This window comes from Parasteatoda tepidariorum, chromosome 2, assembly GCF_043381705.1.
Source record: "Parasteatoda tepidariorum isolate YZ-2023 chromosome 2, CAS_Ptep_4.0, whole genome shotgun sequence".
In the NCBI taxonomy this organism is placed as follows: domain Eukaryota; kingdom Metazoa; phylum Arthropoda; class Arachnida; order Araneae; family Theridiidae; genus Parasteatoda; species Parasteatoda tepidariorum.
In genome coordinates this window covers 60,652,230-60,724,318 of record NC_092205.1, presented here as the reverse complement: position 1 = coordinate 60,724,318, position 72,089 = coordinate 60,652,230, and the positions used below count along the sequence as shown (strand labels likewise).

At 28.4% G+C, this 72,089-nt stretch overlaps 3 protein-coding genes across 3 annotated transcripts in view; all 3 read right to left on the bottom strand.

Moving 5' to 3' along the window:
- Positions 1-2,885: 2,885 nt before the first annotated feature.
- LOC107456670 (uncharacterized protein DDB_G0286591-like) lies at positions 2,886-9,499 on the bottom strand. Its single transcript, XM_016074601.3, has 3 exons — positions 9,402-9,499; positions 7,498-9,318; positions 2,886-4,245 (listed from the first exon to the last, which is right to left on the bottom strand). The coding sequence occupies exons 2-3, from the start codon at positions 9,231-9,233 to the stop codon at positions 3,489-3,491; spliced, it is 2,493 nt and encodes an 830-aa protein (XP_015930087.1). The 5' UTR covers positions 9,234-9,318; positions 9,402-9,499; the 3' UTR covers positions 2,886-3,488.
- A 19,165-nt stretch (positions 9,500-28,664) lies between these two features.
- On the bottom strand, positions 28,665-44,398 carry LOC107456661 (apolipoprotein D). Its single transcript, XM_016074590.4, has 5 exons — positions 44,190-44,398; positions 41,063-41,196; positions 39,443-39,525; positions 31,398-31,490; positions 28,665-28,896 (listed from the first exon to the last, which is right to left on the bottom strand). Exons 1-5 carry the CDS (start codon positions 44,304-44,306, stop codon positions 28,766-28,768), a joined length of 558 nt encoding a protein of 185 aa, XP_015930076.1. The 5' UTR covers positions 44,307-44,398; the 3' UTR covers positions 28,665-28,765.
- A 12,884-nt stretch (positions 44,399-57,282) lies between these two features.
- LOC107456662 (DNA ligase 1-like) overlaps positions 57,283-72,089 on the bottom strand; it is a 15,161-nt gene continuing 354 nt past the window's right edge. The window contains exons 2-5 of the mRNA XM_016074591.3: positions 69,156-69,314; positions 64,303-66,855; positions 61,119-61,223; positions 57,283-57,635 (exon numbers count right to left, since the gene is read on the bottom strand). Coding sequence (XP_015930077.1) covers positions 57,565-57,635; positions 61,119-61,223; positions 64,303-66,855; positions 69,156-69,291 — 2,865 coding nt within the window. The 5' untranslated portion in view covers positions 69,292-69,314 and the 3' untranslated portion in view covers positions 57,283-57,564. The remainder of the gene's footprint in view (positions 57,636-61,118; positions 61,224-64,302; positions 66,856-69,155; positions 69,315-72,089) is intronic.

Sequence of the window (72,089 nt, the reverse complement as noted above, 5' to 3'; positions counted from 1 at the left end):
ATAAGACACGTTGACCCTAAAAAGGAGCTTCTCTTAAAGACAAGAAACTGGAGGGAGATGTTACATCTTTACTTTTTTACTTTCAAGTAAATTTTAAAGATAAAGGAAATATATTAAACATATTCATTACAAATCAATAGAAAACTACAATAATTTTACACATTAAAAATACTTATACTAATATATAACAATATTTAATATATGACTAAATATTTTTTACAAATATGAAGCATATTTTACACTCATAACACATAAGACACGTTGACCCTAAAAAGGAACTTCTCTTAAAGAGAAAAAACTGGAGGGAGATGTTACATCTCCAAAATCGTACAAAGTAAGTCTTACTCATATAACTAACATTCTTTTGAAAACGAACAACTTTTCACAAAATAACTTTGCGTCATATTCATTGTTAGAGAGACAAATTCTAATCAATCATATTAATGTTGCATAAATTAACTTTACATGAAACATTATTTTGAATGAATTCACCAATAAAAATTACTGTTTTCTCATTTCTAAAGAAATGCTGAAGTGAGCAAAAACAAGTGTTCAAAAGTCTTTATTTTGCTTACACGAACACTTTGTCTTTCTTCAATTAATCATAAACAGACAATAGTATGTTTTAATATACATACATTACGCAGAAATTGTACAAAATATATGTACTGAAGCAATTAATAGTAGATCTGTGATTCCCTTAGATTCCACTGTGATGAATCTTTGGTTTGTGATGCTCTTAGAGTCTACTATAATGAATAGTAGTTCTGAAATATCTCTTAAATTCTACTGTAATGAATAGTAGTTCTGTGATGCCCTTAGATTCTACTATAATGTTTAGTAGTTCAGAGATGCCCTTAAGTTCTACTATAATGAATAGTACTTCTAAAATGCCCTTAGATTCTACTATAAGGAATTGTAGTTAGAAGATACTATCATAAATAGTAGTTCAGAAAGGTCCTCAGATTCCATTCTATGGTGCCCTTAGATGCAAAAACTTTCAATATAACAATACAATTTCATTTTGGTAAGCTGTATTCATACATGCATTTCGATAGTTACTGGTGACATTTACACTATACTCCAAAAGGGTGATAAATAATGAATTAGACTGACTCATAAAATTTTTTAACTCAAAGCACCTAAAGAAATTCAATAGGAATTAATTACAGTAAACTGTAAATTCATAAATACATTTCTTTGCACCCAAACAGCCTACAAAAATATAAGGAATGCAAAATGCATCTTACATGTAAGCATCTCAATGCAGTAATTTACTACTTTGGTTAAAGTGTCCATGAAAAGTAAATACTTACCACTCAAGAATTTTTGAGTGAATTTGAAGTCCCATCCCTAATCTTGAAAAGATAGCAACATTAAACAGTGAAGCCTGACCTCCCAAGATCCCACCCAAATAAAGTAATGCAGTAAAGAGTATCGATAACATTTCTGATTCTAGAGCATATCTCTTGCGTTACTGCAGTACTTTGAAAAAATTCAATTTTTAAGCTTTTATGCGCAGCAATTTGTGCACATTTTGAACATTATAAGTTTGAAAGTTCATTTCACCAACTCAAAATGACACTATAATCAGTCTTTTATGTATAGTGCAAATATATTGCACAAATTAAAGTTTCATATAAAAGCAAACATAAAAAAGTATATAAAGTAATACAAATTGTGAACTAGACAGATTATTAAAAAGAATTTAAAAGGGAACACTTTGCATTGTTAATGAGAAATTTTGTCAAATAATTATTTCGGGCAAATATAATAATTTTCTGTTTATTGCTAGGCATTTCGGATTTCTTAAAAATTTGTAGATTTTTGTAATATATTTATTGAAAAAATGTTTCCTAGTGATTGCGAAGCAATTAGTTTAACTGAAGAGGTTTTCGAGGAACATCATCAAATGTTTCCTTTTAAGTCACCCAAAAAATAAAATCAAAACATAAATTTAAGTTTTTCCAAAAAAAAAATAATAAATAAATAAAATAATCAAAATATTTTTGTGGATGTTAAACAAGAATAAATGTTAAACAAGATTTTTGATTTACATTTTAAAAGATTCCTTATAAAATTAAGTTTACAAACAAGTTAGGCAATGACTTGTAGGTTCTTAAACGAGAATAATAAAGTGAATTGAAAAACAAATTTTTTTAATCACTGTAAAATAGAAAAATTTTATAGGGTACAGATTAAGAAATTTCTATGAAATATTCTGCAACTGTCCCCTCTCCATTTCTTGCATTATTCTCTAAATTTTGGAAGAATATGAAATTTAGCTTTTAAAGAACACTATATTATTGAGAAGCTAATGTTGATTGAAGTAGAGCTAAAAGAATCTTTAGTCTAATCTATAGTAGATCAAGTCTACAGAAAAAAGTAAGATTAAGTAAAATAAATTTTTCCCCATATTAAAAGAATATGGGAGAGGGAAAATAAATCAATGATATATATTAATACTAATTATTCAGACAGTGTAGTTACAAGTTTCGTTAAACTTTTTTTTCTTCATTTTATGCAACATAAAAGCACAGAACTCATTTAAAATGCAGCTAATTAATATATCATATGATGTAAATTTGTTCAAGTATACAATTATAAAAAACTTTAAAAAAATTTCAAAATAATTTTTTTAAATTTCTAATTCCGGTTTAAAAATTTATTAAATATTTTTCTTTCTTTGATCATATGTAACTATTCTATACCATAACAACAGTTAAAAAAAATGTGTCTTTCAGTCCATTTTAGACAACACATACTATCAATCTTATTTTTAGTTGCTAATGTTAAGCTTAAGATAATAGACAAATAATAATAGAAGAAAGACTGATTTATTTTCAAACATGTAATATTATAAAAAATGTAAGAATAAGTTAAAATTTTTTTTTATTTATTTTTAGACAAAAATTAAGAGAGTAAAATTTCAGTTAACTTTATAAAAAGAAACGTACAAATATATTTAGAGCTTTCTGAGATTTTCGGGGTGATTAGAAATTTTATCAGCATTAGCAGCAAAAAATGAGATTAGGGAAATGCAATGAAATTTTAAGATATTTTGTTATTTTCTGTGTGGCAGGGTGACACTTGTACATTTTTTTAAACATTTACTGGGAAATAACAAATCAAAAATCAAATCAAAATATTTTAATGAGTAATTAAAATTAATCACTACATTAAAAAAATTGAAATAATAAATGGAATGAATTGTAAATGCATAGAATCACTTTTATGAGATGTTAATTTGTTTAGAAGCTCACAGTATAAAGAAGTTTTTCAATAAAAATCAAACATGGCGAAACATTTGAAGATAATTCTGTTGTGAAATGACACCCATTTGAATTCTGCACACATTTAAGGTTCGTAACTCCATTACAAATACATCAATTAAAAATACATCACTTCCTTAAAAAAATTGTTGAAATAACAAACAAATGGGATGAATTGTAAAGACATAGAATCCCTTTTAGGAGATGTTAATTTGTTCAGAAGCTCACAGTATAAAGAAGTTTTTCAATAAAAATCAAACATGGCGAAACATTTGAAGATAATTCTGTTGTGAAATGACACCCATTTGAATTCTGCACACATTTAAGATTTGTAACTCCACTACAAATACGAGGTTGAATATCCTCGATCATGACGGAAACTTTAACTCTTTCTGACGGCTGAACCAATACGTCCTTACCGAAATTAAGGATTATCAAAGATCTTAAGCGTTCTTCCTTTTCATCAGAAATAATCATTTGATTCCCTTTCGAAACTGTACACTCAATATTCACTCTTTCTAAAGAATGCACATCAAACTTAATTTGAATCCCCGTCAAAACATAAGTCCCTTTCACCGCCTCAAACGCAAGGACATTTCTAATATCTTTCTTAAACGCTGCTGAAAAGTCATGGTTCACGGGATGCAATGGTATGCAAAATTCAGATAGAAGTTTGGAAAAAACAATGCAAGAAGAAGGTATGTATTTAAATTCCATAGACAGAGGAGTAATGCACAAGTATTGATACAATGATAAACCTTCAACTTTAGTTGCATTGTTCAAATGATACATTACCTTTAAGTAACATGCATTGTGAATGATCTCTTCCACATTCTGCAGAGTTGGGGGATTTTCTGCAAAATATTGCTCAGACATTTCCTTCAACCGTTTCAAGTTGTATTTAAGGCTAAGAGCCATAATTTCCAAGGCTACTTTCCAGCTTGATATTTTTTGACATGAAGAGAAAAGATATCTGAAATAAAATATGTATATTAAACAGTATGTTTTAATCACTATATATTTTCTTAATAAATATATCAGGTAGAGTGATAAAAGAGTTGAAAGGTCCCATAGTATACATAGGGGTTCCTTTTAAACAGAAAAAAGATTCTACTTAACCTCTGTTCTTCTTCTTATTGGCACGACAGCCCAGGATGGGCCTTGGCCTTCTCAACAAGCCTATGCCAAGACATTCTTTCCTTAGCCAAGGTTCTCCAGTTTATTATTTTTATAATTTGTAGGTCCTTTTCAAGGCAGTCTAAAAATCTTAGGTTTGGTCGTCCTCTTTTTCTTGTACCTGTTGGCCAGGCACAGAAAACTTTTTTGGTTGTCCTGCTATCCTCCATTCTTATAATGTGGCCTGCCCATTTAATCCTTTAAATTTTGATAAATTTAATGACATCAGGTTCTTTATATGCTTTGTAAAGTTCCGTGTTAGATCTTCTAAACCAGGTACCGTTTTTACTTATTCCACCAAAAATTCTTCGCAGTATTTTTCTCTCAAATCTAGCTATCATATTTTCATCTCCACGTGTCATACTTAACCTATGTTAGCCTGAAGAAATATATATTAAGACAATTTTTTTTAAATGTTTGAAATGTGTTCTATGTAACCAATATTAACCTAATTTTTAAAGTTAAGGTCAAAAGTATTTATAAAATTTGAATTTTAAAAATACTCACAACCTCATATTTAAATTTGGATAATAGTTTTAATTTAACCCATTTCAACAAATAAAATGAGATAAATAAATATTCAAAAATATTAATTACTAACTAATGGGGAAATTGCATTCATATTACTCTCCATAGGATTACATGGCAAAAGTAAAATCCCTTTTACATCTTAAGAAGAGAGCTAAAACTAATTCTATGGAAGATTTCTTCCACATATGTACTTAGAAAATTGTCAATCAATTATTTCAATTTTCTTTCTGTATGACTGATCAAACTCTAACAGTGTGTTAAATTATTTTAGTAACATCATTTAAATATTTTTTTTTTATTTAAACTTTAAAAAAAACTTTCTATAAAAAGAAAGGATTTTAAAAGCTTAAACAATAACCAAATACATTACTTAAAAAAATTAAATTTTTTTTACTAAACCTGATACCAGCTATTAGCAATACTCTGATAAAGTGAGAAACATGATAGACGTTATCACTTCACCAAGAGAATTAAAAGTAGCTTACAAGTTTAATAAACTATTGCCTCTCTGCAATAGTTTATTAAACATTTCTTAATTGATTTAAAATTTTTACTGAAATTTTTATCTCCACTTAAATTGAAAATGCAGTTATACTCCCCCCAAAAAAGAAAATAATAAAAATTACCAGCTGATATTGATGCTCAAAGTTGAAGAGCGCTAAAAAAAATTTCCAGTTAACAAGTTCAGAATTAAATATGCTCTAAAAAGTAAAAAAAGAAAAATCTAAAAAGTAGAGTCATAAAACATCAGAATAAGTGCTAATAGATATGTTTGCATAATGGTTGATAATAAGTCTAAATACAGCAGTGATAATTTTATACTTTCTTAAAAGCAGCACAAAAATAATTCTGCATTAAATAGGAAGGAATTGGCTTACGGTGAATTTGCATTAATAGAGTTTGTTAAAAAAACAACCATTGTGGCCTGCCAACATAATTTACGAAATTGCTCATCAATCTATTTTTCCATTCGAAAAATAGCAACCAAATCATCACCTTCCATGATTTCGGAGCATTTCATGAAACATCATTTAACCTTGCTGGTAAATAATTAAAAAAAGTATTTTCTTGCTGACGACAAACTGATAGCAAATTACGAGTGGGTCAGGGATCTATTTCATAAAACTCCCGAAGGATGATTGATGAGGAAGAAGTATTCATAGACTTCACGACAAGTGGCGAAACCAGAAGACAATTTGTTTTTGTGATAGATTCTGGTATTTTCTTAATTTGGTTATTTTAATACTAGTTATGGGTTAGGTTAGTTAACTCCAATATGGTTAGTGTTAACTCTTACTTACTAGTTATGGTTAGTGAACTGTTTTAAAAGAATTAATCAGTAATTCTTGATCTATTTTAATGAGTTAACTCAAAAGAATCACTAGTGACGTCACACGAGAACTATCAATGTAAATGATATATATAAAAAAAATTTGTCAGTCCAAGTGTCTTTTCTAAAGATGATTTGAGTAAGTGAAAAAGTGATTTCAATATATGGGCCACAGTATGGGCAAAAGCTAAAATTGTGAAATTGTACTATAGAATAAATGAAATTCTATTTTACAATCAAAAGTATATGTGATATGTATTAGAGATAAGTGTAAAATTTTGCAAAAAAAAAAAAAAAAATTAGCCACTCAGACTTAATCAGAAAATTAGGTAAAATCCTCAAAGCTTATCTATGGCCACCTTTGGCTCACCCATCCTAAGTTTCAATTTCATAAGTTTTTTTACTTTAATAAGTTATTAAATAAGTCGAAATGTATTTTGTTTTCTATCGTATGTGTGCTTTCTTTTCAGTCAGTTAATCAATTTTTTTAAATAATATTTTCTCTAGAATATTTTCACGCCACCCTTCTAGTGTGCTTGCGCCACCTTACGGGGGGTGGGCACCCCACAGGTTGAGAACCGCTCGAGCAAGTGGATAAAGGAAGCATTTAATATTTTTTTAAAAATAACACTGACTTTATTTTTAAAAAAATGTGCACAAAAACATAAAAAGCTTTAAGCTTGATTCAAGAAACCTTTCACGCTGTATACGTATATATCCTGATAGATTAATAATCAAGAACTATTTAAAAATATTCAATTCGTTATCATTTAATTAAAGAAAAAACTTTTAAATTCAGAGCAAGATTTCATTACCAAGGAGGTATGATATGGTAACGTTTACAAAAATGCTGTTATAACTGTCAAAATAGGCACATTTAAATACTAAAATAGAAATAACAATACTCTGTAATTTCTAAATAAATAAAAAATTGTGCTACGCACCTTATTTGTATTTGCCTTCATGTTGGATCAAGGAAATTTTTACAGTTAAATCACACTAATTATACAAATTAAAAAATTTCATTTCAATAATTTAACAAAAATTTCACCAAAAAGTGACAATAATAAAAAAAAAAGTTTTTAATTATTCATCAAGAACTATTTTTTTAAGAAAATTTTTAAATTGAGTAAAAAATTTTATGTTTAAAACAAGTGCTTATAACAAGAAAATAAAGCTTCTACTTACTGCAAAAGAATCATGATTGCTGCGCAGCTATATGGAATTTCTTCACTTTTGGAATTCTCAAGTGGAATCAACTTCATTAATTCTGGTCTTCGGGACTTAACATACTCCAACATTATTTTTTTCACAGTCAAATCAGAGGTCAAATTTTGACCAGTCACCTGCAAGCAAAGCAGAGCATCTTTTTCAGAGTAGATCTGGTCAGCCGATGTAGCACTCGAAGGTTTCTGAATATATTTCTTATTTTCGATGTCTTTACTTGTAGACTTGTTTGTTACTGCAAGACCATATTTGTTTCCATGTCTATCTTGGCTTGCACAATTCTTTATAGTTGGAGAGCTATCTTTGCTTGTAACTTTATTTTCTCTTACAAAATTCTCATTAGTTTCAGAAATATCTTTGCTGCTTCGACTTTCTTTACTTAAGCAATTCTTAATCGTTGCAGAATCAGTTTTGTTGTCATATCTATCATTACTTGCAGAAGTATATACTGTCGAGATATTTTTTATTTTGTTTTGTTCTTCTCTTCCAGAATCCTTGACAGCTTTAGAAGTGTTCTTGTTGTCCTCTTTATCTTCCTTCAAATTGCTCCTAGTAGTCGTGGTATTTTTATTTACACTTTCAGAATCAGAATTTCTTTGTCTCCAAGTTTGTTTCCACTGTTTAATCCAATCATCTAAGGAAGGGCTCATAATTCTTTCATATTCATTAGAAGGACTCTTAATTTTCTCATATCCAAAAGATGGACTCTTAATTTTGTCATGTCCGAAAGAAGGGCTCTTATCTGTCTCATTCAAATCTCTATTCATGGAAGAAGATTGTCGATTGTTATTTTGGATCAGAGCATAAGAATTTTTCTCTGTTCTCCAGCTATTTTGCAGAGAAACTTCAGCAGTATACTCTGATAAATTCTTTCTTATTAATTGAAATAGAGCATTGAATAGAATTTTAGAATAGAATAGAATTTTGAATAAACTGAATTGAATAAAATTTTCCTGTTTAGTTTCCCTGTCTAAATCATTTTTTTCGTTGCTGTTCACAGGTATGTTCAAAAGAGATTTGATTTTTGATGACATACCTTGGATATTGTCAAAACCAGTGTTTTCTTTTAGTACTGACTGCGGCTTATTAGATTTTTCTTCCATTTTTACAGTTTGTGGACCATTATGTTTAAGAGATTGAATTTCATTCTTTTGTGGCTTATTGATCAAAAGATTATCTTTATGATCATTCAAAGAATTGAATAAATTAGAAACATTACTTGGATGTCGATTGAAGGAATCGATGTTACTAATACAAGGCCGTTTCCGAGGTACATTTTTCTCTGGAGTTGTGATTTTATTTTTTGATCTAACAACATCCATGTATTCAATTTCTTCTTCTCTCTTCATCTCAATATCGTGATTATAATTATTGTGGTCTTGGAAAGACACTTTTTTAGTTTTCTTTGAAATATTTATTTCACTCTCATTTTTAACAGCAATATGTTCATTAACTCTATTAAATCTAAGTGATTGATGCTCGACAGGCTTAGAAGAACGTTTTACCAAACGACCATTTTCAAAAGTTTCGCAAACTGGGGATTTAAAATATTGTTTGTTCGCCCAAACAAAATTTCCATTGGTTGCAGTTTTAGCATTTACTGAATTTATTTTACGTATTCTTCTGAAAGAATAAGCATCGTTGAACTTAGAATTCTCACTGCACAATTCAATCCGCAAGTTTTTTTTAGTGTACATGATTATAGGAGTAAAACCTAATTAAAAGTTCTGAAATCGTTCACATTGCAATCGTTTTGAAGTTCAGTAGAAAAAGTCCAAGTTCCTATTTTAAAAAAAACTATGATAAATAATTGTGTTGAACTTTAAACAATAAATAAATATATCAAGTAATGAACATAAACATACTGTTTCCAGAGTAAAGCTTACACGATCAACCACTCTCCATTAATAAATTTTGTACTACGGAGCGGATGAAAGAAAAACAAACTGATAGTAGACGGCATGAGGTTATTAAAGTTTCTGTTTGTGTCGAGAGGCGATCAGCTGATATCGATATTACGTCACAGAGCAGCCTTCATCAGAATGGGAACTAAAACTATTCCAAAGACGGGAATTCTCAATGTATTTCCGTTTTTATCTTTACGCAGCGCAAATAAAGTGTATTAATTTTATACAAGATAAATGTAATGAAGCCGTAATGATTAATACATACAAGTGGTTGCAAAAATAAACATAAGAATACTTTCTCTTACTGATTAATGTTTCACATTTCATGATTTAGTAATACTTATTAGCGGACAGCGTTCCAAACGTTTTTAAACAGCACTTTATCTATAAAAATTGTTCCAAATACTCGCTATTTGTTTGGCTTAGATAAAGGAAACACAAATAGTTCGCAAAATTTACATTAACTACCTACATATAAGTTCATTGATAACTTGTTCCTGTAATTATAGAGATTTTTTTCATCAATAATAAAATCTACAATTTATATTCAATTTTTTATAAGTTTCAAAACTCCCCCTATCCGATTTTGTACGCTATGCTATGCCTTCATGGGAGGTGTTCCTAAATTTCAGAGGTGACAGGCTCGAAAATTAACAGTGGGTCATATTTTAAATTATATTTGTAAATTAAATGCAGCTCGTTGTATATAATTATCAGTATTGAAGAATTAGTATTTAGAAATGAAATTATAATCACCTAATTTGGGAATCATTAATTTTTCGATATTTAGATTTAAAAAAAAGTTTGCTCTTTATTTAACAAAAGGTATTAAGAAATTGAACATATAACCAGAATGCTAATTGAAACATGTTTGATTGTCCAGAAGTTTCCTAGGACACTCCCTTAAGACCAATTTTGGTGAGTGACTTTACAGAGGGTTTGCATAGCTGAGGCTAAATAGTGTTAGAAACACCAAATGTATAATTACCTTCTCCAAACAGTATAACATAACATTATACACTTGAAAAAGATTGTTATAAGGAATTTTATGCGGGTTTTAAGACAGATTTTAGAAATAGGTGTTTTTCCGCCCCTCGTGCTATACAGATTGCGTGTGTAGACGAAATATTTATTTTTCATTGTCTTCTGGATTGGGTTCAAAATTACAAGGTTATGGGGTTGAACATTAGTAGTCGTAACCCCCCTCCAAAAAAAAAAAAAATCGGTCGGCTGCTCAACGACTGTTATAAAATTCAGTTACCCATTCAAATTTCTTTTTTTTCTTCTTCTGAGCTTTTGCATGAGATTACAGATTTCTGCTAATTGTAACGCTAACGCTATTCGAGCTTCATAGCGCATGCGTGAAAATGTTTAAAAAAAAATAAGGTACACCTAAAAATACCTATTTCGTATAACGTTTGGCCAAAACCTTATGCTTAATGTTATCTCTCAAACGTCTCACATTTTAGTGAAATTTTTTTTTCAACAAAATCAATGTGTTTTATAATTTATTTTTCTAGGTATAAGTAAGTATTTTAGGAAAATATGACACACAATCTTTCTTATGAAATTCAAAAATATATGGCACTCATTCTTTCGTGTCTAATCGGTTTCAAATAAATTCGGTGGTGAACAATATATATAGTTAAAAAAATCTAAAATAGTTCTCCATACATTATCAAATCTCTTAATTATAATTAATTAAAGCATTTTCCACCTCGTTAAAAATATGTATATTTAAAAAATGGTCATTTTATCATCCCCGTTACTTTAATTTTACTTTTTGAACTGAATTATTTCTTAAGAACAATTTATAATCATTTTTTGATATATATATATATGGGTATTTGCTTTAAAATGCGACCCCCCTCCATTCCTTTTTTTTATAAATCGAGTTCAAATTTTTTCTTTTGTGCAAAATATTTTTATAATATCTTAAGTTATCCGGCATATGAGACAAAAAGTATTCTGACTCAATTCACAAAATTAGGCTATTTTGATAACAAAAAAAATGTGATTTAACTCACTTCAAAGTTATTACAATTTAATCCAATATAATTGGACTTTTCCTGTGGAAAAATTAATATCCATGATATTGTCGCTTAACATATCTTTTTTTTTCTCCGGAAGTCTAAGTATTTTCGAAAAAATTTAAAAAAAAAAACATTTTTTTTTAAATGTTTGCTTAACCAAGAAATATGAATATGCTTACATTTTTACTAAATATTTTTTATACTTAACTCTTCAATTGTGCTTCAATAACAGAATTATATTATTTTGAAACTATAATAAATACTATACTATTTAGAGATCTCTTCTGAGATATTTGACATAGAAATAAATATTAATGTGATTATTTATTAAAGAAATATATATCATTTGCTTAGAAATTTATATAAATTTTTTAACGCTGTAAAATATTTACATTGACGCTTTACGTTTTGACAATAGATATATTTGAACTTGAATATATATATTTAAGGAAATAATTTAAATAATGTTATCATAATATGCAAACATATAATATTTATGAAAACTACTTCAATAAACGTATATTGATTTAAATAGTATTAATGTATAAGTAACTGCCTTATAAGATGCATTGTGTAAGTACAAAATTGTTAAATATATCCTTCCCTTTTCGTTTCAACCAACATGAGTGTGGCTATTAGATGTCTAGTATTTGCTGAAACTCGAATCATATCATTATTTATCAGGATACACGGTTTCAAAAGCATGTAATCCATTGAAAGAGTAAAGGTTTTGATCACAGCACATAAATAATCAAAATTTGAGATAAAGTATGCATACGACCATGGTTGTAAATTGGATATTTTATAGCTATTATTCATGTATTCATTGGGAAGCTTTGATATCTTTGGATGAAATGCATGTCTTACATCTGTTTATTTCCGTAGTCCTAAATTAATCATTAATGGAACATTAGTGTTTGAGTACATATATGCCAACTACATACATCAGTAATTAAAAAACATTTATGTGTTAAAAATTTATAGTCTATACTCGGAGTAAACCTAATTTTATATGATTGAGACATATTAAAATACGAAATGGCCAACCTTTGTAGAATAGTTTGCATTAATGTAAACTTGTTAAAAGAGAAAACAGTAAACAAATACAGATACGAAAGATCAGACTGGTACTAAGTATGAGAAATTTGATCAGAAAAAGAATAAAAATCTAAATTTACACGGGAAAGGAATTTTGGTAAATTTTCCGCTCTGTATGGTTATAGCATCTATGGTATCGAAACGGAAGTTCTGGTAATTGAAACCAAATATACGACATTTAAACCATTCATTTGGTAGTTTTTCCGTTTATATAGTAACGCCTTACAGTAAATTCTGGTTATGAAAATTATAGCTCTCATTATCACATATTAAGTAAAAAAACAAAACTGAAAAGTAAATTTTATAGAAAATGTGATAAAATTACCTAATTTTACCACATTTACCAAATTTTATCATGTATAATAAAACCATACTTTGTTGTTCATTTTACAGAAATCCTTACCAAACTTTACCGAGCTTTTTGGTGTTCCCATAGAGCCAGAAACATGATAAATTACATCATATTCTGGTAGTTTAGATCAGACGTTTTTCCTCGGTATATAAAATACTTTAAAATTGTACGCTAGTAAAAATATAAAGCGAAACTAGCATGGCATGTGCTATTTTTGGACAAATTTTGTAATAACTCTTAGTTACATTTTTGCTTTTTTTTGTCCTGTATTTTTTTTACCTATTAAATTGCATGGTAAAAAAAGTTTTAAAAATAAAACAATTCATCCCAGTCTAATATCTCGCTGAGAAATGCCATTTAATTATTTCTACGAACTTAAATATTTAAATTTTCATCCTTTAATAAGTGTATGGTACTAGACGATAAAAAAAATATAACTCTTTTTATTATTATTTTATGCATTGTATCTGTATGCATGGTAAAAAGGACGTTTTTACTATTGTTTTATGCGTTATATTTGTTAACATGGTGTGGTAAGTTAAAATCCGAAGTGAAACTTTTGGAAATACGAACTGAAACTAAAATGTTAGCGCATGCGCGCATCCATTGGATAACCTCCCCCAAATACTTCTAGATTAGTTGGCTTTACGTACGAGATCTGGATGTAAGATGTTATGTTTGTCTGCTTGTTAATTGTATACCATTGTTGATGTTGTTTTGTTGAATAAAATATGTTATTAAAAAGTGCTGGTATTATCCTGGACCTTCTAAACAGTGACAATGGTAATAGGAAGTGTGAAAAAGTCGTCAAACGTGGTCATGAAGACATGAAGAGCGTTACTTGATAAAACAGTGAAAAAAATGATGTGATCCTTTATTTGATAATACTTAAATATTAGCTTTGCCGGAGTATAGGGATTAGATCAGTGATTCTCAACCACTGTGCCGCGGCACTTTTGTGTGCCGCCATATTCTTAAAATGTGCAGCCAAATATTAGAAATGATACAATAAAAATTACTATGCTTTTTTTTATTATGAGTAAAGTTTAAATTAAAGAAAATTGTGCATATATAAGTATATATATATATATATATATATGCGTGTGTGTGTGTAACTTTACAATATAACAAAACTTTATTAACTAGAGCACCCAAACTTAATTNGGCCTTATCAATAATGTGTGTGTATATATATATATATATACTTTTTATAATTTGTATAATTTTTCCACGCTTTAACCGGCGATTGTCTTGTCTCTGAGATGGAAGTGTTTAAATTGTATGTGGCTCACAATTTTAAAACATCTTGTAAGAGCATTAAAGTAAGCTATGCAATTAACAAACAAATTAACAAAGTGTAACTAAAAAAAACAAATATATATAAAGAACAAATTAACAAAGGATGACTAACAAAAATTAAGCTAACAATTAATAATTGGTAAGAAAACTAGTTAACAAGAAATCACAAAAAAACTAACAGTTAATAACTATAGAAAACAAGCTAACAATTAATAACTAGCAAAAAAATAAATAACTGTTACTAACTAATAAGAATTGGTCGAAAGAAATAATTAATCCCTTAATAAATGTACTTTTGTAGTACATATTATTTTATTTCACATTCAGAATCATTATCACAAACTATTTAGCACAGTGTAAAATAGGTAATTAAACAACTTTTAATCTAATTTTTTTTCATTGCGTGCCGTCAAATTTTGAAATCGTTAAAGGTGTGCCGCAACAAAAAAAAGGTTGAGAATCACTGGAGTAGATACTGCATTAAGGCTGAATTTTAGTTGTTCAAGTAGTAAAGATAAAATGTTATTTAATTAGTTAATTATAAGAGACATTTTTAGAAACGAAATCAGAAATAACGTGTCAGACATACGTAACATTTTCGACAAAAGTTTTATTTTTTATCCCGAAAGTATAGAGATAGACACAATCCGGAAACTGCGATTATAATTCAACATTACCATTAAAATACAATTGATTGAACTGCTCACCTGAAATAAGAATTTAAAAATATAACTTTTTTATAACTTGAAAATTTAGGAGCTTTTGTAACGTTTTCATAAAACTTTTGAATTTTGTAATTGGTCAAGTCTTAATATAGTCTTAAGAGATTGACAAAAAATTTTAAATTTTGTCACAAAAAATTTTAAAAAGAAGTGATTATAAATAAAGTAATCTCAAATTAGTGATTATATTTTAAGAACCATAGCTTTGAGTAAATGAATTTTGTAATTGCATGCAAGAATTATTTTATATGTGTAAATGGTTCTAAGCGCTTGGGGAAATTCGTAAAAATTACATGAAACGGCAATACACGCAAAAAGTAATTTCATCATTACATGATGACACTCAAAAGTAAAAATTAGATCATGATGCTCAAGGTTTATACCACTTTTTTGAAAAGTACGTATTATTACGTGTAACGTATTTTTTGAGTCTGCTACTCTTTTTTAGTTTTATCAGTTTTTCCATCCTATGTTTGGAAACCCAATTTTAAAATCCATCGAATAAAAAGAATTGTGTTTATCCTGTAAAATAAAGTAACTAATTTATAACTAAATTTTTGACTTTCCTGTTGAATAATCATATCATAAAATTTGAAAATCCGATCATTAAAGTAAAAGCATTCAAGTGTTCAAGGTTTTTATTTATTTTTGAGCGTTCTTCATACAAAAGTCTTATTTAAATTTAAAAAAAACTCCACTTATTACAAATTGGGAATCATTATCATATTCAAGTTAGAAAAAGTTATTTTAAAAACTGATGCATATCCAGCTTATTTGTGTTGTCGTATAGAGCGCGCAAAAGGTCATACAAGTAAAATGCATGAGGTAAAATAAAACACCCATTAGACTATAAGTACTATCTCAATAGGACTATCTCAATAAAGGACTATCTCAATATGAATAATTGTGGGGGTGTCCTACTTTTCCAATAAGGCTCAGTGGGTTCGGGCAAAAATCTTTTGTGTAAGGAATCCACAATTTAAGCATTTTGTAAACAATCTAGTTTGCATCGATGTCTGAACTAGAATAAAGGAGAGTGATTTTAAAATCTAATTTGTACTTATTTATTTTTCCACCCAAAAATAAGAAAACCGACGTTTTTTACCAGTCCTTTAAAATTCTTACGGCATTTTTTAATCCTTAATTAACCGATGTCTCCATATGAAAGGAATGGTACTTTTACGTATGGGGTTCAATACCACACATATAATAGTAGCTGAAATCATTTTATTATTTTTATAAAACTTATTGCAATCATATTTGAAATTAGTTTGATTACAATTAATAATTATCATTAATCATCATAATTAACCTTTTAAGTAAATCATTATAATTAGTCAACTATTGTAATTAAACATTACTATTAACTGTTGTAATTAACCGCTATTCTATTAACAATAACTATTACTATTAACAATAATTAACTACAAGTATTGATTACAATTAATTATTATAATTAATCATTACCTATACCTGGTGGAAAGAATACTTGAAATTCTTCTGAACTGTTAAAGGTTTAAATTAGTATGGAAGATATTTTAAAAAGAATAGTTTTATTTCTGATTATTGAAAGCCTTTAAGATTTATTTTCTTTTTAAAATTGCTAGATCTAGTGATCACGATGTTATACCCTGTAGAACGGCATGTAACTTTATTAATTCAATAGATTTATATGAATTTCAATAACTCTTAAATGTAATATGAAACTTTTTTAAGCAAATATCCTTAATGGAAATTAAAATGAATCTAGTTTTTAAAAGTAAATGTAAAAAATATGGACTTTGAAAGTGAAAAAAATTTATAAACTATATTAAATATGAAAAATACTTATTGAGAAAATATTTATGGTCAAAATTATCAGAATATGGGAAAGTTTACTGCGTTTCTGGCTTTATGGAAACACTAAAAAGCTTAGTAATTTTTGCCGAAACGCTCTGGCAATGAATTTGGTAAAATTAGCAATAAAATATGGTTTCATAATGCATGATAGAATTTGGTAAATATGGAAAAAGCAATTAATTTTATCGTGAAATCTTAGAACATAGCACAAAAACCATTTATCTGGTAAAATTTACTTTTCAGTTTTGTATGTTTTACTTAATGTTTGGTATATAACCGATAAAACGTAACCATATGAATAAAAAAGTTACCAAATGAAAGTTTAAATATAATATATTTCCGTTTCATGATTTTTTTTCAAATCTGAAATGTCACTACTGTGCAGAATATGAATTTTACCAGATTTTTTTGTCTCCTTGTGGAGCACCAAAAGACAATTGCGCATAGCTGATTATAATAAAATATTTTTCTTTACACATAGTCAAATATTTCGATAGAAAGAATAATTAATTTTAATAAATAGGTATACTAAGCACATTTAATCATATGTTAAGACCACGCAGGAAATATTATTTGGGAAATCTACCTTTTGTAACTAAGTGTCAGTGAAAATTTAAGGACTTAGGCTGTATTTCTTCCATGCAGAAATAATTGTGTTCGTGTCTCTTGTTTAAACATAAACATTATTAATGCAAACAAATAATCCACAGACAGAGTAAAAGCACAAAATCTTCTCAAGTATTTGCAATCGACTCCTACTGCTTGAAGATTAGTATTTATCGCGACAACTCTTGATATACTTACAAGTAATGAGTATGTTCTCACCTTTCGTAATCCTTGTTCAGAGCCTTCTTAGCGAACAAACTTTGTTTATGGACTTTTCAAGTCAGTTTGTGTTTCATAAAGCTTGTTAATTCAAGTCAGTAGCGTTACATAAATAAATTCAGTGTTTCTAGCCAAACATAGAGTCGGTTTAAATAAAATATTTTTGTCAGGTTTGTTCAGATTTATGTCGACACAAATATTTTTTATTTAAAATAAATTACGATTATTTCAACCGTATTGGATCTTAAATTTATTTTCTGAAATAAATAAAATTATTCTTAATGATTTTTGGATATTTTTAGTTCACTGTTTAGTTTATAAATTAGCAAATTCTGTGAGTTAGAAAAATAAATAAATTCTACGAATTTCAAATGTCTTAATTTAATGTAGCTAAATTATATTAAGAAATTGAAACTGTAACAATTACCACTGAAAAATGGGATATCCACCCCTTACAAATGGGGTTTTATATATTTATGAGCAATTTTTTTATTTTCGGGATTAAAAAAAAACCCCAATATTAGCTCACAAAAACTCGTTAAAGCTTTCACATTTTGTAAATATTTTAAAGCATTATTCAAAACTTGTACCATGTTCTACATGAATAAAAATATTCTGGTAGAAGTACTATCATGTATGGTAATGACATTTCTGGTGATAAAACTAAAATGTATGGTGTTTAAACCATTAATTTAGTAATTTTTTCATTTATATGATTACGAGTTGCCAGAAGTTTTCGTTTACAAATCTATAGTTCGTGTAACTACTCATTACACAAGTACAAAACTTTAATGTAAATTTAACTGAATAAATGGTTTCGTGACATGCTCTAAGATACCATGATAAAATTATAAAATTTTATCACATTTACCAAATTATATGTAATATTATTAAATTATATTTTATTGCTAATTTCACCAAAATTTTTACTAAAGCACTTTGGTCAAAAGTAGCTTTGGAGCTTTTTGGTGTTCCGATGGAGATGTTCCTATGGTGTTCTTATGGAGGTGTTCTTATGGAGGTGTTATTGGTGTTCCTATGATTCTTATACATTTAACTATATTCTTGTAGTTTTTACTATAATTTTTCAGTACAACTTTACCATAAATATTTCTGTTTTTTTCTCCTTTTTCTTCGACACGAAAAAATGGCCTATTGCTTTTTTGAAATTTTAAAAAGTCTCAAAACTCGAAATGTTCAAACAAAGAACTTTTAATGTCCAGAGTTTTATTTATAAGACGAACGTTTTAAAGCTGAACATTAGTTTCGTAAATTCAAGAAAATCAACAAAAAGTCACTAGAAAAAACTCATTTTTTATACAAGTCAATGATAACATTGCTTAATATATTCTTTAACCTAAATTATTATCTGCAACGACGCATAAAGTAATTTAATGAAATAGAATGGTAACACTTTCCATGCTTCCGTTTTAGGATGGTTAGACAGTCCTGATGCGTAACAGTCAATTTACTGATCTAGTTCAGTTTTTCAAGCATTTATTTGTTTACAAACACTCATTTTGTATAGTTTCATACGATAGTAGATCTTAGTTTATGGCTTGCACAGATATGGAAAAAACTGACTGATCAGAAACAAAGTCAATAAGCATTTAGTAAATTAAATGGTAGGAATTAAACTTAATATTTTTGCGTGATTGCAAATTATACTATAACTGCTAAAATTAATAATTTTCTAAAAACCGAGTGTCTGCATGGAAAAATGTTTCCATTTCATTTCACATTGCATAAATTTAATTAACATTTAATTAAGTAATAAAAGAAATTGATTTTCAAAACTCTTTTTTCACATTTCATATGTTTTGATGTGATATTTAAAAGTGATAGAACTTTTAGCTTTGCATGCTATAGAATGTTTATTTGTATAAAACATATAACTTCCCAAAGCAAAGCACCAACCGATATAGTTTACTGTAGTAATTATCGATTAATTGCATGTTATATGGATTTTCGAACAATGAAGATTCTGACCAAACCGCTGAAACCCAATTCCTTTGAATAACATTTGTGCCAGAGAGCTTTTACTTTTATATCCTAGGCTGATCACACTAAAAATATAACTAACAATTAAACATGGGCAATTACTAATACAATCTTTAAAAAAAAATCTTTGGTTGATCTAAAAGATTTATAACTATAGTTCATCTAGCATTAATATTCAATGCATTTCTCCAAGAAATGGAATGGGAGATTGAAAAGTTACTCGAATGCATTTCTTTTGTTTACGCCTGTCAGATATTCTCAGATTCAAAGAGACGTGATTCTTAATTAAAACCCCCAAAACTCTGGCAACACACACAAAATACAAATGCCCGCTGGGGGAAAAATCGCGAGTTAATTAATTTAACGCCTCGACTGGGGATAGTCTTTTCCCCCAGTGTGTAGCAGGTACTAGTACTTTTGGAGAATTTCTTCACAAAACTAACACAAAAGCATTCCTTTGTTGGCAAAACTCAGTTTATCATGTGCTGCGAATTGCGGTCAAATCAACGAAAGCGTGCAACAAGTTCTGAGGCGATGAGTACTTTTCTCTAATTATGCGCGAGACAAGCGGGAATACCTAATGAGTGTATGCGACTGAATTGAGTTCATTATTTAAAGTTGGCAACATTAGAAATTGCATCTAAGGGACTCAAATAGAGTGGATTAAATTCCTGGAGCCGGAGAATGGGGTGTGCTTATGAATCTGATCTTAAATTGATGCTGAACTTTAGACTAGGAAATCAGTAATTGCGCTGTTTGCATTTACCCGTTACGTAAATTACTCCATTGAAAAAACTATAAAATTGTCGAGATTTTAGTCACTACCTGATGTTGTATTTATTTTATGTATGATGATTATAGCAATATGTTAATTATAAATGAGCTTGGTAATCATTCATCGCATTTTATATCATTCACTTATTTCGTATTCCATTTACTTTCATTGAAATAGGAATGCAATTGTTGATATCTAAGTAACTAGTTTAAATTGCTTTTATTTTAAATATACGGGTTGTAGTATTATGGTAATTAAGAAATATATTTGTTAAGTTGAGCTTTAGACTAGGAAATCAACAATTGTATTGTTCGCATTTACCTTCCATGGAAATTGCTTCATTAAAAAGTCTGTAAAACTGTTGAGATTTTAGTAACTTGCTAATATGGAATTTATTTCACGTATTATGGTTACAGTATTATGTTACTTATATTTTAACAAAAGTTGAGCTTTTAAATCTGCCATCGTATTTTAAACCATTCATTTAATTCGTAATCATTCACTTTCATTGAAAAAGAATGATAATGTTGATATTTAAGTAGTTAGCTTAAATTACTTTTATTTTAAATATAATGGTTATAGTATTATGGTAATTAAATATAAAATTTTTGTTAGGCTTTAGACTAGGAAATCTGTCTCAGACTAGAAAATCACCCATATTTTAACCATGTACATCAATTTCCGAAATTGCTTAAATAAAAAACGTATACAACTAACGATATTTAAATCATTTGCATTTTGTTACATAATGTTAGTGAAATTATGAAAACTAACATAATAACGAAATTGCTTAAATAAAAAACGTATACAACTAACGATATTTAAATCATTTGCATTTTGTTACATAATGTTAGTGAAATTATGAAAACTAACAAAGTTGTTAGTATATTAATTATACTAACAAACAATGTCAACAATGTTATTGTTATTATAATTTAGAAAATTATGCTCATGAAATATAATTTTCTTGTTAGAATTTACTTTAGAATAGAAATCAGCATTTGTGTTGTTCATATTTACCTGTTACATAAATTATTTCATTGAAAAGTCATAAAATTGCTGATAATTTAGTCACCAGCAGCTTACATTATATTTATTTACATGAGATATTTTTACTGTATTTTGTTATTAAAATGTAAATAACTCTAAAATTGCCTATTTAAATAAATATTTGTCCCGTTGATGTTGAATAAGCAATTAAAATGTACAAATTTCTTTTACTTGCAAACTGTTTTATTAAATAAGCTTTAAAACTAATGATGATCAAGTCTCTAGTTTAAATAATGTATATATAATGTATATTATCTAGTTAAATAATGTATATATGTAATGTATCATAATTATTTTCAGAGAGAGAGAGAGAGAGAGAGAGAGAGAGAGAGAGAGAGAGAACTAAAAAATTATACTCAAATGGTAGTTTTCAAGAAGTGCTCAGGTAATGATTTTGGTGAAATTTGTGATAATAATAATAAGTGGGGTGCAATTTGATAATTTAATCATGACACATTAGAGCGTTCCATAAAAATCATCTATTCGGTTAAATGTAATTTTCAGTTTCACTTTTTTAACTAAATGTATTGTGATTAAAACTAAAGTTTGTGAACCAGAATTCTAGTAAAAAGTTACCATATAAACGTAAAAATTATTAAATGAATGGTATAAATACCATAAATTCCGTCTTTCTTTATACATGTTTTATAACTGTTAAGTTGATCACTTTGAGTAAAATTTAATTTTACACCAAGCATCAATAAAATATACAGTAATAAATCATTTAAAACTAAGTAAATTTCTTGCTTAACAGATTTATGATAAAATTAAAGTCATTTGCTCCGTAGGAGAAACAGTCCTTTTGATTTCAGTACAATGTGTTTCTACAATTTAATTCTGAATGACAGTATTGTTTGATTACAATAATTATGCCGAAGTTAAATGATGAACTCCGATAGGAATGTTCAGTTGGCTTATCTGATATCTCACCGTATATTCAGCATCAATTATCCAAGATTCAATCGTGAATTATTGTAATAGAACACTGCGTTCAGATATGTTTATATCAATACCAATTATAAAGCATTTATCGGAAATAGAATTCGGAAATAAGAATTATTACAACAATTTAGTAACTTACATAAGAGAAAGATTTTAGCGTATTTATTAAAGTAAATTAACAAGTTAGCAATTTAAATCATTGAATCTAATAATGTCTCAATCTTGATTGAAAGCCCTAAGAATTTCATGTTATCAAAAATTTAAGGTATAGGAAATTGCACAGAGAAGAAAAAACTCTGGTATCATTATCGTACTGTTCGGTCATGACCTCTCTGGTACAAGAAAACTAAAATATACGGTATTAAAGCTTTTTTGTATTTTTTCAGCTCATATGATAAATTTATTGAAAAATCTGGTTTAAAAAATAATATTTCTTAGTACTTCATCAGTAGTAAATAGTACATGAGCTCAGAAGTAAATTTAACCAAATAAATGGTTTCTTATGCCATGCTCTAAGCTATCATTATAAAATTACCACATTTTGAGACATTTACTAAATTTTATCGCACTTTATAACACCATATTTTATTATAAATTTTACCAAATTCTTAACCAAAGGGCATTGGCAAATATTATCAAGCTTTTTGGTATTTCCATAGATCCAGAAATGTGGTAAATGTTATCGTATTCTTGCAGTTTTGACTATATTTTTATCTCATTAAAATGCTGTCAAAATTTAGTGAAAATAATGACATATTTGCAATTGTAAATGTTTTGTAATATATATTTATTTAAAAGAACTAGTTATAGTGCGGCTTTGAGGAGAACAGCTCCCGCCAAAAAGTCTGGGGCTGTCTGCTGCTATGGTAACGAGTGAGATAGCATTTTTAAAGGGGGTGTAATGGAGGAATGAAGGAGTCGATTGGTCTACCAGATTGGCTGGTTTATCCACTTTCAAGAGACCTATTCAAAGTTTTAAATTAATATTTACACAATTTTTTGCTTTTTCTTAGTGAGAAAAAATAATATGGGCTTAAACGAAACCGTATTTTCATTTATACTTTTATTCGATATACGTTAATTTATTTGGAATTCAGCTGCTATTTTTTATTGTAAATAATTTATTTTAATGGTGATTAAAAACATTTTTTTAATCAACCTCTTTTGTCTCACGAGAACACTTCTGAGATTATTTCTCTGTTTCGATCAATATTTTTTTCTCAGAAAAAGAAAAATATCTATCTTTCTTTATAAATATAGCGATTATAATCGCTATATTCAAGAGACATTCGATTTAGATTTCTTATACATAGTTTTTCTTTCTTCTTGTGATTAATTTATTAATTGTGACATACATAAAACTGAAATAAGCATTTCATAAACTGAATACATCGTGTCATTTTATACCTGTCTAAGACTTGACATATTCGTGAAAATATGGCTCGACGGAAATGATGTTTAAAATCTATTAAATGTTATTACTTCTCCAAAGATAAATAAAGAACTAAAATTTGATGAAGGATTTTGATATCTAAACTTATTATTAAATTAACATTATATAATTAATAGTTTGCCGTTTGCTATAACAAAAAGCAATTTTCAATTTCAAATTTGTATTTAACTTTTTTCATTATAATTTTTGTGTGCATAAAGAAGAGCATTTTAATACCGTTTATTAAATGATCGGATAAAGCATTTACACTTCATATAGAAGGTTCATTAACATTATTTCTTAAATTTTTTTATCTATGAAATTTTAAGGACTATAAGGCTTAAAAAAATATCTAACTAAGAAAAAAAAATCAATGTAAAAAAATTAATTTAATTAAAAACTCTGCTGCTTTTATCATTATTTTTTTCGCTGAAAAAGAAAAATATTTATCTTTCTTTTATCGCTATTTTCATGCGAGGCATTTGATTAGGTTTCNTGTATTGTTTTGGTCTTGGAAAACTATATGGAAACACTAGACTTTCAATATCATAGTCCTTAAAACTATTTTAATTGTTTTGCATTGTTTATAAGGGTTTTTCGTGCTGCAAATTGATTCTTTAAATATAATGGGCAAAGTAGCTACCTTTTTTGCTTTTTCATACATTTTCTTGGATTTTTACATCTTATGCATTCTATATATGATGGAAGCACAACATGGGTCTCAGATTTAACCCCTTCAGGATCGGTTAATTTTCAAGAAAACGGTCGTAAAAGTGCCTATTTTTTTTATCCAAGCATATTATACACGTATTTGATTAATGCTGACATCTAGTTTAAAAAAAATAACATAACAATCTACAATTACCTTAAAAATATCCTGGTACTGCCATCTGGTGTGTAAAATGAGAAATAAAATGTTTTCCGATAAATAGAAATGAATAAGTTTTATTCTTATTGACACGTTACTACTGAACACTCCAGCCCGGGAATATCACGAGAGCGAGAAATAGAGGGCGAAACCTCACCCTGTCATTTTCACGGGAGCGAGAAGGAAGGGGTTAATAAATATAAGAACGCACTTTAAATTATTTAAAACATTTTTGCATGTTTACAGACATGAGTTTTCGAATCATTTTAAACATGAGACGGAATTGTGGACATGTTTGCGTTTTGGAGAGTAAGGTAAAAAGTAGAGCTATTTTGTACAACTTAACTGCTTTTTTTTAATGGTAGTAGAAAAAACAACTCTAGATTTTACTTCATTTTATAATAGTGTTTTAAACTAATAGTGTTTTAAATTAATAAAAATAACCATTTCTTAACAGCAATTACAAAGGGGGGGGATTACTCTCTAAAAACAAAAACAGCAGCTTAAAAATCCTCCCTTCAGAAATAAAATGTATTTAATGAAGCTTGTTCAGATCTACAGCTTTTAAGTGAAATCTAAATAATTTTTTTGTTTTTCCCTTCGTTATTGATAAAAAGGATTTTTTTTCCAAATTGTCTTTTTTTTAAATACTTTAAGGGCAAAGACGGTATGAAAATTTTTATAATGTAGCTTTTTTAAGACTTTGAAGTGTAATATTTGAAAATTTACTGCTGTAAATTTTATAAATCCTTTCCTTTCCGATAAATTTTAGTTTCACTAATTAATCAAGTATTCAGCTGCTTCATGGCGAACGAAAAAGAGTATTCATTGTTTTGAGGTTTTTTATCTAGTAAAATGATATTTAAAATCGTGACCTTAACGTTTTTTGGCATTACTTTACTAATAAATTAATATTATTTCACTTGAATTTCAATAATATTTAAAAGAGTAAAATATAAAAACCCATGATTTAAGAAATGATTTTCATTATACTAAAGAAAATAAAAATTAAAAAACGTTGTCACAACAATATCTACTTATATATAATAAAAATAAATCCTAAATGCTTCATAGTTGAAATTGAAGTAAGGTTGATATGATTCGAGCACTTAAACATGAAGATTCTCGTCAGGATTTCAAAACGGGAATGAAAGATATAAACCGGTTAAATTCAAGAAAAATCAGAGCTTCCAACAAAAATATGGAAGAAAAATAAACTGTTTAAAAAAGGGCTTAAATTTGTTAACATAAATTAGCATTGTTTTTAGAATATACTACAGTAACATAATACTTACGTTTTTAATACATGAAATGTTTATTCGAAACATTCTACTAAACCAAATTTCAAGTTAAATTTATTAACTTGTTCTAAATTTTCAAACAGTATCTGATATCATTCTCACTTTTCACTTAATTCACTTATTCTCATATGGAATTTTTTAATTAGAAAGCTACTTTTATTTAAATACTCGAATTTTTTAAAATTCGTTTTCTCAAGAAGTACTCAACTGATTTGTCACAGAATTTTGTAATTTGCCATATAATATTAAATTTTTTCAAAAGATGTGAAAAATTGCATACCGTACAATTCAATTTTTTTTCGATTATTATTGAATAAAATAATAAAAAAAATTAAAAACTATTTGTTGCGTGGCATTATCTTTGAATAAATGAATTATATTATTGCGAACGAAAACTTTTCAAGCCACTTATAAAGTTATCGAGATATGGTGCGAAGCATTAAAATTAAGGTTTACATAATTGGGTTTACAATGGTTTGAAAGGTTTAACCTCAAATATATAACTGCAGATGATGTTTTCAGTAACAAAATCAGACACAAAAACATACTTTCTCTGAAGAAACATACATTTTTTTCGAAGGATTTAAAAAAGTCGTATATTTAACATTCCGTTTCTCAGGAACTGTTAAACTGATTTCGTTTAAAGTTTGAATTTTGCCTATAGAATTGCATTTTTTTTAAAATGATGTAAGAGTCTGTGCCCTTTACAAATAAAATTTTTTTCAACTGTTTTAAAATAAAGTTATAAATAATCATTGAAAAATAGTCTTTGCATGAAACTTATGATGAACTTTGCATGAACTTTGCATGAAACTCATGAGGAATTTTATAATTGTAAATAAAAATGTTTTGATTCGCTTGAAAGTTTTAAAAAAAAATACGCATAATGTAAAATTAACAGTAAGGTGTCTAAACTATGGATCGATCTCCTGACTAAACTATTTAGACCATATTTCCCAGTTCACAACTACCCCCCCCCCTTTATTTGGAGAATAAAAAATTCAAATCAGACAAAAAAAGGCATTATTTTTAAAGAAATTACGTTTTTGTGTCTGATTTTGTAACTTAATAAAATATTGCCTTTGAAACATTCAATTTCAATTCCATAACGAGAAAATATGATCACCAAATCACAAGTTATTCAGGGGTTTTCTTATATTTCTTGCGCACTGTACTTGAGTACTTTTTATCTAATATAATGTAGAGTACTTACGTTTTTAATTCGAGGAAATATGTCGTTAAACCAAATTACCATACCAAATTTTCAGTCAAATATATTAACCTGTTCTAAATTTTCAAATGGTTTCCGATTTCATTCTCACTTTCCACTTAGTTAGTTATTCCCACAGGGATTTCTTTATTAGGCGCCCACTTTTATTTCCTGGTATCATTAGGATCCCTGGATGTGTCGATAAAGCAGAAAGTGTTTCATCTTTATTCTTCAGATTTGGATTTCCTAAAAGCTTTCTCAAGCTCCCCAGAGAAAAATGATTCCTTTATTCCGGGTAGTTCAGTAATAGACTAAGTAAACCGAGACCTTAATTTCTTAACTGTATTTGCTCTTCAATTTCCTTTTTTCTTCCTTAGAAAGTTTAGATACTTTAAAGAAACTTTAAAAAATGCGGGATTAAGAAAAATAAAGTAAGATCTTTTTATGAGTTTTGTAAATATAAGTATGATATCTTATTTTTAACAATATTTAACTAATGCATGCAGTGATTTCTTATCGCAAAAATGTGTACAATATATGATGCAATTAAGTGGGTATTAGGCATTAAAAGACTACTTTATTTTGAATTTTAGCCACTTTTATTTTAAATAAAAGGAATGAATTATTTGAATTTTATTTTAAATAATTTCATAAAAACAATCAAAATACAAGTGAATAATGAATTATTGATAGGATATAAATATAGTTACAGATTTCAAAAATTCACAGAAGTTTCTGAACTCCATTATCTCTTTCACGTAACCATTGGGTTCTGCGAAACACCATTTGGGAATTGCTGCTCTAAGGTATCATGATAAAATTACCAGATTTTACTGATTTTTCAAAATTTTAATCACATGTCATATTTCATTGTTATTTTATTATATATATTTTATTGTTAATTTTATCATATTTCATTGTTAATTTTACCATATTTTATTGTTAATTTTACCATATTTTATTGTTAATTTTATCATAATTTATTGTTAATTTTATCATATTTTATTTTTAATTTTATCATATTTTATTGTTAATTTTACCAAACTCGTCTCCAAAGTACCAGTAAAAAGTACTGAGATTTCTTATGTTCTTATAGAGTCAGAAACACAGTAGATTTTACCGTATTCTGGTAATCTCTATTTCTTTTTCCACAGGGGAGAAATGCATTAAAAAAAAATTGCCAGATTTTTAATTTAAACATTGATTTGTTGAAAAATTTTTATATGGATGGTTTGGTTACATTACATTTTCATAATCATTTGAAAATGTATGTATTTATAAGCAAAATGTCATCTCTACTGAAATTATTGCTTAAATTTAATTGTTCATTGCGTTCTCTTTCTTTATATTTAAAATATATTCTTTCGTTTTATATATTCATTTGCTTTGCATAAAAATGTGTTTTATTTCTAAAAGGATAAAATTTTTCTGTTTTAATAATCTATATATTTAAGCGGAAGCAAATTGGCACTGCTTTATCTTTATATTGAATGTTTATTATGAATACTTTACAAAAAGTAATGAGAACCTTATTTCAAATACAAAGAAAGATAAAACCAAGATGCATTTTTAAGATCAATCATAGCATTTCTTTTGACTTTCATATTCTAGTCTTGGTCCTAGATTATAACTCTTGACCTTTTTCAGCAACCTCTCTTTCTTTTCCTCGCTAAGTTCTTTTTCCCTTGTCAAAATCCACCCAAAAGCTAAATAAAAGATAAAATATATTAGGATTTAGAGATCGTAGCAAATATAATAATGTATTGTTTATTTATAATAAGAAGATATGCAACTTTGGAAACTTAAGGTAGACTAATTTATGCAATGTAAAAAATGGATTCTCAAATTTAATGATACATTCTTCGTTTTTGACGAAACCGTTTCCGGGTATATGCTCCGAGCAAATATTTTGCCAAATTACGAAATAAATATAGTCACTTCTCTGAGCAAATAAATTTTGTCTACTGTAAGGAAATATTTCGTCATTCTATTCTTTTTTCTGAAAATGCAGTGCTTAGTTTATCTAACTTTGTCTGTAACCACTTTATCGTTGGCACCATATAACTGGATCAATGTCACCATAGGAACACAAGAAAGACATATAGAACTGAGGGATAAATTACACCCATGCCATAAGCGGGATTCGAACCCTGGATCTTCTGGCTCTAGGCTAACTTTTTGACCACCATACAGCGCAGTCGGCTTATTTCGCCACTCTAGTTGATCTCCCACAATGTGCTACAATAAGATTTCGAGCTGAGAAAATATTTTCGTCGTATATTTGAGAGTTTCCGTTACGTCACAAATCACGTGATTTCGTGACGAAATAATTATCAAAATTAACGAAATATAGCTGAAGAATTTCTGAATTTCGAAAAGTGAAAGTTTCATTTCTGAGAGTGTGGTCTACATTTCATACAAGATAACCAAAAGTTGTTCTGCATAAACTAAATGAATAGCTTCATAAATATTTATTAAGCTATTTTATAAAAGCTATTCAAACAAAAATTAGAAACAAAAAAGTCGGTTTCAATATAATTTTTGTGTATTGATTACGAATCGAAATCATTGTTAAAACTAGCTGTTTTTGAGCAAAACAAATCAGTTTTCTTTATCTTGTTGATTAGTACAGTTGTTTAAAGAAAATTCTAACAAAAGCTTGAATTTTTCTCTTGTATGTTTTATGAAATGCTTATTAATTTATATTTAATTTCTGGGAAAACTCTGTTTTTGCTTATGTTAGTTACTCTAGTAAACCTTTATAACTAGATTTAAATTAAAATTCTGAATTTTTTTTAACAAAATCGAACATTTGCATCTTTGTATAAATTAATACAATTATTAGTACGAATTCTTGATTTTTAATATTTGTTAAGAAATTAAAGTGCAACCAATAATTTTGTTAATTCTAATATCTCCCCTAATTTTTGTTTTTCTCGCAATTTCGAATTTTTTTATTTATGAAATGCAGTTCTATCTGCAAATTGTATACTTGAATAATTAATATACAATAATATTTATCCAATTGCCCTTTTTTCTCTAAAAAACTTTTCTTTGAGAATACTAGTTTAGAAAAACTACTATTATTAAGAGAAAAGTAATTGATCAGTATATGACAAAAATTTCTGATTGACAAAAAAATTTTTAGACCGTAAATATCTCGTGCGACTTATATTGTTGCTTTCATAAATGAACTTTATACTTCTTTCCAAAAATAGCAGACATTGACATTTCAAAAGAAGGCATATTTGCATTTGGCATAAGTTAATTGAATAATCTAGCTCTTTGCAACTACTCGCCGCTAACTTGTATTATAATTTTTAGGCTTATTGCGTGAAACACACTTACCGAAATATCTTTGTACCTCAGAACATCAATCATTCTTTAATCAATTATCTTGAATTATTTTTACACAGTTTGAAATAAGCCGAGAGATGTAAATTTTTATTACAAATAACTTTCTTAAGGGTGTATTTCAAATAACATTATTAAAATTTTATTGTAAATATCCCTTTTAAAGTCTAAGCAATAAGTCTAAGCAAATTAAGATTCCTTATATATTGTCCCGACTATTCTTCATACTTTCTCTAATTAGCCAGAGGGCGTGTAAGCTGATTGTAAAGTACAAAAACATATAAGAAAGACTGGAAAATACAGAAGACTCTTCCCATTAGCTTAATGAATCGCAAAATGCCGGCGAAATTTGCGAAGAACCAAATTTTTCAATTGCCTTAGAATATTTGCTTTCCTGAAACTTTTCTACTAAAGAGAATAACTATTAACGATGCCAACAAAATTACTTTAATTTAAGTTAGGCAGCTAGGTTTTAATTATCAATCATGGGTAAAAATAAATGAGAAAATATTAATCCATATATTTTATTCACATGTAAAATATTTTGGTGCATTAATAAGTTACAAGTATAAATAAACTATATAATTAAAGCATCAACTATTTAAATTTGTTTTTAAAAGATATTTATGAATTCAACTGATAAATTAATTATTAGCTATAGCTTTTCTAACAAAAATTTATTTAAAATATTTTTAGCAGTTTCAGACATTAAAATATAACTTAAATTTTAGTTTGATAATAACAATTTTAAAAAAAATTCAACAAATAAGCGTGATTTTTCTTAACGCTTCAAATCTTTTATCATATTATGAATCTAAAGATATTAAGTTTAATTATTGAGAAGCAAACTTACCAAATCTGAATGCTCCAATCGGTTTGCAATGATACAAAATAACGTATTCATCATATTTAGCATCAACAATATCCACCCAATCTTCCAATCCAACTATAATTTATTTAAATTATATCAGACATAATTAAAAAAATTCATATATGCTATTAAACTATGTAGGATAATGATATGAATCATGGCAAACCACTTTTATATATTAAAATATTGCTTTAAACATATTTTTCCTTGTTAATTAGTATTAGAATATTGATGTTTAGTTGTAATTTTAAAAAATCAATATTTGTTAAATGAACTTTTTTATGAATACAAAAGAAAAAATTTTGATCACCTTGCAGTGTAAGAAAAACAACAAAAAAGTAGTGAAGGAGTAAAACTAAGAACAGTTCCAGGTGTAGTGAAACACCAAGAATGTTCTTTCATACTACTTGGTGTAAAATAGCTGCCGCCATTTTTATAATTATTTTTGGAATTCAGTAACACTGATATTTATAATAGTAAGATAAGATATACACAAGAGTTAGTGAAGTTAATTTTACAAAATAATATAAAGTAAGAATAACTAATTCAGGATTAATTTTTAATATAAATTTAGTTTGTAAATCAAACATAAGCGCAGAGAATAGTAAGGCGAACTCGAACTAAGCTTACAGAGCAGAAACAACAAGAAATTATGCATAATTAAATTATTTTATACTGTTTACAGACGCTTAAAAAGTGAATAAAAATATCCTTATTGCATAACTAAAAACATACAAGCAAATTTCAACTGCGAACCTTAGTTTCTGTAGATGTATAGAAGACAACATCGATAAACCATGTTAACTGGTCAGACGATTTAAAAATTACCCCAACTTTAGTTTCTGTAGATGCATAGAAGACAACATCGACAAACCACGTTAACTCGTCAGACGATTTAAAAATTACACCAACTTTAGTTTCTGTAGAGGACAACATCCACAAACCACGTTAACTCGTCAGACGATTTAAAAATTACACCAACTTTAGTTTCTGTAGATGTACAGAAGACAACATCAACAAACCACTTTAACTCGTCAGAGGATTTAAAAATTACACCTACTTTAGTTTCTGTAGATGTATAGAAGACAACATCAACAAACCAACTTTAACTCGTCAGACGATTTAAAAATTACACCAACTTTAGTTTCTGTAGATGTATAGAAGACAACATCAACAAACCACTTTAACTCGTCAGATGATTTAAAAATTACACCTACTTTAGTTTCTGTAGATGTATAGAAGACAACATCGACAAAGCACGTTAACTCGTCAGACGATTTAAAAATTACACCAACTTTAGTTTCTGTAGATGTATAGAAGACAACATCGACAAACCACGTTAACTCGTCAGACGATTTAAAAATTACACCAACTTTAGTTTTTGTAGATGTATAGAAGACAACATCAACAAATTAACTCGTCAGACGATTTAAAAATTACACCAACTTTAGTTTCTGTAGATGTATAAAAGACAACATCAACAAACCACGTTAACTCGTCAGACGATTTAAAAATTACACCAACTCTAGTTTCTGCAGATGTATAGAAGACAACATCGACAAACCACGTTAACTCGTCAGACGATTCAAAAATTACACCAACTTTAGTTTCTGTAGATGTATAGAAGACAACATCAACAAACCACGTTACTCGTCAGACGATTTAAAAATTACACCAACTTTAATTTCTGTAGATGTATAGAAGACAACATCGAAAAACCACGTGAACTCGTCAGACGATTAAAAAATTACACCAACTTTAGTTTCTGTAGATGTATAGAAGACAACATCAACAAACCACGTGAACTCGTCAGACGATTTAAAAATTGCACCAACATTGGTGCTTTTGGTGACGAAAATATTTAGCTTATATATTAAATTCACGTAAACTTTTTTCTCTGTTATAACAGTTTTCGATTTAGCTCTTCCTTCCTAATTTTATATGAAAGTCTGATTTATCATTTACTTGCGACAAAATTTTTTACGCAATTTTCTGTTTGTTCAGCATCAAATTAAAAGAGATAGTTACTCCATAGTTTTTACAGTATAGAATAGCTATCAAATAATTTTTCTCAATAGTAGAATTACATAAACTGGGAAGGCCGCGGTTGAGATAGACTGACTCAGTGGAATCTGATTTTCTTACAATTAATGAAAAGAATTTGAGATCAAATATGAATCGGAAGTTGTCATGGAGAAATCTTCAGAGGAAGGCATTGACTCACATTGGACTGTCTGGCCAACTATGATGATGATGAGTAAAATTACATAATTTTAAAAATTTTATATTTTTGTCCCATTTAGCATTAACAATGTCAGCCTATTCAGTCAAACTAGAAATTTTACAAAACATTTACATTTTAGATATAATTCAGGAATTTTATTTATGACTTATAAGAACGCTGGATGAATCATGGTTTTGAAAAAGTTATAAGCCCATCTATTCATATATAGCGACTTATTTAAGTGGTATTGTTTCAAACGCAATATACCAATAACGACGTCCAATTAATTCTAATGGGTAAAATAATATAACTTAAAATCTAATTAAATAATATATAATTGAATAAATAATGTGACTTAAAAAATTTTTCAAATAGAAGATTACACAAACTACTCCTTTTTTCGAAGTTATGTTTACTTTTTAACAATTTAAATTTTTTAGTTAAGTTCCTTGGGCAAAAATATGATAGTTATTAATGTAAACATTTGGTTAAAAATGAACTATTCCGAAGAAAGCTTCGAATTTTTTACTATCTATGTTTAGCTCATTAAATTTGCAAAACCTTTCAATTTTTTGAAATGAATTTTTTTTTTTATGATGACAGACGAAATTGATACCTGAAGTTAACTATCAAAAACGTTATTAAATTGTTTTTGCTATGCCATGAGTATTTTAATCTCTTTTATTTCTAAAAAAATATATTTTAAAGACAAATATAATTAATTTTTAGAAATTAACTTTTGACTAATTAGTTTTTTTTTGTTGTCGGAATTTTCTTGCATTTTAAATGCATTTTCATAAAAGCGTTGATTTTGAAAAAAATTCTTTACGATGGCACACATTACAAAAAAAGTATATCGAAGAATTTTTTGGAACCTTGTGCGTATATTTTGTTTTTAACTAAAAGCTAATGTCTAAATGTGAATTTATTATTTTTATCAAGTTTAAGTAAAAAATTTTCATATTTCTCTTTAAAAATGTTTGGAATTTTTCCTTTTTATATTTAGTTCCATTTCATTGAATATATGAAGTGTTTAAAGATTTTAATTCAGAACACATGCAAACACATTTTTGATCTAGGAAAAATGTTAAGATTTTAGCATGACAAGGAGAATTTGTAGTATTTAATCTCAAATGTGCCCTTATTTTGTAGAAAAAAGTATTTTATCAGTTTTTAAAGCTAGTTTTAGATTTATTATTCTAGGACCTCTCCTTACCAGAAATAGAATTAAAATTTTAATTTAAGGTGTTTTCGAAAAAATTATGTCAAATGCAGTCGGATAACTTGAAATCAAAAAGCTGTAAACGCTGCAAAAGCAATAACGCTGTAAAAGGAAATTTATGATCTAAAATACAGTGCGCAAAAAATCGACCATATTGAATAACTTTTGATGCAATGATTCGATCTTCACGTTTCAAGACACTTAATGGTTAGAGGGAGCTATCACAAATACGATAATCAATTAGAGCAAACGATATCTTAAATTAAGAATTCAGACACAAAAACGTGTTGTAGCTTAATAAGCATAGCTCTTTTGGGTGGATTCGGATTTCTTATCCCCCAAATATAGAGAATAGCTACAATCTGGAAAATATGGTCCCAATAGTTTGGTCTGCACAGAGGACAGTGGTTCAAAGCTTGAAACCCTTACATGTTAATTTTATTTAGCCTTTAAGAGAGCCTTTTAATTCAATTGAAAAATTTTTGCCCCCAGTTACAAAATTCGTTTCTCCAAAACAATTCTATAAAAAAAGTAACTATTATGCTATTTGATAATAGTCGAAAAAATTTGAATTGTAAAGTATAACTTTTTTTTTCTTTACTGTTTTAAAGAATATGATTTTCTGTAGCAAAATACAAAATTTGTGCGAAGTCAGTCGAATAGTTCCTGAGAAATTAAATTTTTAAAAACTGATATTTTTACCTAACGATGCTTATGATTTCGTAACTCAAAATATCTTCAGCATCAATTAATTAGTTTATTTGAGGTTAACCATTCGAACCATTAAAATTGAGCTCTTGAACGTGAAGATCCGATTATTAGATCTACAGTTATTCAGGGTGGTCCTTTTTTCCCCCCTTTTTTTTCGCACTGAACTATCTATATGTAACATCTAAACATTACATTTTTTGTTATTGAATATTAATACATGTTTATTGTTGTAAATATGCTATTAAATATTTAATATGTTGCTAAATATTTAGTGATTATTTTTTGTTTGTTCAAAATAAATTACTTATTTTATAAAGTATAAACTTTTGTAATGTATATAGTTTTAAAATGGCTTAAAAATAAATAAATGAATTCTTCACCGTTTAAATTTTTTAGGATAATCTTCAAAGTATTTATAAAAGCTTGAATTTATTATTTTAAAGTTTTTTTTTTGTTATCAACAAAGCTTTTTTAATTGTTTTAATCTAATTATAATTCTCTCAGGTAATTAAAGTTTAAAAAAAATTCATATCACGGAGGGAAAAAATTTTTTCGCTTCTTGGCTTAAAATATTTACTTTTTATCAATCTATTTAAGGGTAGTTTAGATATAGCATACTCTAATCCTCCTTCATCCTATTCGGATCAAATCCATTTTTTTCGATTATAATTTCTTTAATGTTTACCAAAAAACTATTTTTTATCTGTAATATTACAAAAAATGCAAATAATTATAAGAAATGGTACTAAAGTGAGAAGGTTATTTTAATTATTTATTATTCATTCAAAGAAACAGGGTTCAATTTCAAAATGAGATAGATAAAATCAGAATGAATTTAAGGAATTTGATATGGTCTATATCAAAATTAACAGATTTAATAATGGTTAAAAAAATTTAGCTAGCACCATTTCCGCCAGCAAATACGTATTTACATTCATTAGTATAAGTATTATTTTTGTTTTATGAAATTCTTATCGATATTTAACCTTTAATTAGAACTTGAAGTAGAAAATTGTTTTTACAGTTTAAAATGAACAACGGAAACAAAAGTTGTAAACAAAATTATTCATTAAAAATTTTAATTTATGAAAACTATATTAAATAAATAATGAGAGTTAAATATAATTCGTACTAACACACACTTAAAGCATTTATAAAATTGCTTAAAGGTTTAATTTTCTTCTGCTATCGTTAAAACCTGTATTAGAATTATTTTACCCATTTCAGGCCAAGGATAGAAATTTTATTAAATGTCGTATTATTTTCAGTGAAATATGTTTAAAATACATTGGTTAAGACAAAAAATAAGTTTCGTATATGAAAAATAATACTTTATTCAAGAAATAAAATGGTGCGTAAACGCATCATTGGCCAGTTCGATGAACAATTCATTTAGCTCAAAAGTTATATTTTTAATGGAAATATTCGAAGCATTTTGGTTACGAATGGGCTTTGCATTTGATGCAGAAATAAATCGCGTGGTTTTTACACACTTTATACCGTCTGAGAGCTTTTTTTTTCATGCTCACTTATTGTATGTCCGCTTCACTCAGTCCGTACTTCTTTTGGTAGAGCTGCGGATGATGAGCGACCTTTATTAGGAGGGTAACTTGCAATGTACATACTTTCACTTGATGGATTATTCTTGGATTCAGATTTTAGTAGGGAAATCGCTATATAAGATCTAAAGTCTATAAGGGATATTTTTGATCTAGATGAAATTCTATGTATCTTCCATGAATTTACTATAACTCTATCAATGATGTTTGTAATTAATGGCTACCACCATTTCTTACCTTGAATCTTGATGAGGAAATTAGCTATTGTCATGTAGGTCTACACCTTCCCTATGCTTATTGCAATCCGAAATAACGGTGGGTTATGAAATCACAACGTCTTTACTTTCTTTGCAACTGCATCGTTTGGCATTTACAAGGGACAAAATGGTACCGTTATTAATAACACTTGTTACCACAGCATTGTCGTTCAATTTTATTGCACATGTTTCTGCATCCTTTCTGAATACAAAATTGTAAGATGTACCATGTTTTTATTTTTTTTTCATATTTTTGGAGTCACCCAATATACAACCAGCTATGCGATTTGTACGAGCTGTGCCAGATGCAAAGAAAATTTCGAATAAACCACAGGAAGAGAAAAGTTATCAAAATAAGTTTTGTGCTTCTCAGATTTTATAACAATTCTAAGTATCTTCATATGACGCTTGTACCTCCATAAGAAATAAATTGGAAAAGGTATCTATCAGACGAGCACAAACACCAAAGTTTAAATCCATATCTTACGGGCTTCCCCTTTATATACATTTTTGATGAATGCCTTCCGAAGTAAGGTACCATCTCGTCGTCAATAGACAAACGTTGAAAAAATATTCCAAATTGTAGATATTTTAGGTTTTTGTGCATAAGAATTTGGCGTATCTTATCAAATTTGGCTGTTTTATCAAGACAAGAATCATCCGGCAAATGAATATTTTGCTTTATGCTTTTAAATCTGCTTTGACTCAATCATTTCGGAATTATTAACAGTCCTATATCCTCATCCAAAGACCAGTACATATCTATTTGAGGAGGTGTATGGTATCCAGAAAGAATTGGTATACAGAATATGTATACCTCTGGATACCAAAAAGAATATGGTATCCAGAAGGCACTAGTTTAGAGAGAATTAGTATTGGTAGCAATCTATTTAGTAAATTTCAAAGAAATCCCTCAAAATTTTCAATAAAACCCGGAAACCTTCCATTAAAAGTGGGTTTTCATATTTTGCTTATTTCTCATGCATATGGCTAATAGTGCGTTAGCGCACCATTAAATTTTAATTAAACTTTTTTAATTTTTTATGATTGTTTTTTTAAATTTTATTTTCAGAACTTACAATTTTAACCCATTATAAAAACATATAATAAATCTCCAGTGGAATAATTATACAGTTTCAAAAAATTGACTTCTTCGAACACAGCTTGAAATTAAAAAGCGAGCGTGTCTTGAAAATTTCTCAATGGAAAGTATTTACTCTAATTGAATTACTAATATTTTATAAAATGTCTTCAAAACCATTAAAAACAGCAGAAAAATAAAATTTTTGAAAAATATTCACGACAGTGTTAATAAAAATATTTATTATATATGCGTTTATGTTATATACTTATTATATATGTGTTCGTGCACCTTTGGGCTAAGATAGGTTAAAGTCAGTATATTATTATTTTATTTTAAAACCCTGCGCTGAAGAGTAGATCCAAAGTTGAGCTTACGACTATCAACATTTAACTCAGCAACCTTGTTAGAACGTAATTCAGCAGACAAGGGAACTCTTGGATCAAGCTTTGGATGGTACATGGATTAGTGGTGATAAAGTTCTACGCAAATCATATTCAACGTACAATCTATTTGTCACTTTGTCCTTTTATTTGTTTAAGTGTTGAAAAATTTGATTCGCAAAGACAGGTTTATACAAACTTTTGAATAACATGCACATGTTTAATTCGGCAATGAATTTTCTTTAAATATGTATTTAATTAGAGAATCTGTTTTCAGTTCAAAAAATCATCGTTCAAAGCATTAGGAAGACTTTCAAAAAACAAACTAAATGTATTTTGTTCTAAATCTAACAACTTTTTCAATTATTTTCAACTTCAAACATTATTTTCTAGAGAAGTACGTGTAATCAATCAGATCGTATACAATCCTTCCTAAGTTGTGAACCACACATTATAGTTTTATGTAAGGCACATTTATAGTTCACGAAAATATAACTTCTTTTTTTGATTTTGAGGAATTTATGCGTAATTATTTGACAATACTCAAGCAATTTATAATTGATTTATTTTTTATCGTAAGCATAACTCACCCATTTCAATGGTAAATTTCATATGATATGGCGCTTCAGGATATGGAAATAGACCGCCATTGAAATTGATCTCGAATCCAGTACTATAAAATAATTTTTTAATTATTGAAAGATAATATCACATTGGCTACTTGATGATAAAACACTAAGGTATAGCGTTACTTTAAAGTTTAGTGATAAAAATAACACAACTTTAATCTGTAGCATTAAAAATATTTTTCTACATATTTTAAACAAAAGTATAAGAAGATATTGCATTCCATAATTTAAGCCTTAAATTTAAGAAAACAATAATTTATTTTCGAACAAATAATGCATTTACAAAAAATATAAGCATTTTATTTATATTTAATCACGCTTAATTTTTTAACAACACCCCCATTTAGTGTTTTATTTATCTTTACATAGTATTAAGAAGAATAGAGATCAGTAAACTAATATTATTCAAAAATTTGTTAATTTGATTATTTAAATGCTTTTAAAATAAGCGCTCCTGTGGAGCATTAGGACGGAGGGCTGTTGGAGATTTGGAGGTCATGAGTTCTATCCAAGCTGTTGACAAAACAACCGGAGTTTATGCACGGCAAAGTGTGCGTTTAATCTGTCGTGGCTCGAACAAAGAATATGCACAGGGAAGAAGGCTAGTATCGATAGACATAATGTAAACCGATACCCCAAGATTCTGTGCAGTCCCGGTGTATAAAAGACATAGCAACGTTTAGGGGCACAGCAGCAGAGGTTTTCGAAACGTATTTCCACCGTCCTCTCCTCCCACCCACAACTGGGGTAAGCGTAGGGTTTGGCAGGAGATGAAAAGTTTTCTCTTTTTATTTACTCTTGGCTTGATCTGCCTTTTTTCACGATTTATAAATAGTACTGTATTATTAATTAAAATTCATATTATCTATGTTGATTTCTGCATTTGGAACATTTTCATCATTTAGAATTTAATGATTTACTCTAAATCTCTTATATACGACTTTTCTCTAAGCTTTTAATTTTAAATCAGCATTGGAGGTTAAATAAAATTTGCTGTGAAATTTTTCTACAGCCGTATAAAGTCTCCTTAAGAGTGATTTCGAAAACACTGAAATTGTAAGTGTTTAAGACTATGTTAATTTTTGCATATAATATAGAGAATTTATTTAAGCACTAAAAATATTATTAGGATTTTTAAAAAAGATAGAGAAAAATATTTCAAAAACACTACAATTCTATGAATTTATGAGTAAAGTAAATCATTTTCGCCAGGGGGGTCATGCAGGTTAAGGGTCCATAATTTCGTGACAACAGCATGATAGTGGCAATCTTGTTGGCACTACGTACAGGCCACATTTACTTCCTAGACAAGCTGGTACTCATAAATCAGAAGCTGGATGGGCTTAAAGCCGCCACTTTAAATCAAACACCAGTTCTTTGCAATGACAGTTCAGTCTGATCACTGGGCCATTGCGTTTGACGTTCTGAATAATGCATTAATATCGGCTATCAGTATAAAGAATTTATTCATTCCTCCAAATTCTCCAATAGATGATTTTTATCAGAAAATATGCTTTGTAAACATATTTGGGATGTTTTTATACAATTTATAACTTATTTCATCAAATCACAAAAATGTACCTCTCTTCTATCATAGATGTGTTGAAATTCAAACCTCCATCTGTTACTGTCATGTACTGAGTGTTACATCTTTGAGGCATGAGGTACTGGAAGGGGTTAGGGAGTCTTGCAAACTCATACCATCTACCACCCATCTAAAGAAAAAGAAAACGACTTTAGTAATAACAGTAAATTTTCTTAAATATTTTTCGTATCCTTCATTTTAGATATTTTTCATATCCTTCATTTGAAATATTTTTCATATCCTTCATTTTAAGTATTTTTCATATCCTTCATTTTAAATATTTTTCATTTCTTTCATTTTAAATATTTTTCCTATCTTTCATTTTAAATATTTTTCATATCCTTCATTTTAAATATTTCTCAAATCCTTCATTTTAAATATTTTTCATATCCTTCATTTTAAATATTTTTCATATCCTTCATTTTAAATATTTTTCATATCTTTCATTTGAAATATTTTTCATATCCTTCATTTATTAGATATGCCTTGAAGTTCAATTATTTTTGCTAAAATATAAAACAATAATAAACGGTTTTTTGAATGAAATCATGTTCGGAGGAGATGTTTCTATAAGTGGAGAACTGAGTTTTTAAATTTCCTCTCTAAGTACAGAAATATGAAAATTAAAATAAAGTTGCTATTCTTGAATCTTTTTATAAAAATGTCTAATATTTTTGATATTTTTGAGTAATTGACTAATTTAATAAATATTAAAAACTTGCTAACAACTCTTGTAGATTTTAAATAATTTAAGTTTAAAAACATTAAAAAAGTTATGCTATTTTTTAACTTTGATGTAAAATAAATACATTACGTTTTAATATCGATTTTTTTATCAATTTTATAAAACTTATCCAAACTTTGATCTGTCTACATGCTTTGATATAATCGTTAAAAAATTTTAAAAAAATTTAAAATTTCATGCGTTTTGTATTTATTTTCTAATTTTTATAAAGAAAAAGTGAAAGTAAAACTTAAAAACTATTTAAAATACAATATAAATATATTTTCACATTGCATGTTTCGTGGAGCTTTTTTTAAAGTTTTAGAGTATTATTGTTTTAAGATAGAAAAAATTTGAGAAAATTAAACATTACTGGGTCTTTTAACATCTTAATAAGTTAAAATAATTTGTCTGAAATACTACAATAGATTCATTATAGTTTTAATAAATTAAAACAAATTAATTATTTATATATTATAGTTTTAATACGTATTTTATTTACATCCATCTTTATTACGCTTCCTTAATCGAAAATTAATTTATAATTCAGTAATGTGTAAAACTAAATTACATTTATGGTACCTCATACCAATAAGCGTCATTCCACATAGATCATTTACATTCAAACTTCATTCTCTGATTCTATCAATATTTATTACAATGAAAAGTATCATTAATTAGATTAAAATAATAAATTTACTGTAGCGTATGTTAGGTATATTGTTAAATATTTAAATTTCAATTAATCTAAATAAACACCAAAACAAGTTTTTATTAAATTGTGTGTAATTGCCACTCTTTAATAGATTTATGACATTCAAATCTCTATTTATAACAAATATTCTATCCTCAAAATAATAAGCCACAATTTATATCAAGTGCCATTCACACTCTTTATGATGCTAATCATTATAAGCTGATTATTCAAAGTTGCAGTAAAGTACATTAATTGATAAATTATTTTATGATTTATACACAACAGAAAAATAATTTCATTTTTTTTAAATTATTGCTTAAAAACTCTTATTTTACAACTTTCATATGCTTATCAAATTGTTCAGAAAACTTGAAAATATACATTTTAGTAGAATATTGAATTCATTAGTATTTATATCGATGTTTTTCTTATTACCATATCCAAAATATGTATAATAAGATATTTTTGAAGTTTATTCACTGAAAAAAATCAAAATGCAAAAGAAAAAAGGAGTTTTTATAATTTTAAAGAAAGAAATGCACCAGAATGCTAAATAGTATTTTAAAAATTGTTTTTTGGCTCATTTTGAGTTAAATAATTAGATGAATTTATTATTAAAAATTTTGTCAAGTCAACTAATTAGTATGATTTTTTAAAAGTTAGTTAACGTTAATGAAACTTAAAAAAAGTTGCAAAGTATTTATCTAAGAACATCATGATAATTACATGATATATGTTTAAATTTTGTAATCTGGTTCATTTATTTATTAAAGTTAAAGAGCTAAAAATTTAGAAAAAGAAATTCAATTGTTAAAATTTAATAAAAATTTATATTTATAAATAAATTGACTGAAATGTTAATATCCAAAAAAGGAAAAGGAAAAATACAACATTAAGCAACTAAGATAAGCAAAAATGAGTTTCAGACAAAGGAGATAACTTCATAAATTGACTTCAAATATTATTTCAAAAATAGCAACGACATTTATTTTATATCACATAAAAATGGAAAATATCATAAATATATTTAAAAGTATTTTTTCCAAATAAAATTTTTAAAAAATTGTAATTATTTTAAAAAATTTCTGCAAAGAATTTGATGTTATTTGTAAAATATTACTACTAGCAGAATTTTAAAAAAAATAAAAAATAAGAAAAAAGCACCAAAATATATGGACAAATTGTAACATTTTATTATACGAATACGTATGTAGAACGTAAATGTAGAATATATTTAGAACGTATGAATAATTGTTCACCTTTACAAGAAATGAGTACTACCTACTACCACTAAAAAAGATAATATTAATAGTAAACTTTAGTCAATGTTTTCCTTTTCAGCAAAAACTAAAAGGGACAGGCATTGAAAGACAAAGACATTTAAAAAATTACGAAAAAAAGAACTATTTTTTCACAAACGATATATTAAAATTGAAAATGCTTTATGTTAAAACTGATATATATGTTAAAACTATGTTAAATGTGTTAAAACTGAAACTATGATAAATATGTTAAAACTGAAATTGGAAATCAAGCTTTAACTTTAGCATTTAAAAAGAAGAAGAAAATTAACTCCATTATCGATCAACAAAAAGGAAAGTAAATAGACTTTTAGGCACATAAAAAAATTATTTGTACGTCGGATTAATATTGGTTTCAAGAAGAGCATAATAAGATTAAGAGTAATTTAATTATTACTCACTTTTCTGTAATCAAAATCTTTCATTAGCGGTGGATGCTCGCACATATCAACCTTTAGCGGCCTAAGAGATGAAACAAGTTTGGCTAAAACCAATAATACGATACTAAGATACTTCATTGTTTCTTGAAAGTTTTGCCTCGCTTGATGGATGGTACAAGATGTAACACTTCTGCTTCCGTATGCTCCGGTTTAAATATAATTAATTGTTGTCGCAAAGTTATGTCACAAACTAATCATTCGTGATAATCTCTGACTGTTACTTTCTCATGTTTTCCAGAAAAACTCCGATAAGATGTATCATTTCGAAAATAGACGAGATTTTCGGTTAGATATTCAACAATGCACTTTTGTTTTGATGGAAGTTTCTAATTTTAGATTGTGAATGTTAGAATTGCGGTAATAAAGTGAAAGCGGAAGTAGAAACAAGAAAGTAATCTTTACACAACTCTTACATCGTAATTAAAAAGTGAACAGAAACAAGTTTCGAATTTTATATTGTGGACAAAACGGTAATAAAATGAAAGCGGAAGTAGAAACACGAAAGTAATCTTTATACAACTCTCACGTTGTAATTAAAAAGGGAATAGAAACAAGTTTCTAATTTTATATTGTGGACAAAACGGTAATAAAATGAAAGCGGAAGTAGAAACAAGAAAGTAATCTTTATACAACTCTTACATCGTAATTAAAAAGTAAACAGAAACAAGTTTCAAATTTTATATTGCGGACAAAACGGTAATAAAATGAAAGCGGAAGTAGAAACACGAAAGTAATCTTTATACAACTCTCACGTTGTAATTAAAAAGGGAATAGAAACAAGTTTCTAATTTAATATTGTGGACAAAACGGTAATAAAATGAAAGCGGAAGTAGAAACAAGAAAGTAATCTTTATACAACTCTCACATCGTAATTAAAAAGTAAACAGAAACAAGTTTCAAATTTTATATTGCGGACAAAACGGTAATAAAATGAAAGCGGAAGTAGAAACACGAAAGTAATCTTTATACAACTCTCACGTTGTAATTAAAAAGGGAATAGAAACAAGTTTCTAATTTAATATTGTGGACAAAACGGTAATAAAATGAAAGCGGAAGTAGAAACACGAAAGTAATCTTTATACAACTCTCACGTTGTAATTAAAAAGGGAATAGAAACAAGTTTCTAATTTAATATTGTGGACAAAACGGTAATAAAATGAAAGCGGAAGTAGAAACACGAAAGTAATCTTTATACAACTCTCACGTTGTAATTAAAAAGGGAATAGAAACAAGTTTCTAATTTAATATTGTGGACAAAACGGTAATAAAATGAAAGCGGAAGTAGAAACAAGAAAGTAATCTTTATACAACTCTCACATCGTAATTAAAAAGGGAACAGAAACAAGTTTCGTATTTTATATTGTGGACAAAACGGTAATAAAATGAAAGCGGAAGTAGAAACACGAATCTTTATGCAACTCTCACATCATAATTAGAAGGGAACAGAAAAAAAGGGAGCAGAAACTTTTTTAAGACTGTATTATAAATTTTAAATAGTTTAAGTTAGAAACACAATGACACGAATATTTTTGTTAAATATTTATTAAAAATTTATAATTGGTTAACGTAAAATTAACTTGATTTTTGTGTAACAAAAAAAGAGCCATGTTGGTAGTAATTTCATGAGAGACTATTTTGAGAAAATAGATATTTTTTGTTGTTGTAAAAAAGGCAAAAAAAGCGCCGCAATTTTTCAGGTGCCACTTAATTGCATATCGTGGGAAAACAAGCTGTTTAGTTTCAAAACTACTTTCAACCATTTTTGAAAATGTAAAATAAAAAATAAGTATCATTCCTAAACATGAATCTAAAAGTTTTTTATTGTAGTTTTATTTTGTTCAAAAATCGCAAAATACTTAAAATCTATCTATCTACACACACGCGCACACGCAGGTATATATACATATATACATGTGTATATATGGGTCATTCTCACAAAAACAGTCATTTTCATGTCCCCAGTATATTTTATGTTTGTTTTACAGCTTACGAAAAAAAAAATTCAGGGAAAGTGTCCTTCAGAATGCAAGCTATCAAAGGAATAAAAATAAAATTATCAATTTTTATTTTTTATTTATTTTAGGTAATTAAAATATACCAATATGTCATTCCCTCACTTGTCCCCACTGCTGATTTAAAAAAAGAAAAAAATTGTTTCTGAAATAAAAATTTTTTTTTAACAAATTCGTGTTTTTTATTTCAGAATACTGAAATATAGAATTCAGAAAATCAATTTTAAATTTAATTTCTGATAAAAATATTAACACAGCACTATTTTAAACTTTGTCCCCAGTGTTTCGCGTCATTCCCTCACAACAATGTTCTTATCACCTGCAATCTTCTTAGAATAAAAATATTTTAATAAAAACTTCAGAAGTTAACAACTGGCATCATAGAACAAAATTGCAGTATGTTTCCATCTTCAACTTAAAGAAGCTTTGCTGTGGAATAAATTTGAATGAATCAAACCAGGTAAAATTTTTTACATTTGTCATTCCCTCATGTCATTTTTTAGAGTAAAATAAAATACAACTTCATCGAGAAAGTGGATAATTATATGTTGCTTTCTTGTATGAATATAATTGTATGTGATTGACTTCAGAAATTAATTAGGCCTAACTGTTATTTTTAAATTTTATTGAATTCGTCATTCCCTCACTAGTGTATAAAGTGAGGGAATGACGCTGAAGTGAGGGAATGATTCAAGATGAGTATATTATTAAATTTTTTTTTGTTCAATCGTGCCAGCCAATTTTATTTCCCAAACCTGTAAAAACTATTAAATATATAAAACTAAATTATAATAAATAATAGATATACTTAATATGTTATCATTTTCAAACTTGAGGTAGCTGTAACTGAGAGAAAAACATGTATTGAAATAAAATATCATTCCCTCACTATCAATGTCATTCCCTCACTTTTCAAATAGTGAAATTAATTAATTAATTTAAATATTAAGTATAATTTAAAGGATATATATTTTCTTTATGATGCCATTACATATTTCTATTAATAAAAAAAGTTTCAGAGCTTTTTATTCATTTTATTTTTTTGGGATTTTATGAACCGAAAAATGACAGTTTTTGTGAGAATGACCCATATACATATTTATGTTGTATTTTTCTTACCCGGCAAAGAAAGTTCTCACCTTTTTTTTTTTTACTTTAGCAACAAAGAATTGAAATATCAAGTATTGATATAACAAAGAATAAAAGAATTGATATTACAAATAAAATAATTAATATTGTAGAGTAACTACCACTATAAATTTTGAATACCAATTCACTAGTACATAAGACATGTTAACTTGATTCTGCCTTGCGGTACCTTTTGATAGATGAAGGCTGACATAGTCTATAATTAAATTCCCTACAATATATCAAGGAATTGAAATATCAAACGTTTATCTGTAATAAGCATGAAAGCGTAAATATGCATTGTTACAATTTCGGAATGAAAATTCCTTTCTACTCCGGCGTGGACAACGAAAAATTGAAAAAAACTGAGCTACGTTGAAATGTTAAAAATGAATAGTTCATATCAGCAAACAAAGCGTTCCATATTCTGCTTTAACTACATTAATACAGATTCAAAAATAATGATTTTATTCATTGCTATTGTTATTTATTGAAAAATAATTAAATTGATGCTTAGTTTCTGCAAGTTCTTCTATTTATTACATGTCATTTATTTTAATTTGAATACATAATAGTTGGGTCATTTAACTGCTTTACAGTGTGGAAACAGGCGTTATCGACAATGCCAAACTTCATCTATGAAAAGGAACCCCACCATAGAATCCAGTTAATGTGTCTTATATACTAGTGAATAGGAATTATATTTTTTGTAGTGGTAGATACGCTACAGTACTCCTCCACCAGAATTATATCTGTGATAAAATTCGATGAACGGTTACCACTAGTTGATTCATTGCGGTTTTGTGAGAAGCCGGGAGAGCTGTATTAAGATCACCGTACTTTTTGTGTGCTGATTGTGAGAGCTGTACTAAAATCACGGTTGTTTCTGCTCCTGTGTTGTCATTAGCAGTCGAGTGTATACGTTGTACGCTATGTGCGATCGAAACTGAGTAGCAACAGCGCGAGGAGGTGGATAATGTTGCAGTCACAAGTAGCAAGTCAACTGCTTAATGTGAACCATCCATCGAAGTAGGCGTGTTCAGATCGAAGTGGGAGTTATTGTCAAGTTAGTCGTGTTCGTATTGAAGTGGGAGATCCTGTTAAGGTCACCAATTAAGTTATAGACAATGTCAACCTTCATCTATGAAGAGGTACCCCATCATTATTGTGTCTTATATACCATTGAATTGGAATTATATTTTTGTCGTGGTAGATACGCTACAACAGTAGTCGCTAAATTTCTTGAAACTTATAATGTTGTTTTCAACGAAATAGTGAATTTTTAATAGAAATTATTTTTTAAAGTATAATTATTAATATTTATTGACTAAAAATTTCACTTTTTTAAGGAGGAATTACTTTTAAAGATTTTAATAGTTGATTTTAATTCTCGCGATTTTATGTTACTACTCATTCAAAAGGGCTTAACTTAGTAGCGAGTTAGAGGGCTTGGTTTGCTAACCAAACCCTATAAGATTGAGCAGAAATCTTCAGTGTTTGTGGAGTGTCAATGAACAGGGAATTTAATTTGAAAAAGGCTCTTTTTAGATAAATTTAAAAAATTATTTTTAAGTAAAAGATTGTTTATATTGATGTTCAATAGCCACTTTCAGATGGTTTTGCTTAACAAAAGCAATTTACTGTTACCTTGTTGCGTGATTAAACTTTGTTTCTCAAAGTCCATGCATTATATGCTTTCAATTCTTTTTTAAATTAAAATAAAAATAAAAGGAAGTACAAAAAAATTTGGTAATATTCTTTAAATGTTTATATTCACTTCAGTTTTAAAATATTAAAAAAAAAATTAATTGAACTAAATGAAACGTGTAAAATAACTTTTTCGTTGATTATTACTGAAAGTGGCTAAAAATAAAAGTTTAGAAAGAATAAAAAAGACTGCTTCCATTAAGAATATAAAAAAAATATTTAGGTTCAATTTAAAACAGCATGTTACTTACTCAATGTTGTTCTAAATAAAAAAAATTGGCGCTCAATTTGTTAAGCAATATTTACATAATTACAAATGAACTTAAGAACTTAGAAAAATTTATCTGAAATTGATACATAATGTAATTGTTCGTTTTGAATTGTGATTACAAATGAATGCAGAACCATTCCTGTCTTAATAAGTTAATAATTTTCGTTGTTAAACTTGCTGAAAATTCCACCGCATTTTGAAAATAATGTGTTATTTCTCAAGAACTATTTAACATATTTGCTTAAAATTTTCACCTTTGGCATAAAAAACTGCTTCCATTAAGAATATAAAAATTGCAATGGAGTTGAGGTACTTACCTCATATCCTCTATAAAATAGACACCTCCCTGAACTGAGTATAAAAAGAATGGTAAAAACTCAAAGAATACGGTAAAATTTACCATGCTTCTGGCTGTATGGAAACGACAAAATGCTCGGCTCGGTAATTTTTGCCGAAATATTTTTGTTTAGATTTTGATAAACTTAACTATAAGGTACGGTTTTTTCAACGAGTGATAAAATTTGGTAAATGTTTTAAAATTTGGTAATTAATACATTAGGGGATGGCATAAAAATGATATATTCGGTTAAATTTACCTCTCAATTTTGTATTTTTTTAAAAAGTACGTGATAATAAGAACTATAATTTTGAAAACTAGAATTTCGGGTAAATGGAAAAATTATGAACGGAAACATTACCAAATTAGTAATTTAAATACCATATAATTTGGTTTCTATTACCAGAATTATTGTTTTTTTTTATCAGAATTGCTATTGCCATGCCGTATAGCAATTTTATCAGAATTCATATTTTCGTGCGGCCTTTTCTGTTGAAACTTATTTTTTTGCAAAAAGTGTTAGTTTTATTCGTAGAGTATACAAAATAAAAGACAGAACATCTAACCTAATAGATATATAAACTTTAAAATGCTCAACTTCTTTGACCAATCTCTCAATTGAACTGACTGAACCATATTTTCCACATTTCATCTTGGCCTCACATTTTGAGTATCAAAAACGTTAATACGTCTAAAAAAAAAAGGTTCATTTTTTCCAAAGAGTGACCTTAGTAAAAGGAAAGTGGGAACCGACAGTGAGCATTATGAATATATTCATGCGAACTTTATGTATTATATAATTATTATTAAGTTTATTTCATTTTATAACTGGCTCTATTTTGAGTTCATGACTATCAATGGCCATTGCCTCCTCCGCAGTATAATTTGAATTTAACACAGAAGACAAGGAAATTCCTGTATCAAGTATTGGGACAAGCTAGCTTTCGTAGAGAAATTTTTGATGGAACTAATCCGCCTTTGTTTTACATGGAGAGGAAAAAAACGAAGACCACTCATGGTTATCCAGATGGCAAGACGATTCAAGCCCATGATCCGCTTACCACTGAGGATATTTTAAGTCAGAACTGAGATCGGTGAGAGCCGGGAGTAAAATGCTTACTAACCAGCCACCATTGGGATTCGAACCGAGGTCGCCTCAGTGGGAGCTGAACGCTCTTTTCTCTGAGCCACCACGGGCGAAGCTTGCAAGTTTGAAAAAATTTTTCGACCCACTTGTTATTTTTTATTGTTAACACGAAATATTAATTTAAAAACAAGCAATTCTATATTTAATCAAGGCCACAAACAACAACTAAAGTAAAAAAAGGCTTTTTTATAATACACTAAATAAGAAATATTGTAGTCTTTATGGCTTACTTTATTAAAAATTACTTCGGGGATTAAATTTTTATAAAGCAGCTGAAATTAAAATAGTTTTGCTTGTTATTTAGCATCCTTGGAAACAGATATTACAACCAACGCCGTAATATATTTCTTATCGTTTTTTGAAAACGTTTAGTCAGAAATCTCTTCTACTTTCTTGTGACTCTGGCAACAGTTAAATAAGAAATAAATTAGATATCAGAATGCACTTTCTTATCACCTTAAGTTCAGAAAACTGGAGAAGTTCTCGTAGGTTAAAAATAGTTCTGCGACTCCTTGACGGGAAATACGAAGCAAATTACTTTAAATTCGAGCCAGTCAAAGTAATTTAAAACTGCGACTCGAAATAAGTTTTTTTTTGTAAGCAAAGTTCTGAAAATTTATCTAGTTTATAACTTTTAAGAAGAAAGAAAAATTGCGCTAAATGACTATCGTACCTCCTATTATAAGTTAGGAAACTTTTTAAGTTATTTAGAAACTGATTTCTTTATTTATATCTGAATTTACTGATTAACTAATTCGTCAATACCTGATTTAATGGTCTACGAATTGGCAGATATCTCATTTGCTATTGTGAGTAATCACGATGCTGACGTAAAATATCATTAGTGGTAAACAGATCATGGGAAAAAATCTCCTTAGTGAATCTACCAATAGTTATCCATTGTGGGTTAATGAATTTACGCAAATTTATTCTCTCAGTGATGGACTATTTTATTGATTTGCTGACAACTTAATTAGCCAATATATATTTTTGTAACCCTCTTTGAACAGGAGGAAGAGTCTATAAATTTAAAACGAAACAAGCAAGCATGAAAACAATCGTGCTGTGTTCCTTAGGTTTTCTTTTCCAAATTCAGATTATTATTATTTTTTTTTTGGATACAGATTGTTGTTAATTTCGTTATGATGAACACGTTAACAAAATGCTCTTATAAAATAATTATATATTTGGAAGCCAAAATGATCTGTGTTTTCGTGGAAGATTTGGACGAGTGAGAATAAATTACGAAGGATGGCGAGTGGAGCGTGCAGGAGGCCGTGCATTCTATTATTATAAATAATATCTAGAACAATACTTCACCCTTTCAAACTTTAATAAGCTATTAAACAAATTAATTAATAAAATTTCGATTTGATTGGTAAGTGATACTTAACATTTGTATGCATGCAGTGTGTTAAACAAAAAAACGAGCACTATATGAACAACTTTTGATCGAATGATCGGATTTTGACGAACTTAAAACTCAATCTTAATGGACTAAAAATCTTACCTTAAATATGCTAATAATTTAACCATTTGAATCGAAAAATGCGACATTTTATGTTACAAATTTAAGTACAAAAACGAACTTTTGCGAACGAAAGGAACATGCCTTTTTTTCGGTGGATTTAAATTTTTGACCATTAAAATATGTTGTTCCTGCAATCCTGAAAAGTAGCCTTAATAATTTGTTCTAGGGCAGTCCGAAGTTAAGACTTCGTTAGTCTCAATTGTACTTTTTGCAAATTTTTCCATACAATTATGAAATTTGTTTTCCCAAAAATTATTATATGAATAAACAGCTAGTAATTATTTATTATTTTTTTAAAATAATATTCTTATAAATTTTGATGAGTAACGTACACACATTTTTATTCCAGTTTAAAGTATTTAATTTTAAATGACAAAGTACAAAATTTAATTGAAATCAGGCGAATGGTTTCTGAGTTGATATTCGATATCTCGAAAGCTGCTCAATCGATTTCATACAAAATTTGTATTTTATAATTTCAAATTACATACTTCAACATTTGGATGCTTTACCACTCAAATTTTTTTATTAATTCTTTTTAATAATAATAAAAATTAAGGAATAATTATTAGAACTTATTCTAAAATTTGACGGTGAACATTCTACTGCCTAAACAATTAGGATCATGTGTTTTACATTGCGGATACCCTCCATTTCGTAAGGGTCAAAATTCCAAATCCATTGAAAAAAATTTAAGATTTTTTTTTAATGAAATTGTGCTTTTCTGTTTAATTTCATAATGTTTCTTTAACTTAATTGTGTGTCTAATTACGTAAACTTTTTATAATTTCTTTTTCATAATGACTGCACAATTAAATTCTATATTTAATGTTAGACTCTCAAACCATTTAGTTTGGACCCTAGCGAGATAAAATCCGATCAGTACATCAATTAACTATTCAGTAATTCGTTTTTTTTTCTTCTCCTTTTGCGCACGGTACACATGCAGAGAGTTGTCATCTTGGTAAGATCATAGACAACCACAAATGTAAAGTTTTTTTTCTGGCACTGACCTGGCACTAATTAAATTATAATATATTTAATTATTATAGGAATAAAAAGTTTTAGCACATCACAATTGAAAAAATTTAAAATTGAAAAAAATTCTTCATGAAATAGTTTAAAGCAGTAAGGAATAAATCTACACAACAACACCGACAAAAAATATTTGCAGATTCAATATACGAGTGTTCTTTTGTCAGTGTAAGGAAATATTACTCTCTAACTTCAAATTGTTTTTCTTCAAAACACAAGAAAACTCTTTCTTGATTAATGCCTGACTCACAGAAATCTTTTGATTACGAGTTAGGTGTGAACTACTTCTCAAATCGAAAGAGAATCTAAAATGTCTGTGAAGTCCTACAAAATAAATGTTATTTTTTCACTTCTAAAAATTTCTTGGTAAAAATTGTTAAATAGCAATTTATTTAATTGTTATTTTATCATTTTCAACCAAAACAGTCAAATAACCATAAAAAAATTATATATAAGCTTTTAAATGCGCGAAAAAAATTGTATTGATTGTTTATTGATCGTTTTTTAATGTTTATTGATTAATTGATTGTTCATACGATTTAACAACTAGAATTCTATCCGCTGCAACAAGGCCAACCTTATAAGGCCATTTTGTTACGCGCAGTTCGGTACTTACTGCAGCTGAGAGGGCTGATTGGTCAATGTCATGCTCGGCAGAACGGGGGTTCGAATCCCGTCGTAGATACCACAATGTTTCTTCTATTCCTTCAGTATAAGAAAAGTTTCTAGCTTCCTGCACTCTTCAATCAGTGACCCTTAACTATCAGAATACGAAACTATCGTTCACGCATAAATGGTTTGGCACCCATAGAGCTCCTATGCCCGTTTAAATTTTATTTTTATGATTTAGAAATTATGCTAGTTGCCGTGCAAAATTTTTTAACTGCACCAGTTGTTAACGGCTTCAAAACCGTAAAGGTAAAAAAATGTTCCTAACCATAAGTTGTGTGGTCAATCGGATAAACAGATTGCTGCTTGTCATTCTACCGTAATTTCTAAGTGAAAGTTTAAACAGTGTGCAATGTAAAAATATATTATTATCCTGAAAAAACCTATCGAAAGACCTAGTAAAAGCTTAGAAAAATTGCTTTTAAGGATAATTAAATTTCCATACTTCTTAATAATTTTAGAAAAAAAAATTTGAAGTTGAATCCTAATATCAGTACTTCAAATGATATTATCTGACACTTTAAAAGACTTAAATAAACCATATTTCTGTTCAGATTGAACTTCCGCTAACCTGAGGTTGTGAATGTTTCCTCCATTTACCAAAATTTAGAAATTATATAATACTATAAGTCGAATAAGCCGACTAGTTATATGAGTCGCTATTTTTGATTACAAGAAAACGAATTTCTGGTAGGTCAAGTGTATAAGTCAACCGCTGAAAAGAAACCAAATGATATTTCAAATGTCAAAATTTTTTTATGATAATTTCAACAATTATAAGACATAAAAAAGTCTACTTAATTGTCTGAAGTTAAGATATTTCGTATCAATTATGCTTACAACAACAGGAAATTTCAGCGCTGTTTTTATTCCATGTTTCAAATTATACTAGAAGCGTTGCAAAATATGGACTAAAATGTTGCTGTAATTTTTTTAAAAAAAAAGTGGGATTTTTTGAATTTTTCGGATGAGGATGGAGACGATATTTTGTTGGACGCAGCAGATGAATATGATGTAGAACCCATTGCACAGTGGGATCTGTATGACGACACTGCTAACGTTATTGAATCCAACACAGCTGATCTGGAACATTTCAATTTGTAGCTTTATGGCATTTTTTTAAAAAAATTCATTGTGTTTTGTTTTTTGAAATACTCTTGAATAAATCCTCTTAATATTTCTTATTCTATGTTCTTTTACCTGAAAATAATTTAAGGTATTGTTTCTCTGGAAAAACTTTATACGTAAATTAAAAATCTGATGACACAAAATGTAAAATTAATTTATAACAAATTTAAAACAGTTTTTGAAATAGATTAATTGATACAGAGCTATTGTATCATCTCATCGTTTATAACACAGCGACATTTCATGATCAACGAATGTCCGACTTACTTTATTATCAGTTTATAAGTCTACCCCCTGATTTTCGTAATAATTTAGGAGCTTGAAAAGTTAACTTACACCGGTATATTCGGTAGTAACAAAGCTTCATATTTATTAAGAAATATAATTATATATAGATAATTATTATACCATAAATTTATGATAATACCATATATTATTTTTTCATGGTCACAAACTATTACTTATTTCTTATTACCTGTGTTGGTTTAAGAAAATCAATTTCTGATAATTTATTTAAAATTATACAGCTTAAAATTATTACATTTTAACAGTTATTTAAATGCTTTCTAAAAATGCCTACTTTTAGATCGAAAACAATACGCTGTAAAAAAGTAACTGTAAATTCTACAGAAAAAAAACTGTTTAAAGATAAATACAGATTTTTTTTCTCTTTTTATTCATTAACCGCACAATGCAAAAAGTTCTCGTTTTTTTCTGACTTTAATCCGTTTATTTGGCGATTTAAAGCTGTTTCTCGCAAAGCACTTTTTATTCTGCTCTTCACCCTAATCATTAACAGATTAAAATTATCAATTCAATTTCTAGTTTTTGCACTGCAGTTTTGCTTACATTAAGATAACTTTATATTTTTTCAAATCATTTTACGACTATTCTCTATACGTACTTTTACTTTTCAGAGATTATTTTATAGTTTTGAACATCGTAAAATTAATATTTCTTTCTCGCTCCCGTGGAAATGACAGGGTGTGGTGTCGCCCTCTATTTCTCGCTCCCGTGATATTCCCGGGCTAGAGTGTTGAGTAGTATCGCGCCAATAAGAATAAAACTAATTAATTTCCTTTGCCGGAAATCATTTTATTTCTTATTTTACACACCAGATGGCAGTGCCAAGATATTTTTAAGGTTATTCTAGATAGACAGTTTCTTTTAAACTAGATGTCAGCACTAATCAAATACGTGTATAGAAAAAATAGTCACTTTTATGACCGTTTTCTTTAAAATGAACCGATCGTTAAGGAATTAAGATTCAGTTTCATTGTCGAATTGCTACTCTACCTAATTATTATCTGTGCTTTGATGCAATTTTTTGGCAAGTCATATTGCGAGACATTTTCATAAGAGTGAGTTTTAAACATTTTTACATTTAAATATGATTTCTATCAGTAGGAATTTTAAAGAAAATTAAAGATTTTTCTTGAAAACCAAACACTTGAGCTGCTGTTGCTCAGTGTACAGAGCACTCACCTCCAAGATGACTCGCGTTCGAATATCGGCGTTAACTGGCCACGCGAATCCTATTCTCGGCTAGTACCGACTGCAATGTTGACATAGTTTTCTTTTTGTTAGTTTCAAGAGGGATATTTTTGTTAAAATAACAGAGTTTGTTGTTAAAATAACAAGATTTGTTTTTGTTTCTTAAAATGACAGTACTTATTAGCTCAAAAAACAAACTTCCGCTTTTAAAAAATTTAACAGATTTTTTTACAGTGTAATATAAATTGTATAATGGGTGCAATGTATAGGCTCATAAATGAGTGCAGATTATTGTCTTATGAATGAGTGCAAAAGATATTTTTATTATAGCTGTTCATAGATTCAAATGGTAAAGTAAAGCAATGGATAATCTTAATAGACAACATAAACAGAAAGTTTTACTAAAAGAACAGCTTATTTTTTCATAATATTTCAATAAAATAAATGATATAGCATGATGTTTTAATAAGACTACAAAAATCTATTCTGTTTTACATTAAAAAAACTTTTAGTTTTATTGAACACAGAAATATTAAATGAGTTGTAAATTTTTTCACAGATCACATTATCTAAAAATAAATAAAGTATATAATCGCAGAATTGCAAAGTTGATTTATTCACAAATAATTACAGAAAGAGAAAAGTAAATAATTAACTGGGATAAACAAAATGGTTGAAATAGATTCTACTAGGGTAATCAGCGCCAAATATTTTCTCTTATATAAGTGTTCTTATTTAGGAAATATCAGTCATCTACAAATTCTTATCTAGTCTAAATATTGCAGATTCTTTCATTGCTCTTGTATGAAGAAAATGAAACTCATTCTTTTTCTTGCTTTTAATGGAAATGTAACGATCTCTTGAATTCGAAAGCAGTTCAAGGCCGTTCGTTATGAAGATGTCGCCGCCGAACTGAAGAACTTTTCACTTCCCTTACGTGCAGAAAATCTAAAACAATTTTAATGTCTTTAATTTCAAGAAAAAATAATATCATTTCTTAAAAATATGTTTTATGATGAACTCGCAGAAAAATTGTTTTAACACTGAACCATAATAACAAAGAAAATTTGCTGCAACCTTAATAAGCTCTTCAATAGAACCGTGCTTCCGTTCAAGGTGAACCGTAGAAACAGGTTCCATAGTTAATGATAGCAAATGACCTGTAGTCTATTGAACCACAGTAACTTGACACATTAATATGGTTGTTGAAACTTTAAATGATATTGTGACTTAATATGCCGCAAATATTCTAACAGAGTGGCAAACTGATGAATTACTAATTCACAAATATTTACTTATCATCCTGGTAGCAGAATTTCCAGAGTCAATCTGCAGCACAGTCGTCATAATTTCAAATTATTGCAAAATTAGGCCAATTAGGCCTAAAATTAAAATTAGGCCTAATTAGGCATTAAAATTAGGCCTAATTATAGCAAAAATTAGGTCAATGTGGTAGGCGTACATCAAAATTAGTGCATATAAGTTATGGAAATATTATATATACACAAGAATGTCATTAAAAACTTGTTATTTTAATTAAAAAAAAATTTGTGATTTTAATTATATGGTAAAATTTAAAGTTAAAAAATAAATTTAGTTCAAATACAGTCGTAAAAAAACAACTAGTTTTCTGGTACTAAGAATTAATTTTTTAATTCTTTTTTGTCATTAAAATTTTTTATTTTTCAAAAATTCCAATTGATAATAGTAACTTATTTTTAAAATTTTGAAACGGCAGCACTTTTCGTTTGGTTGTGTATCTGCAGATTGGCAAACAAGTTTGGCTAAATTAGCTAAAATCTATTATATATAATTCTCTTACGTGGCTCCCAAATTTTGGCTGTATTTCTTTTCCGCCGGTGGCAACGTTCGCTTTGTTTTGTTTACGTTTTGAAAACACCAAAGTATTCTGCCTTTTAATGATGTGTTTCTGATCTAATATATATAATTCTCTTACGTGGCTCCCAAATTTTGGCTGAAGTACTTTGTACAACTAAATAAGATTCTTTTCACAACAGTTAAATATTTACTTTATTTTCTTCATTCATAGAGAAAACAGTCGGCAAAGAATTCTGTTAGGTTAAAAAACATTTCGCTAAAAAAATAACGAATTCTAAAAGAAATAAAAATAAACAACTTAAAAAATAAAAATGCTGTTGCCAGCCATAGAATTTTTTGAAAGTTAACTTAGCAACATAAATCAAAATGACATAGAAGCGCAACTAGATCAAAATTATGATACCTGAGCGCTTGACGTAACAAATCCTTCAATTCTAAAAGTGTTGTATCGCCAAATGCCCAAATTAACAATTGTGTTCTTAAAGAAATTCTATAAAAAGTTTTAAATAAACAACCTACTTCTACAACTGCTTCTTGAAGAACTTGGCTCATTGATTAAAAATATTGTTTTAATTTTACAGTACTAACTTTACTTCTACTTTCATTATTGCTATGACCCTCTTTCATTACATTTTACAACTTCATGCTAAATTTGAGGACTTTAAGTTGTTTTGTGGTTGAATACTGACATTTAGAAATGTGTACATAAAAAAAATAATATTTAGAGGTTAAGAGTTGCCTCAGAAAAATTTGAATTGTTGACATTGAACTTAACAATGGAAACAATCGTTTTTGTGAAAAATTGAATTGTATTGTTGACATCAAAACTAAAAATATTGTGTTTCAACTTAACAATACTACCTTAATTTATACTTTAGAATTGCCTCGGAGAAATTTGAATTGTTAGCAATGACTTAAACAAAAAGTTTTATTTTAACTGACAAATACTATATTATAATTTTAACTTTTTCTATGACTATACTCATTTTCTTACTCTTTTCTTTGTTTTTTATACATTTTATTTTTTTGTGATAAAATAAAAAACTTATAGTTGTTCTGCTTCTGAACACTGATGAAAACACAAAATGATGGGCTTCATCAACAATCAAAAATATATACATTTATTTTACAAATTCCATATTATTAAGGTGGCGCCCTTCAGAGAATTAAAAATACAAAATTATCTTCATCAAAGCCGATGCTTTACATCCGGCGTTCAGTGGCAGACTACTATTTCATATTGTTTTACAACACATGGCTTTAGCCCTCTGGTGGGAAAGACTTTAAAACAAAACTTACAACAGTTACTTTTCTCAACAACTGAAATTTAGAATAGTGTGATTAAGAAAAATATGTGAACTGTTTGCAATTTCAAATTAATATTGAAATGTACAGGTTTAGAATTTTCTACAGTGAAAAGTTTTCGGAACTTCAGTATTCAAAAAAGTATACAAAAGCTAGACGTTAAGAACGTATCCAATGAGCGAGCAAAGCGAGCACTGGATTGCGAAGCAATCGGAAATGAACTGTGAAAGCAGTTCCGGGGGTTGGCGAGCTCCAGCGAGCAGGGGGTAAAGCCTCCTAGTAAATAATAATTCAGTAAATTTAGGAATTAAAAATGATTTTTCTGTTTTTCCTCTCTCTAATTTTCAGGTTTGTTTTTTGAATCTCGGTAAGGGGAGGAAAATAATCTTCAAATGCTACAATTGTTTTTTAAATTCGGAGATAAAAAAATAATCTGCAGATTCTCTGATAATCCGCAGAGCCTGCTGTCATGCTGGAGGATTTCTCCCACTGGCTTATCACTATTCTGAAATAGTATCTGCTCAGAATTAAAATTATCATTCAGAAGTTACTATTCTAAATAGAAGTAATCATTCTGAAGTTCTTATACAAAATAAAATTTATTATTCCTAAGTTACTGTTCTGAATCGAAGTTATTATGTGTATTTTAACATAACTTACATAACATAATAAACATAACTTATTTTAATTTAAAAAGTGAGTGTTCACTCTTTAAATATAAATAAGTTATAGTAAATAAACTCTTTGAATAAAGTCAGTCAAAAGGAATTAAAACATTTATAAATACAGTGCATAATAGATATTTATACTGCATGTTTAATAATTTTGTCTTCTAACTTAATTAATTAAGCAAACTAACATTACTTAACCTAATTGTCAAAACTTCCCTACTAAATGCCTTATTGTAATTTTGTTACTAACTCTTCTATAATTCTTTTGTAACTCTTTTGTTACAAAAACTGCCTATTTAATTTTCATGTCGGAAAAGAAAACATAATAAAATGTACAATTTTGTCATTTTTTTTATAATTAGTACTCTTACAAGATCATGCAGCAAATCGCGAAGAGACAATGACTTCTTTAATTAGTTGACAAATGTTTGATCAATAATTTTTTTTTACAGGAACGTATCAGACTATTGAAACCTACATTTTAAAAACTTTTAACTTGATTCAGTTTACCCTGTAAATAATATATCTTTACGAAATATCTCCTTACATAATTACTTACATGTAGATCATATGCTATAAATCTCACCAAAAAATAAATTAAAATGAGAAAGCCTACCATTATACTGAGGGGTAGTTGTTGTGGGTGGAAAATATACGACGTTGCCAGCAGCACGACTTTGAATATTACTTTGGACATTAATTTCATTTGAATCATCTTCATCTGAAAAATGGATTGATTTTTTTTATCTTTCTGAAAACGATAAAGACTTATGTTTTACTAAATTTCCATTGAAATATACTTGTGCTTATTGAGTATTATAATGTTGTTTAGGAAGCCGGTAATGTATTTATGTGCAACAAAAAAAATTTCTTTTGTGAGACAAAAGAAGTTTTAGTGCTGCTTTAAGGAAAACTCTTCCAGACTGAAAGTCTGGGGCTGTCTGCCGCTATGGTAACAATCGCGAGCACATTTCTAATGGGGGTGAAATGGAGGAAGGAAGGTGTCGATTGGTTTACTCACGACGACTTACGCTAAGATTAAGACAAAACCATTCACCCCACACCCCTATTCGAAGTGACCTTTCCTCGTAACCATAGTATCCGCAACGACGGAGACGGGTGTCTGAAGGAGTTCTCCTGAAAGCCGCACTATACTTCCAGCCTGTCTTTTTCAAATAGTTGTTTTGAAAGCTCAACTTCCAGTAAAAATTTACAAGGCTATGAGATTTTAAATTCGTATATCAATGCATTTTTTCTTAAAATAAAACATTTTACAAATTTTAAAAAACACTAAATTTTTTGGAAAGAAAATCCAATTCTAAATTGAATCCTTAGATATTTTAAAATTTACACATTAAAAAAATCTCTAAACCATTTTAGCTCTAAGGCATTTGTTGAAGATTTCATTGGAATTTTAAAAAAATTATCAGCATGAATATCAAAATAAAAATATTACTTATATTACTTTTTGAAACAAATTCCATAATTAGGATTTTAAATCTTTCACATTTATCTGTTTGAATTTAAAGATATATTTCAATATACAAATTTATTATAAAGATTTATTATAATTTAAATGATTTCTACTGAACGTCATTTTTATAAGAGCTATGTTTTACTTGTGAGAACGAAAATAACTTTTTGTTTAGAGCAAAATAAACTTCTAACATCAAACAACTAATATGTCATAACCAGGGATCATAACTAACATTTCTAAAACTTGAACATCTCATTAAAACTAAAACCTTTTCTCAAACTATCGGAAATAAACGGCTTTATTTTATTTTTACTATCATATTTTCTTTCGCGTCATTCATCTCGCAGTAAACATGATTGGTTGCAACATGTTTACTAATTAGTAAACATGATTAGTTTACCCGCACTGTGTCTGTACAAACATCATACGTGTTCCTTTATTTTTGGTGGTATTTGCTTTTCATTACTAACACATTAAAATGCAAATAAAAAACTATTTTATGTGATTTTATTTCGTTAAAAAACTCAAATAGAAGAAATAAATGAGAAGTAATTTGAATCGTTGACGAGGCATACCAATTCAAATTGGGAATAGTTTTTATCGTTGTATGTTAAGTTGCTTTTTTCTTCATTTTTTTTAAACATTTTATGATAAATATTTAGATTTATATCCATTAATATGAAATCTCTCGTTTTTTTTAATACTTTTGATTGACATCTACCCAAGCGCGAGCTTACAAAATAACGAGGGGAATTTTTTTTTTCTACTATGGATACAAAAGTCATTATTTAAAGCAAAGAAGGCAGAAAATCACGAAAAAGCTCTTAAATTTGCAATAACTTTTGAACGCATCGGAATTTCGAAACAAAATTTTTGTTAAGTTCACAAATTAAAATAGCTCGTTCAACATGTTAGTTGCAATTCAGCGAACTACAGATAGACCAAACATGGTATTTTTTCCCTACAAATTTAACAGGTTTTAAATCTTACTGATTGAAAAATCTTAAATTTTTATTTCACCCTACTCTGTGCTTTTTTAATACGATTCTTCGTAGTTCTAAGTTTCTAGGCATGGTAGATTTTGTACAGGAAAGCAAAATATAACGTAACGAAAGAGGAAGAGAAAAAACTCACAAAAAGCACCTAAAATTATAATAACTTTCAAATAAATTGGAATTTCGAGGAAAAAATTAAATTCATGATTAAATATGGCCATTTTAGCATTTTAAATTGCAAGTCTATGGTTGCATTTCTGTGGCCTGTGGAACAATCCCTCTTGTATTTTTTTCCACAAGCTTAACAGCTAAGAGTTCTCGAACTAATTATCGAATGTTATTTTTTTATTGCATTGTACCCCTCATACATTTTTCTTCACACCTTTGCAATTTCAAATTTCCTAGTCTTATAGTTTTTTGCGCAGTAAAACAAAATTCAACGTTAAGTTGAACATATGAAACAGCGGCGGCTGGTCTTACGATTTTTAATGAAAAAAAGATAAATCTAAACCAGGAATGGTAAGTATATGACCACACCAGAAACTTTTGGCAGGACGTCAAAACATTTGAAAATAAAGTTACACGTGTATCATGCATAGAAATATGAGATACTAGCATTTGAAAACGTCTGCATTTTAATAAACTTTTAGTCTGAAACTTACATAAAATCCTACTTGCTATTCCACAGCTAAATCTTTATAACGAAATGAAAGATTAATTCCTATCAGCTGATGTTAAAGAAAAAAAAAAGAACTAAAAATTATCTTATAAAGTGTGAATGATCACACATTCTTTCCCCCTATCTCGGCGGTTATTATGATGAATTCATTCTGGTAAACTTATTGTACCAGCCATAAGCGAAAGGTTAAGCACTTTTACTTTAACTTCCATTTTAATCCCTTAATCTGATCTCTCCAAGTAAGCTGTTAGCTAAATCTCTCATCTTGCTTCGAGATGCGTGTCAAGATTCTTGTATTTTTTTGATTATAGGATTATGTTAATAAATCGTGACTTTCATGGAACGGTATGAGTTCTAATTATTGATAAGAACATAACGGATATATAATAATGTTATTTGAATTCCTGCGTATGAATTTCTAAAGTTGCATCTCCCCAGTCAATATGATTTTTGGTGCTCATACGCTTTGAAATCATTTTTTGGTTTTTGTGATGCCGATTTCCTTAAATTGAGCTACTATGATGCCCTAATATAACCAATTACTATGTTTGTATAAACACAGCTCTAAAATTTCCTGCGTCTTTGGACAAAACCCGTACCTTTTTAGGGTCCACCTTTCTTACTCAATAAATATATATAATTAACTTACCAGAATTCACCATGTTCTCATTTATTGATTCTCTCTGCAACCTAGGATCACTTTTTCGAGCAGTATTATCTATGAACCTGTCTCCTCTCTTCACATCTCCATAACTTGGATCATCTTGGTAACTGTAGTCAGAAACTTTATCTCTATTCGTATTTTCTCCTCCTTGGTAATCGCTGCTGTAATCATCGGGATTATTTTGCCTTTCTCTCGGAGATCCTCGAGGTCCACTATCTGGGTACTGATCTCGTGTTTTGCCGTTTTGACTTTGCATGTGATCAGAAAATGTTTTTCTGTTTTGAAAACCAGCCGATTTTTTCTCGTCTTTTCCAACGTCCTCAACGCGGCTTGGATACTTGTCCTCTCCCTTCTCTTCAACGAAAACCTCATGGAAGCTTTCTTTGTTGTTCTTAATTTCCGATTTTCGCTGCCCCTTAACGACAGCCGTCTTATTTCTGTAAGCCTCTTTGCTCCTGAGTAACGTTTTCGATTGTTTCTCCACCTTCTCTTCTTTGAGGTATATGTCTGGCATACTTACGTTGAATAGGTCAGTTGTGGACTCGTTACTTCCACCGATTCCAGTGCCATCACTCACAGTTGCAGACTGATCATCCACTTCAGAGCTTTGGATCACTGGCGCTGCATTTGGTGAGGCAGTTGTTATTACGACCATTTCTCCATCTTTAAAACTAATCGGTTTCGGGTCATACTTACTCTGTGTGTCTGTGTTCTCATCATCTGTCTGTGGTATTCCTTCATCTATTTGAATATGTCTCATTCTACCATATGGAGATTCATGAGGGGCAATGTTTCCTGGTGGTGTATCATAGTCTGGATTTGGCAGCTCTTGACCAGGTGGTAAGAAATTTTCATCAGGCAAGAAGTTTTTGTTATGCAACTCATGATCGGGTGGTAAGAAATGTTTGTCATACTGATCTTGTGGCAAAGTGGTGTAAGTTGTAGTCGTTTCGGTTGCAGTTTCAGTTTTATTTTGAGATTTATCTTCAGTTTTAACATGGACATTATCGTTGACTTTCTGCTGTTCGTTTTCGATAACGCTAGTCTCTTGCTGCAACCTCTTATCGTTAACAAGAGTTTTCTTAGTTCTGAAATTTTCCACCACTCTCTGCATTTTCTCTTCCACGTTTGGTGATCTTAAAACTTCTTTTGAGAGCACTTCATTAGTTTTATCTATCAGGTTAGATTTCTCTTTGTTGCTTTCTTGCAACGGTGCTACTACTGTGACTACTATATTTTTCGGAGCGGTGTCCGCTACATTAGACAAAGTTTGAAATTGGTTTGCTGGAGCCTCTCTGAGTGCAGGTCTGGAATTCTGATGGTTATTACGGAATTGTCTTTCATTACCAAATGTATTCTGAGGGACAGACTCTTGTTGAGAATTCGGCAATAAACCATAGTCATCCTCATTTGACCCAAGCGAGTCTAAAGCTCCCGGGATTTCATTTAAATCTGGATAATCCATTGGTACATTATCGGCTCCTATATCAACATTTCTTTTGTAACCTATATCATTCATATTTTTCTGCCTATATGTATTCATCGGTGAAATTTCAGAATTAGGATGTGGAGCGAATCTTTTCAGGTGTGAATATCTGCGTGTGTTTTCCCACATTTTTATGGGATCATCCTGGCTTTGATCATCTGTTTCTTGTGATTTTTTTTTACTATTACGTGATGATTTTTTCACCGACTTTGTTTCGCGGCTTTCCACAGCTTTAGGTTTATCGGTATTCCCGTATCGTTCGGGCTCAACATCGGACATCTCCTTATCGAACCACTTACCCAAACTATCTGGTCTTTTGAATTCGATATTTCTGACGTTCGTGGAACGTTGACGTTTAGAAAGTTTTGAATTATCTGCAGCTCTTTTAGCTGACTTAGTAGTAACAGAAGATGCTGTCGTTGCAGCAGAAGTTTTAATTAGCACTTCAGTTTCAGGCAGGGCTGGATCTGTTTCAGTTTGGTTTTCAGGAGAGAAGTTTTCATCCTCCAGAGAGAAGTTTTCGTTTTTGGGAGGGAAATTTTCAATTTCAGGAAGGTAATTTTCGTTTTCACGAGGGAAATTATCATTTTCAGGAGGAACATTTTCAGGAAGAAAGCTTTCGTTTTCGCGAGGAAAATTTTCATTTTCAGGTGGGAAATTTTCGTTTTCTGGAGGAAAATTTCTTTTACCGGGTGGAAAACTTTCATTTTCAGGTGAAAAATTTTCATTTTCAGGAGGAAAATTTTCCTTTTCAGACGGAAAATCTCCTTTACCGGGTGGGAAATTTTCAGTTTGATCACGCATTCGAAATTGATTACCGTATATTTGATCACGATACGCAGGATTTGGCATACGATTATTATAGTATTTTTTATTGGGAAAAGTTCTTTGATTTTGGAAATTATTGATCCTCTGATCATTACCGTACTTAGTTGGAGGATATTCTTGGAATGGTGGTCCAAATCTATCTATGCTCCTTTGGATTGCAAATTTCTTATTAACGTTTGGGTACCTTGACAAACCTCTCTTTAATATCAATTCATTATTTAATTCTAAAAAATAAAAGTATCTTTTAAATCTCAGTTTATTAATTATCAGTGGTTTGGTATAGTAAATTTCCTATTACTTCAGGAATTCGATTGAGCAACAATGGCAAATAGATAATCAAAAAGCATTTAATTATTTCTAATTTTTAAGAGTATATTAGTAAAACTTATAGCCAAACTTATAATGCTAAAACAAAAACATAAAAAAGATGGAAAAAAACAAAACGCATCTCAAAATATCGATTGTCTTAATATCACCCCAACAAAAATACGGTAAAACAGAATATTATGTTGTAGAATACCATGAAACAGAATGTCTCATGGATAAAAAACCACAAGTTACTAATCTTTAGCAGAAAACATATCATTGACCACAATCTCACATGGATATCGTCTAGCAATAACCACGTGTATAAATGTCTTATTTACAATTTACTATATTATTGTTTTATTTTATTTTACAATATTTATTTTATAACCGGAGTTGAACAACTGATCCATGTTTGAGTTTATGACTGCCAATGTCCAAATCCGAAGCCTTGTAATTTTGGACCATACCCAAAAGACAAGGGTACTATTGGTCAATCCTCGGGACAAACTCGTCTCCTTGGAGGAATTTTTGATACTGTATTTCTGTACTATATTTTTGCTTAAAAACAGCGCGCACATCAGTACTTCGTGTAAGTATGATTTTATTTTAGAATTAGTCGACGGATAAACCAAAAAGCAAGAAAAATACGAAGAATTTTTTTTTCTACAATGGCATAATTTAAGAAATAGTAGCTTATTTAAAGGAACATTAAAATGCATTTAGCAGTATAAACTTCAGAAAAAAGTATTCATGGAAATTAGAGCGAGAATGCTTTATTCAATGAGTTCCACAACAAATTAGTCCAAGTTTTGAAACGTCAACGATCTTTTCACCGTCTTTTCAAACAATCACGCTCATAGTTAACAAGTGATATCATAATTCTATTTTTCTTTTTCCTCTTAAATAAACAAACTTCAACAGAAAGGATCAAAACGTTGCAGAAGATAATAATATTCAATTCATGAATTGCAAATACTACTTACTGAACTATCTTACTGTATCTAGTTTGATCATTCTGCTTAAAATACATCAATCAGAATTTTATTTTCTAAATGCATATTTAATATAAATTATTAAATAGATGAAAAAGTTTCACTTTAATCATCAAGATAGCATTTTAAAACATGAAATGCAATATAATTAGATCAAAAGTTATTAAAGCATTTTATATATTTATATATTGTTTTTCTGCGCACTGTATGTTATTTAGGGACTAAAATCAAGTGTTGACTCAAGCATAATCATAATTAACCGCTTGCAATCCTTGGATTTAACAAAATCAAAGTTAAACCTGTTTGAAGATTAAACAAATGTTACTAAAAAATTATTAAAATTTTTAAAAAAAATTGTAATAGTTTGCATATTAAGGTGTCCGACTTGGGGAAAATCGGTAATTTCGAAGGAATATTTTTTTTAAATACTCTATAATTGAAATTACGATCAGTTATCTTTCTAAATCTCTTTAATTCGAAACTGAGTGTTATAATCAATAATTAATTATTTTATTCATGTAAAATAGTGCTTTATATTTACATATTTTAGATCCATTTTCTGAAAAAAACTGTAATTTTAATAATATATCTTAAGGCTAACACTCATTAAACAAAAAGTTTATTGTAGAACTCTTTGAAACTTCGTATAAAGATTTTGTATAACGTCAGCAATAGTTTGAACTGAAATCTAAGGTCAAATGTAAATTTATTATTTTTATCACGCTAAGTAAGAATGTTCAGAATTTTTCTTTTAAAAAATTAATATTGAACAATCTATTTAGTTTTATTTCATTGTATATTCAAAATGTATTTTATATATTTCATTTCAAACAGCAGGCAATCCTATTTTTGATCCAGAAAAAAAATATTTTGCTATTTATGTAGAGATGCTAACATAACGTAAGAAAACAACAACTAGATTTTATGCTCAAATTTGGTTTTATCTTAAACAATTATTTTTTACATTTTTATTAATTTTTGAGCCTATAAAATTAAAATTTAGGCTGTTTTAAAAAAAAACTGTTCGATTCCAGTTAAATACTTTAATGATTATGGAAAATTGCTAACTAAATATCACAATATAAAATTTTGTCTTAAAATTAAGAGTGAGAGCTTTTGAGATTACCTCACTAAGAAAAACACAAGTCACCACATTCAAAGAGTAGAAATATGATATACACATGAAACTTAAATGAAAAGAATAAACTGAGGTAAAAAAATACCTGGATAATCTTTATAAATTTCATCATAATCATAATTATAACTATTTTTTTCCGAATATGCAAAAGACTTAGAGAACGCACAAACAATTAAAAAGAGCATATAAGAGAACGCCATTCTTTTTAATAGCTGTTTCATTTGAGCCTTGATACCTTTGTAAGCTGAAAGTAAAAAATGCATACGTTAGATTAATGTATGATATTTTAAATTTCTAATATAGCGCTATTCAATGTCTTTTAATAGGTTATACTGCCTTTGGATATTGACTTTATCTAATAATTTTTTCAAGCAAAAAAAAAATGACATTTCAAGCTCATGTAAGAACGGCATTTGAAAAATACGTTTCCTTTTATGAATTTTAATCGAAATATTTTGAAATTACATATGTTGAGACAAGGTTTTTTGAGATTCCAACGAAAAAATCCATTGAACAGATAGCTCTTGACTGTTATTATTAAATTAGCATTCCTACAGTTTTTAGAATAATGGGTCATTAATGTTAAATGTGGCCTCAAATAGAGTGAGATAAAAAGCTATGATAGAAGCCTTATGCTCCAATTCGGAGTGAAGAAGAATGTGTATGTAGTTTGTCTACGGTAAGAAGTCCCCCCGCCACAAAGTCTGAGGCTGTCTGTTGCTATGGAAACAAGAATAGCGCATTTCAGGGAAGGTAGTTTTTCTTCATTCTAGGGCTAACACAATAGACAGAGAATATAGATTCCGCTTTTCTCGTAGCCCGAGCTAAAATCAGTCCCAAACAAAGTCCCTACACCCCTACTTGAAATAGTTATACCTTGTTACTATAGTCACCACCATGGGTTCAGACGAATGGCTAGGGGAGTTCTTATTTTAAACAAACTATATGTTGGTTAAATAAACAGAACACTGAGACCAAATGCAGTGGGAAAGCTGTCAGTGTTGCACATCGGTTTCGATCAGTAAGAACGCATTCGCATCGGTAGAACGATCAGAAGCTGGGTGAGCTTACCACAAACAAGGAAAGAATCCTGAATTCTAGTAATAGGTAAATATAGCTCGTGATAAAACAAAAAAATTTTAAAAAAATTTAAATTTGACTTTTTTTTTTGCAAAAGTTATATAGGAAAGGAATACAATTTTTGATAAAATCTAGACCGTATTATTTCATAAAACAAATTATGATTGTAGAAAGAATCAAATATTTCATTAAATCATCAGTCAATTTATCCATTCTAAATTTCAGAAAACCAGTTCATTAGTTTCTAAAAATTTGAAAATGTTATACAATATTTTTCAAATGTAAGCACTTAAAATTAAAACAAAACATCCATTTTATTAAATAAAAAATTCGCAAAATATAATTTAATCGGAGTTTAAAATAAACAGAACTTTATGATAAAATGAAATAAATGTATATATGTAGTGTTACCCCTCAAATGATAGAAAAAAAATACTTGTCTCACTAACTATAAAGATTTTTATGAATTTCTACTGAAAAAATAATGCAAGTTCTGACTGCAACAGATTTGAATACACATACCATGATTTTACGGTGAATATGAACTCGGAATCAAGTCAAGTCAAAGGTATAGTTATTAATAAGCAATCGTAGAAGAAATTTCCGTTTCAAGTGCAGCTTTAATTTTTGTTTTATTTATTTATTAATTTTTGGCGCAATACTGTTTTTGCCTCAACCGTACACAAGTTAAGAATTATTAAGAAGTTAGGAATTATTATTAAAAATCGCAATTTTCAACTAGAAAATTTCTTATCGAAATTTTCTCGAACAAATTTGTTATAAATCATTTTTATCCAGCTTTGTGATGGCTAACTAAATATTTTTAAAATAAAATATTAATTATACGTTAAATTTTATGGAATAAAATGCAACCATATCAATCTTTCTAGGTAAAAACTACTGAAGAATTCCAACTTCCTAAAATTCTAAGACAAAGAAAAGTCATTCTGGAATTTCAATTTTGGATCTGATATCGGTTAGCGACTAAGTTGATTTGAAAATGTAAGAAGCAGGCTCGGTGAGTCAATTTTATTCTAATACTTTTCATTCTACAAAGCGCCAAAATAAAAATATATTTTATTTTTCGCCTATACTTTTTTTTTATTTTCTAGCCAGAAATCCTCATTGTTACAGTCTTCTGTAAGCCTTAATTTAATTAAAAAAAATATTTTTGAGATCTGACCCCACATGCGTATTCTAATTGGCAAAATTTAACTGTTGTATAGCGATCTTGGTAAATTTAATTATCGTTTGCTTTCACTAAACAACTTTAAATTCACTTGCATTCTTTCTTAGTGTGTTTTTTATAAAAAATTTTGGGAGAAATATACTGTTTCAAAACGTCCCTTGGCGAATAGATAGCATTAGTATTTAGGTGCATTAAGTAAAATGGTGCCAAAAACGTAATACAATACAAATAACTAAAGCATAAAAAATCATGATTTAATATGAAAACATAACAAAAATAAGACATGACATAAAAACATAACCAAGCATAACAAATATATGGATAATATAAAAACATAGGTTAGAGTGTAGAATAAGGTGCCTTTGGATTGGTCACTTTAGCATGAAGCATATAATATAAATGCAATATTCAATTTTCCGATTATTTTTATAACAATTTCAAATCTTTAAGTTTTTCTCATTTTTAGTTTATTTTTCCTATTTACATAAGAAAGTTGCTTAAATAAGGAGACAAATCTATTCTAAACTTTTACCGCAACATAACATAGCAAAAATGTGCATTAAAAACATAATTCTCTGGTTACCACATATGATGCAACATCGCTAATCACGATGCCCATATTGGCGATATTTTAAGGGGTTCACTAAATATAGACACTCTCAAATTTTAAAGAAAAAGAAATTATTGTACCAAAATTTGCACCAGAGTTGCAACACCTAATTCCTGATAAACTTTCCTTACCTTTGTAAC

Bases quoted from the DNA above. Each gene is read 5' to 3' on its own strand.
- LOC107456670 (XM_016074601.3), bottom strand. From the start codon at position 9,233: ATGTACACTAAAAAAAACTTGCGGATTGAATTGTGCAGTGAGAATTCT. The intron at 4,246-7,497 runs GTAAGTAGAAGC...ATTTTATTTCAG, and splicing joins GCAATCATGATTCTTTTGCA to ATATCTTTTCTCTTCATGTC.
- LOC107456661 (XM_016074590.4), bottom strand. From the start codon at position 44,306: ATGAAGTATCTTAGTATCGTATTATTGGTTTTAGCCAAACTTGTTTCA. The intron at 41,197-44,189 runs GTGAGTAATAAT...CTTTTTCTTTAG, and splicing joins AAGATTTTGATTACAGAAAA to ATGGGTGGTAGATGGTATGA. The intron at 39,526-41,062 runs GTACATTTTTGT...ATTATTTTATAG, and splicing joins ACATCTATGATAGAAGAGAG to TACTGGATTCGAGATCAATT.